The sequence below is a fragment of the Talpa europaea genome, assembly GCF_964194135.1.
Source record: "Talpa europaea genome assembly, chromosome: 9".
Lineage (NCBI taxonomy): Eukaryota > Metazoa > Chordata > Mammalia > Eulipotyphla > Talpidae > Talpa > Talpa europaea.
In genome coordinates this window covers 97031590-97103678 of record NC_140076.1, presented here as the reverse complement: position 1 = coordinate 97103678, position 72089 = coordinate 97031590, and positions in this window count along the sequence as shown.

Below are 72089 nucleotides of genomic sequence, written 5' to 3'. Positions count from 1 at the left end.
TCATCCTGAGCCCATCAGAGCAGGAGATGGAATGAGAGTTTTATAATTACCTTTTGCAAACAGAACATTAAATTATTATACAGTGGAATCCTCTCGTTTCTTGGACAGAAGATGGCCTTTCCTTGCTAGTGATCAAATGTGCCTGTCTCTATAAGACACATATGTACTTTGGAAAGTAGCCCTGTTAGTTTGAAGTTATTGATCGATTTTGGTAGATTACTGCAATAGATTCTTAAAGTGCTTTAAGATTAAGAGATGTGCTTGGCTTTCTTCTGTCATGTGTCTCAAAGGAAAACCAAGAGATGAGACACACAATGAAAAACAGCAGGTAATTCCATATGAGACTCCTTATTAAAAACATAAAGTGCCTTTCACTCCTGCTTTTATTAAGTCTACTTTTCAAGCTAAATGGGGGTTAGGTGAGGCGATTATAATACAAGTCACATCTAACTATTTCATTATCCGTGTCCTACAGCAAGATAGCCCCCAGAATACCTTTGAAAGCTCCAGAGAAATGGCAGCAGGTTGAATATAATGAACAATGTTACAAATGGGGACATGAGACAGCAGGTCTGGTGGGGATGGAATCTCCTAGAAATTGCAAGGCCATAATTATGAACACCAGCTCAGTCTCAGTTGACTTTGAACACTGGAAACCATTTTTGGCAGATTATATTTTTCTCAGCTAGTTAAAATAAAACCAGTCAGAAGGACTGACATTTATAAGGCATAATGCAGAAGCCAAGGCATGGTCAACTTTTATTACTCTCGTTTTTGTCTAGTTTCCAAGATCATTCCATGATGTATCTGCATTAAGATTGGGTTGCAAAATGTTTTTCTATTATTCCATGCCAGGGCTGAATTGCTAAGTTGTATTTAAGAAGAACTGAGCAATTTTTGGTAGGGTGGGGGGGAGAGAAGCAACATGGAACCTTAGCTTTATGTGTCAGCACTTTTTCTAAACATTTCATTTGAAATGGTTGCTAAAATGAGGGGAATGATAGCAAGTATATGAAGAAAGAGGGAAAAGAATTCGTGGGGAACGGGTGAGGTGCATGTGGAAGTCACGATGAAACACTGTCACTGAAACTAACATAATCAGTTCCATTTTCTTGATTCACCTTATACATTTAACCCAAAACAGCAAAAAAGAAAACTGCTGACAATGCCCACTTTAATCTTGTTTGTTTCTTAGTCCAGGTTTTAGGGGGCAGAGGAGTTAGTACCAATTTATTAAAGAACTTGAATAAATTCTGTTAGCTGACCTGTTGTATGGGAAAGGCAAAATCTAGCTAATTCGTGCCTGGAACTACACGGATAAAATTCAATTCAGTTCAATTCACAGAACACAGCCCAGGCAGGAGCAAGGCCATCAGGGCAGACACAGGCCTGCAGGAAATCATCACACAGCCTCTGTGCTTAGCAAGCATGCTCTCTCCCTTGTACCCTGGAATTCTGGTGCAAGGGAACATCAAAGCCATGGAGGCAAGGTCACAAAATGAGTGGCTAAGAGTGGCTGTGGATGAGGCCGCTATTGGCAGGGAGCTGGTCCTGGATCACCAGCCCCTTACTGGAACCGGGGAGCAATATGAGCTGTGAGCTGGAGAGCCCAATCACCAGCCACTTCCATCTCTCCTCATACCCGCCGCTTCCTCTGCCAGAGTTACTGCCCCTGCCAGAGAGAGGCGGTCTGAGTCATGGCCCAGTTTACCATGTCCCATGATGGATCCCCACCTCTTAGCTGCAGTGATAGCTCTCCTGCCCCATATTCATGCAAAGAGGCAAGCATGGGAGTGCCAGTCTGGTGAAGGTTCCCCTTCATGTGGTTTTTTTTTTTTTTTTTTTTTTTTTTTTGTATAGAGGCATGCTTTATTTATTTGTTTGCTGGTCTGTTTGTTTGTTTTGTTTATACAAGCACTGGGTACAGTCAGAAGCGCGGGAGGGTGAGAGAATTCACCAGAGCCAGAGCAGGGAGCAGAGCAGGCAGAAGGACCGAAGTACACTGCTGAGGGGAGCAGCGGGCGGCAGGAGAGGTCTGCGCGCCATGTGGGACCCTCCTCCGGTGGCCGGGGAGCAGCCGGGGATCGAACCGGCGCCGCAGAGGCCGCGGGCAGCTTCGCAACCCAGCGCTCAACCGCTGCGCCACCGGGGAGGCCCCCCCTTCATGTGGTTTTAAAGATAATGTCAGTGCACAGAATCTTCACACATTCCAGAGATTCTCTACAGTCTACTGACAGGCCTACAATTTCCTGCATCTCTGCTTACAACTGTTCTCTGGCAGAGAAGCCTGCTCAGCCAGGGCTCAGAAAAGACCAGAATGTTTAGAGATGACACTCAGCCACAAAGGGGCAGGCGTCAGTGACAACCACATCAAATCCTCAGCCCTCCATCCTCTGAGAATCTGATGAAAGCTGGTGCAGCCAGCCCCCTCCCCAAATGCACATACATAAGATATGGGTGGATTCAGAGTTCATCTGAAGTCCAGCTCTGGACACAGGTTTAGGGTTCACATTTCCATTTAAACTCCTCCTAAATTCCCCTCTCCTCCAACCCAGTAGCTTATTTACTCCATTACTCTCAAGCTAAGGATCCAGGCGCAAAATTAAATTCATGACTATTATGCAACTGGGACTTGGAGAGACAATTTCATTAACTCTAAGAAAAGATTCTGCCTTGTTGAGCACTGTGTGACAGAAGTCTAAATGTTCTTAGTAGAGATACTAAGTAAAATCATCATCTACTTCCTTGTTGTTTTTTGCTCAAGATCCCACATACCCAAAATGTCTTGAGTTTCCCACCTTGTAGTGTTTGAATTTCTCTGGGAACTGTCAAAAGTTTGGGTTGGCATATAAGGTGGTTGGTTGTAATTACAAAGAATTGGGTAAACCTCCCTTCAAAAAAAAAAAAAAAAAAAGGCTATCTGGAAAGGATCGTTGAACTGGAGTGAAAGCTTATTAAGACTGTGACTACAGCTCAATTTCTTTTACAGCACCAAGAAACCAACTGATTTCAATTTCCAAAGCCTAGATCAGATATTCAAATAAGTTAAGTGACAAAGGAGGTTGAAAAGCATTTTGGCTCTCTGTGAAGCATTGTGTGTGCTGCATGATTACATAATGTTTTAGCAGCCTGCACTCACAGTTGCTTATATGCTCAAGACTGGAGAAGATTAGAAGCTATGATTAGGGCTAATGCCCTTTGTTTTTCTTTCTTTCCGTTTGTTGCAAAACATTTTACAAGCACACATGTAAGTGTTACTTCTTTTTGTTAACAAGAATTTAAAAATCACTTTGTGTACCGTGAGTGTGCAAAGATGAATTAGCTCTATGCTTATTAATAATGTTTGCTATTCTAGTAAGAGAGAAGACTCAAATGTGGTACAACTGTTTTGAGTCAAATGCTCTCTCACACATGAGATATACCTACATTTGAAAAGTAGTTCTTATTTCCTCTGTGATTAGCAAACGGATTCCTTCAAATTCCCTTTCTTATCAATAAAAACTAAGGGTTTTCTTCCAAGCAGTTAAATTTGAGTTCTAAATAAAAATGGAGTAAAATACTGTGTGGCCTATTGAAGTTAACATCCCTAGCTAAAGAAATAAATTGAAGGGAAGTAAAATCTACATATTTGATAATCATTGATAGGCATGAGATGAAAAGATATGGAGACAAATCCAGAAATAATCATTAAGTGGAGAAGTAGTTTTTGCCAAATTTACTCCTAATGATTGTTCTTTGAAAATAACAAAGTCGTGGGCCTCCCCCGGGGCGGAACGGGTTGAGTGCAGCACTGTGAATCTGCCAGTAGGCTCTGCAGCACAGGTTCGATTCCCAGCCAGCCAGGGAGATACCCACATGGTGTGGCAGACCTCTCCTGTTTCACCCACTGCTCCCCTCAGCAGTGTTTTCCGTCATCTGCCTGTTCTGCTCCCCACTCTGTCTCTGGTGAATTCTCTCACCCTCCCACACCTCTGGCCTGTAACCCAGTTCTTGTATAAATAAATCTTAAAAAAAAAAAAAAAGAAAAAGAAAAAGAAAATAACAAAGTTGCAGCAAAAATCCCACAAAACAGGTTCTGTTAACTTGGGCACAATAATACTGACCCTTCCCTCTACCTGAGGCTATTCTTGGATCTGGGCTCACGTTCTTATAGGGGAAGGAAAGGAACAGGGGAATGTGGAGAGGTAGGTGAAGCATGATGGAAGTGGCAGGCAGCCTCTTCTTGGACATAGGGAGAAGAGTGTATACCTGGCCCCTAGAGTTCTGCTGGCTCAACATCCCCAGATGAGAGCAAGGAAATGGTCACAAATTAACCAGGAGATTTCTGGAAAGGCTGCTACAGTCCTGGAATGCCCAGCCTTCTACAGGTCACTGGATCTATCAGTCAAGGGTACCTAAGTCAAAGAGGACATCCACCACTAGGTGGCGCTACAGTGTAGCTGGGACCTAAACAGAGTAGGACCCCTCAAACTTCAGGAACCTTGTGGCAGCTAATTGAACTTGCCTGTCTCACCTGTTTTAAAACCATATCTAAGCACTTCATAAATCTGCCTTTATAAACGCTAAAGAATTCAAATACAACCACTATCTGAAAATACAACTTAAGGAAAAAAACATCAGAATCATGAGACAAATTTTTAAATTTCAGTAAAACCAAGATCCCAAATGTCCAAAAGAGATAGTGTCCAACACACACACACATGTCAGATTTCATGATCATGAAGTGCAATTTCCTGACCTTTGATAGAGCAAAATGTTTAAGTTAGTGACATAACTAGTTAATTCAATAAATATTTAGGTAGCATCAAAGGATTTAAACATTGTGACCAGAAATTTTAAAATAAAGATAAAAAATGGTCACTGAAATAAAAGATCACCATGTCAACCCCTCTTTGCCTATTAAATGTGCCATATTTTTCCTGCAGTTTCTTCTTTTTCTTAATCCCCCAAACACACACACACACACACACACACACACACCAGCAGCAGCAACAACAGCAACACAGCTTGGTGCTATAGACAAAGCAAAATCACGGGATAGGCATGAAATGTGAGTTCTTTATAAGGTATTACTCCTGATTTATTTATTTATTTTTAAAAATGGGGCATTAGAGTAATAGGAAAGGTCTCTGCTAATGTACCATGAAGGATCCTGTTAATGTCCACATGAGCACTTCTGACATAGCTGATGAAGACATCAACATTTTGAGAAAAACAGACATTTCTTATTGGAATTTAAAATGAATGTTTTTGGCAACTGAAACACTTGGACCTCCCCACTACATTCCAGGGCCGTGTGGTTGTGTCACTCAGTCAGAAACACCACGAGAAGTATGTGGCCACCCTTTCCCCACCATCTGGTAAACTGCAGTTCTGAGGAAGGGGAATTAATTGGTTATATCTGAGCAGTCACAAGATTTATAGGTTTGATTATCCAAAATAGATGCTTTTACCTTGATATATATGGCGTTTTCACTGTTATATTAATAATAATAAAAGTATGCCAAATGAATGAAAAAGCATCATTATAAAAGGGATTTGTGTGTGCAGTGAAACAGTATGGGTGCCTCCTAGTTCCCACAATGAAGATGTAACTATTTTCATATACAAGTTATTAACTCAAGTTATTCTTTATTATACCATAACTTTGCTCCTATAGCAACATGGTTGTAGTAGAAAAATAATTATGCCTGGGTGTTACATACCAGATGTTTTTAAAGCAAAGGTGGCAGTTTAATTCTAAGCTAGTTTAAATGATAGCTCCAAGGAGTCCCAGAAAAAAATAAATAAAAGGTGTAGAAATGTAAGGTGGACTTAATTGGAAACACATATTTCTAGACATCTTTCTTTTAGACCAAGGCTGTCTAACAGAAACATGCAAGAACACAATGTAATGTTAAATTTTCTGGTAGTCACATTTTTAAAAAAGTAAAGAGAAATAAGTGAGCTTATTTTAACACTGTTTCAATCCAATGTATCCAAAATATATTTCAATATTCATATTTCAAATTAATATAAAAATGTATTAATGAAATATCCTACATCTTCTTTACTTTTTCACCTTCTAACTGGGTTGTATTTCTTTGCACTTAGAGTACATCTCCATTCAGATTACCTGAATTTCAAGAGCTCAATAACCTCAGACTGTAAGTGGCTACCGTAATGAACAGCACTGTTCTAGACTTTTCTCTCTTCTAAATAGGACTATAGATAATCCCTCCCCTGAAGTTTATAAAAATATTCAGAGATGATGACCTGGGAATGCTCTCCATGACTCATTAATCATTCTGAAACATCTGTCTATGTCTTCTTCAGAGGGCAGCTGAGTACTTTCAAGACAATTGCAGTTCTAAGTTAAAGCCAGAAAATAAAATTTTAAAAAACATTTAAAAATCCTGAAGTCTAATGCTATGCCCCAGTAACTATAAGAAGGAAGAAACCCAGAAAGAGCTCAGAGTAAAAGCTCTAAATGGCATGTTCCATGTTTCCCCCTAGCTGTGGGATGCCGGTATTGCATGCAGTTGTGAAAATAAAAAGAAATAATGTGTGAAAAGCATCAGGGTCTACAAATGCTGGCCTAGCAGGGAATTACCAGAGAAGAAGAACTTTCTCTCCTTGTCCTCAAGCTCTAGGTCTAACTGAATGCAGGGTAACAGGATAGAAGCAGTGACACTAGAAGAAACCAAGCAGAACACAAGGAAGTAGACATTTGCATTGATGAGGTCACAGCTGCATTGCTAAGTGTAGGCATCTGTGGTGCAGACCACTACCACCCTCCAACCCCTAACATGTCCACCTTCTACTCCCTTCCTGGCACACTGTATATACATAAAATTGACTGCTTTAAGTTAATTGAATATTAGCCTCAGAAAAACAAACCACAAAAGAGCAATTTGCAGCCTAAGTGAAAAAGGAGAGAAAGTCTGGAAGAGGGAAGAATGGTCCCATTTTTTTTTTCTTTGGTGGGATATGGTACTACGTTCACCACTGAATACTTTTTTTTTCATTTTCTTTACCTGAAAGTCATCTCTGACTCTCTGTCTATTCAGAATTTGCCCTTTACGAGAGCAATACATGAACTCAGGCCCAGGGAAATAGCCAAGCTTCGCTTGCCCTGAAGACCTCTCAGCTGGTGAGGCAATACAGAATAGAGCAAACTCATAAATGCTGCATGTTTCCTGGAGAGAATGGTACAAATTCAGCTGAGTTAATTTAAAAAGGCCATGAAGGAGATGAGTCAGGTAGGGTTGAAAAAAGGAATAGGGAAGGCTCATACTCCATTCTATTATAACAGTATTTCTCCTTGCTACCTATCTTCTGAGCTCACAAGCAAGAACTATTCTGCTGTCCTCATGAGAGAGCGCTCGAGAAAGAATTCAACCCTAGCTAGCAACATGGCAAATAAAGCTGATTAGTTAAGGCTGCCATAAGAAAATACCATAGACTGATTAAGTGCATCAAATGACATTTGTTTCTTACATTTTGGAAGCTGAAAGTCCAAGATCAAGACTGTTCATCTGGTGTCTGGTGAGGATCTACTTCCTGACTGGAGATTTCTGACTTCTTGCTGTGTCCACATATGGTAGAAAGAGGACATAAAACTCTAGGACCTCTTTTATAAGGCATTAATCCCACTCTTTCTAGCTTGATGACCTAATCACCTCCTGAAGGCCTCACCTCCTAATAACATCATCTTGGAAATTAGTATTTCACCATATGAATTTGGCAGTGGGGAGAGGACACAAATATTCAGTCCATAAAAATCAGTAATCTCTAGGAAATAAGGTCCTTGAAGACCTTATTTGAGGTATTTACCAGGTTTAAAGGATCTAAATATGTCTAATGCTTAAAGCTCAGCTCAGCAACAACTAATGGGATATGTGATAATGTTTTACAAATATTTGAATGGCATAAACATCAAAGATGGAGAGAAATTATTTAGCTTGTCCTATTACTCAGCTGAAGAGTTAAGAAGGTGCTTAACAGTAAGTGCTTGATAATTATTTATTATTCATGAAGGAATAAAAGGGACACCAGCACCTTTGGATTTGGAAAATCAAGGCTGGCTAACAGTAGGATGTCCCCAGTGACAAGACAAAGGCCCAATCAAGAGCTCCCTGGTGGCACAAGGGGTTGTCACAACATATGAAGCTATCCGCAGCTACTGAAGCACCAGTTCGATGCCCGGCCAGGGAGTTACCCACATGGCGCAGCAGACCTCTCCTTACTGTTCCCCTCAGCAGTGTATTTCAGTCAATCTGCCTGTCCTGTTTCCCTCTCTGTCGCTGGTGAATCCTTTTACCCACCCCCCACCTCTGGCCTGTACCCCAGTTCTTTTATGCATAAATAATAAATAAATCTTTAAAAAAAAATCTCAATCAACACTAGGTAGGCGGAATATGAGAGCAGACTGGTAAGGGCTCGGGTGGTCACTACAGCAAGAAAATGGAGACTAGAAGAAATTTCAGGGCTATCATTCCCAACCTTTGAACAGAAATGAAATCAACTCATTTGCAGATCAATTTTTTCCACATTTCTCTCTATTGATTTATCACTTTTGTTAAGATGCTACCCTGAAATCTAATCACTTTACTTTCAGAAGGCTAATCCTAGATTTAGTCCAAAGGTCGTATTTAGCCACTCTTAATCATAACATCTTCTAACAAGCTAAATAATTTCTCTCCATCTTTGATGTTTATGCCACTCAAATATTTGTAAAACATTATCACATCTCCCATTAGTTGTTGCTGAGCTGAGCTTTAAGGATTAGACATATTTAGATCCTTTAAACCTGGTAAATACCTCAAATCAATCTCTCCATTACTCTTACCATTTCTGATGCTCTTCTTGTGAGTTTCTTCAGAGTCTTAATACTTCTCTACATCATAGAGATGTCTGAGACTCAACTTGACATCCTAAAAAAGGTCTGACCAAAGTCACATGATGACATATTTTTCTTGGATCACCTGCATCAAACTACCTCAAGAATGATTATTTAAAATTGTGCAACCGAGCCTAATGAATCAAAAACTCTGGGAGGTGGGTCCAGAAATACAAAATGTTATATTAGAGACACCACAGGTTGTTCTTAAGCACACTAAAAGCAAACTTGAGGACAACCTGCAAAAATTTATTACCGAACAGTCCTCAACATAAAATTGGAATATCTTTTTTTATATAAGTACATAGGAATGAAAGAAATTTTTAAAACATTATCCACTATTATTCATAACTGCCCCACAGTGAAACCAACAGGAAGAAAATAGAGCCAAAGAAACAAAGTATAATACTTGTAGTCTTTTCCTCATTATACTACAACTCCCAGGTACCCTTTTGTTTATTTCAAGTACATGGAATTGAATTAATCATACCTCTTGTTGTTATGGCACATTCCTATCATTGGCCCATGTGGCTCTCATTTATTTATTTGTGTGCTTACTTTCTTGATTGCTTAAAACATAATAAAAAAAAAGTGACACTACTGTCTAATACGGAAATGAGAATATTCACAATAACTTGCATCCTCCTGTATGATTTTTTGTCTCCTGTCACTGCATCCTAACTCCCCTTACTACGCAATTCACAAGTACAAATTCTGGAACTGGCAATGGATATACTAGGCTATATTATATGGTTTTTCATTCCCCCTGTAAACAAACATTTTTTTTTTCTAAATTTTATTGTTATATTCCCCATACAATTGCAGCCCCCCCATTCTGACCCCAATCCCTCCCCTCCCGCCCCCGCCCCCATAAAAGTGTCTCTGGTTCATAGTTTTTTGTTGATTTTGATTTTCACTTTCTTATAGTTATTCATTTTCCTGGTCCCTTATTTAAGTTTTCTAGATTCCTGCTATGAGTGAGACCATCCGGTATTTTTCTTTTTCTTTTTGGCTTATTTCGCTGAGCATGATCCCTTCCAGCACCATCCATGTTGCTGCAAATCGCATGTGTTTATCTTTTTTGAATGCTGAGTAATATTCCATGGTATATATGTACCACATCTTCTTGATCCAGTCATCTATTTTTGGGCATTTGGGTTGTTTCCAAAGCTTAGCTATTGTAAACAGTGCTGCTATAAACATAGGGGTGCAGGTGTTCTTTGGAATGGATGTTTCTGTGTCCTTTGGGTAAATACCTAGGAGTGGAATTGCTGGATCATATGGAAGCTCTATGCCCCTGTAAACAAACATTTTGAAAAAAATTAAAAGTGTACAATTTGGATACAACATGGGGGGGTAGAGGAATAAGCTGCCCCCCAAAATAGTTTTAATTGAGATTATCAAGAACTTTGAATGCTACACTAGTGAATTTGGACTCTCATTTTAACAGACAGTGTGGAGCCACTGTGTATTTTGTTCTGTTTTTTAGAAAGATTCACTAGTCACTGGAATACTAGTGTGGAAATGGGGGGAAATAATAATTGGGCACATAGGCTAAGGAGCTGCTTATAAAAGAAATGTAAGTAAGTGCTCACTTTATGCCAGTTCTGTGACTACAAAAATGGTTTCTTCCCTCAAATTAGAGAGTAGAAGACAGTCAAATAAATTCAGTCAGGTGTTACAGGTGAAATGAGAGAAATCTATACAAGGAGAAGAGAAGCCCAAAGGATGGAGAGTTGATTCCATTAAGGAAATTGTGGAACATGAGGAAAAAGATTTCACAGAGATCATATTAGAGCTGTATCTTTAAAGATGGCTCTGAAAAAGACTAGTGGCAGTGCCATTAAAACCAAATTCTGCCTAATGTTCAGTAGTTTCCAGAACCCCCTATCATCCATGAAAGTCTATTAAAGCCAGGACATACTGTCTCAACAATCCACAGTCAACAAAACAGTACTTAGCAACCAGAGAGATTTCAAAGTCACTCAATTTCTTTGGATTGTATTTGAAGAGGACATGCACATCCACAGTTAAAATGTTTTTAAAACTTTATTTCTTCTCCCAGTTATTTGCATATCCTTGAATACTTCTAGTGCCACTCTCCTCAAAGCTCTCTAAAAGTATCTCCTCCTGTGCACCTAGTTTTGAGTACACTGTGCTACCCTTTCCATCTATCTTTTCATTCTGCATCACAACCACAGAAGTCTGATCTGGCAAGAAAGGGAAAGAAACTATACAGGTAAAGCTAAAAATCATGTTTGCATATTAAGAGGTAGAAAAGGCTGAGTCACTCTTAAGTTATTTTTATCTTTAAATATTCATAATATCCAAATACCTTCTCCTCTAAAGTTGTAGATTTATCAAAAATATACATGACTGGTATCTTGTAGCCATCTCACGTCTTGAGAAAATGGCAGACTACAGAAAAAGGGAAAAAATGGGTGAAAAGGCATCTAAGCACTAGATTGTGGGAGGCCTTGAACCCAAGCTAAGAAGCTCAAATCTTATATTCTTATCAGTAGAGAGTCAGGTACCAAATGGCTTGACTAGGGAACATCCTAAGAAGATATTGCATCAAGTGGTTGGAGGAAAGAGAGTTATTAAGCCACCAATAATCCTTGCTCAATGTTGGGATGCACTCCATATCTTTAAAAGTGGGATTTTGTTTCTTTTCCCAAGACTCTGAATTCATCACCTATAAAAGGAAGGACTGAGTGGTCCTTGTTTTGCTAGCCCGCAGAACCATTTTCTCCTCTACTCATTTTATTTCTTCCCCACACCAGGATTATCCTTTTCTCCTCACAAGTCAACCAACCAGGCTCTTTCAACTTCAAAATCTATTCTCTTTACATTCTAAGTGGATAATTAGATGCACAGACACTGAATTTTTCTTTTCCTCTTAATGCTTCCATTAATTTCAAGATGTCAAATCTTCCTTTTCATGAAATCTCCTCCATTGACTTAAATATAAATTATGCTAACTATATTGTTGCCATGTTTTAGAAATATCACCTTAGTGGTTGGTCTTAAAAAAAATCCTTTTCCCCTTTCTGTTTTAAGAGTCATTTCAAACTCAGCACCATATGTAGCTTTGCCCCAAATGTAAGAGATTGACATTTGTCAAAATACAAAGACAGAGTTATTATTTTTTTCAAGTTTTAAATAAAAATGTAAGTGATAATCTTGAATGAATTAGAATGTAATCATTGACACCAATCTCTCCCTTCTGAATGGACTGGAAATTTTCACTATACTTGTATCTGTCGTCTAGAAACAGACTTCCTTTCTATATGTGTGCCATATTTGTACATCATTTCTGTATGTGTTTAGATGTGTACCCCACATCTGCACATGCTCTAGATATGCAGCTCACTGCAATCTTCTGTTATACACAGTGTGGAGTTGGATAATTTTAAAAATCTATTCTGACAACTTTTTAATTGGTAAATTTAGTCCATTTACATTAAAGGGATGACTGATAAGGAGACACTACATCTGCCATTTTGTCACTTATTTCCTATGTGGATTATATATTTTTCTTTATTCTTCTGATACAGCCATCTTTTGTGCTTGAGTCATTTTTCTAATATATGTTTTAGTTCCCTCATTTCCTTTTCTGAATATTTTTATACTTATTTTCTCAGTGATTTCCACAGGGATTAAAATTAATATACAATCTAATGAATGAATAACAATCTAAAATGTTATTGAATAACAATAAAAATGAATAACAATAAAATAAAAATGAATAACAATCTAATTTAACTTGATTCCAACTAAGTGCTAATAGCATACACAAGCTCTGCTCCTATACTTCTCTATATCCCCTTATGTTTTTGCCACAAATTAAATATTTATATATTATGTTCCCATTAATAAAGATATTTAATTTATATTTTGTGCATTTGTCCTTTAAGTCATATAGAAAACAAAAAAAAGTCATAATACAAAAATACTGGATTTTATATTTACCTATGTAATTACCTATAGCAAAGCTTTTTACTTTATATGACTTTCAAATTGCTGTCTAGTTACCATTAATTTCACCCTGAAAGAGTTCCTTTACCACTTCTTGTAGAGCAGTTTCATTAACAATGAAATCCCTCAATCTTTTATTATTTGGGGATGCATCAATTTCACTTTCATTTTTGGGATAAAAATATCAGATATAGGATACTTGGTTTATTTATTTATTTTTATTGTTGTCATCACTTTAAACATATTACCTACTATTCCTGGACTCCATGCTTCCTGATGTAAAGTCAGTTGTTAATTTTATTAAGGCTTTTTATTGCAATGAATTGCTTTTTTTCTTGTTAAGATTTTGACTTTATGTTTAGCATTGATAGTTTGATAATAAGAATGTCTCAATATCGACCTCTTTGGAGTTTATCCTAATTGAAGTTTGTGGAGTTTCTTGGATGTGTAGATTTATATCTTTCATTTAATTTGAAAAGTTTTCAGTTATTATTTCTTCAAATATTATTTCTTCCCATTTCTCTCTCTTGTCTCCTACATTTGCAATGGTGTAAGTTGAAACACTTGATGGTGTCCCACAAATCCTCTGGGCTGTATTTACTTTTCTTCATTCTTTTTCCTTTCTGATCATTTCAGTTGCCCTGTCCTCAAGTTTGCTCTTTTGTATTTAGCATGCCCAAATGTGCTTTTGATTTCATCCAGTGATTCTTTCATGTCAACAGTTGTATTTTTCAGTTCCAGAATTTCTATTTGGTTCCTTTTTATAATGTCTATCTCTTTATTGATATTCTTTATTCTTCTATTGTTCTAATTGTTTCATATAGTTCTTTATTCATAGTTGTATTTAGATCTTCAGGTTTAAAATCTTTGTCTAACAAATCCAAGGTCTGAACTGACTCAGTGATGTTTTCTGTCAATTTAATATTTTCCTGCTAACAAATCATTTCCTTTGTCTTTGTATGTCTTGTAATATTTTGTTGAAAATTTGCTGACATTCTAAACATTTTAATGTTGGTAACTCTGGAATTCAGATTCTCTCTCTCCCCATGGTTTTGCTGTTATTGATTGTTGAGGGCTTAAGGCATCCATTTCTTAAGTCACTTTTCCAAATAATTTTTGCAAAAAAAAAAAAAAACCCTCTGTATTCCTTTGCATGTGTGATCATTGACATGTCTACCTTGTTTTCTCAGCAGTCAGTAATCTTAGAAGGCATTCCTTAAACACTGAAATTTAGCAACCCCTTTCTTCATTAAGGTCTCTCCTGGGTTTTGTAAGATTTTCATTAGAGGTCTGTAAAACCTGTTTCCATCCACTTTTGCCAGCTTCTTGGTTGCTTCAGTGAAGGGACCCATTCTTGACATTCCTTACTTCACCATTTCTGTGACATCACTCATGTACCTCATGTATGTAAATGCTCTATATGCACAAGTTACTTCTGAATGTGCACCAGATGTGTGTGTCACTTCTGTATGTGTTCTACATGCATGCTTTCACATCCTCATTAAATCTGATCATCTTACAAAGGGCAGTAAAGTCATCTTACAAAGGGCAATAAATAAGAGGATGATTTTACTGAATGTGTTTATCACTTATTCTGTGGTAAAGAGCAATTATTTTTATATCTACATGTATTTCATCCATTCTGTCATTTTCTCAAAATAGGCTTTAATTATTGGTCTTTATCAATTTTCCTCTATACCCATAGACTAGAATTTGTAAGTATCCCAAAAGCAGTGTTGACCAAAAAAAGTACTATGATGTCTTTTTGTTCTAGTCTTCCAGTAGTTCCCTATGAGGATTAATGAGTTAATACTTGCAAACCCCTCTGTAGTATTAGGATATTACATATCACTGAGAAGAGGCAAGAGCCGTATGTTAAAAATTAATTGGAGGAAACCACTTGCAGATTGTAATAATGAAACATCCCAAGTTCCAAGGCCACTGGGGACTTCAAGTAAACAAGCTCTCATTAATTTGGTTAATTAGTCACATGCTGTATTTGCTGATTTATAAATGGGAGCCTTTTAAGCAGAAAATTGAGCTGTAAAGTGCTAAGAGCCATATGTGTGATAAAGATGGTATCAGTATCCTACACCTTGAATTTTAAAGCACATATCTACATCCAAAAATGTACTTAGGAGATTGGGACATTTTATACTCATCCATATAACCTGGAATCAGAAGGAGATGTGAAAGCAGGTCCGATTCTGCAAGGTATCAAGATAAATGAAAAGTTAAGAAGAAACTAATGGAATTATCTGTTAAAGATTTTTTTTTCCAAAAGGAATGTCTACAGTCTCCTTCAAACTTGGTTTCATACATTTAGATAGTACTTGGTGATTGTTCATTGTTAGGGAAAGAGAAGGAAAACAGGAAAGTTTTATTCCTGTGACTGGCAGACACAAACCTCATATACTAATTCCTGGAAACACTAACTCCTGAAAACACTGTTTCATAATGAGAGTAGGGGATATTAGCTGTCTCAAGTTAACTGTGGCAAACCCATGTGAACTTCTCTGCCACTCAAACATAACCTCAGCCTAGAAAGCCAAATGCTTGCTTACCAGATTCAGAATATTTGGCTAATTAACACTGAAAAAATCTTACTTTCCATTTGCTTTTTGTATCAACTTATAATAGCACCATCACATCCATGCCTTCCTAAGTGACAACTGGAGACTCCCTGGCTCAAAGCATCACATATATATGTCAGCTTCCTACTTGAGTTAGACCTACAGGTAACTAATACCTTTTGCTATTCTATTTATTAGTTTCAATCATTGAAAATTTTTCTTACCCTTTGCTTCAAACTGTAGTGATTTATTAATTAAATGTAAAAATTTATTGAGCACTTAATATTTACAAAAGCACTAACTTGAAGAGTATAAAGTTTAATTTTTCCTCTCTGAAAAGGCTTTAACCTTGTCTCTACAATGACTAAAATCATCTGCCATACAAAGAGCATGTTGCTGATAGTAGAATATAATGGCTGTCACCTAAGAAATTGAAAGAGATTTTGAATTCCAGACTCACTTAGAAATCTGTGATTCCAAATGCATTAATTTAAATGAGTTCTCACATAGCACTCCCACTATTCACCACTGTGTTTGTCCCAGAACAGCTTTCTGCTTGCTTTCCAGCACAGTTCAGGTGAACCAGAGCTGCAGAGAAACCATGGAAATAAACAGGGCTTATTTAGCTGGTGCAAAGAGCAAATGTAAATATCTTTATTAGTAGGCAAAGAGCTATAATATATTTTTGAGAGTTGCTAATGAGTGGAAGAAGCAAGCTGCTTTTATCATGCAGTGTTGCAAATTAGATATTTATGGGTTTCCTGTGATGTTCAAGGTGTTGCTCCTTTTCAGTATTTTAGGAAGGAAGAAGAATAGATTCATTGATAATTCTCTCTAGGGCACAAAGATATTCTGATCTGGACTAGTAAATTTTATCTGAAAAAACTAAGTCTCAAAGAATATGGAGTGTAGCCTTAGGCTTTCGGGAGGTTTATTCTTTTAAAGCCTATTGAGATATAATTCAATACCATATAATTCACCCATTTCAAATGTGCAATTCAGTGTTTTTGAGGACATTCAGATATGCGCAACAGTCTCTACAGTCAATCGGAGAATGTATTTCATCACCTCAAGAGAAACCCCGTACCTTTCAGCTCTTACTCCTATGTCTTCCCATCTCTCCATCCCCTAAGCAGCTTTTTATCTACTTTGTGTCTCTACAGATTTCCTTGTTCTGAAATTTTAATATGAATAGAATCATATAACATTTTGACTACTTTCTTTCAATTAGCATAGTGTTTTCAAGGTTCATCTATGCTGTAGCATATCTCAGTACTTCATCCCTTTATATAGCCATTCCATTGTATGACTCTGCCACATTTGGTGATTCACTGTCAGCTGATAGACATTTGGGCTATTTTGACCTTTTGGCTATTAGGAATAACACAACTATAAGCATTGTGTACAGTCAATATATGTTTCATTTCTCTTGGGTATACATTAAGGAATAGAATGGCTAAAACTAATAGTATCTATGTTTAATTATTTGATGAACTGTGAGACTGTTTTCCACACTGACCAGACCATTTAATATTCCTATTTATATTCTCAGAAGTACTTGGTGATTCTGATATCTCCACAACCTTGGGAAAACTTGCTATTATCTGACTCCTTTATTCTAGTTATCTTAGTGGAATTTGCATTTCCCTAATGACTAATGATGTCAAACATCTTTTCATTTGCTTCTTGGCCATTTGTATATTCCTTGGAGAAATGTCTGTTTTGATCCTTTACCCATTTGTCTGTTACTGAATTACAAGAGTTCTTTATATATTATGGATTCAATCCCTTTTTGGATATGTGATGTTCAATATTTTCCCCACGCTGTGAATTGTCTGATCACTTTCTTGATGGTGTTCTATGGATCACAAACACTTTCAGTATTGAAGTTTTGATGAAACTTGTAGCATGATGTTTTCAATACTTGTTGGGTCACAACTCAGGAGTTACACAACAGGAGATACACAACTCATTTGTAATCTGAAACTGGTCCCTATACAGGGAGGGGCAGGGAGAGACCAAAGAAAAAAGTGAACTTCATATTGGTAGGTAGAAATTTTAATTGTCAAGAGAACTTACTTAAGAAGCTTTATCTTGGGGGACCACAAGAAGAGTCGTTGTACATACCTGCCAAATCTTAAAAGTTAATATAGATATCACATTCTCTTTATTGCCTTCCCCAACAACACCCCAGCAAGTTCAGCTCATCTCAGAACACCATCTAGCTTCTCATCTCAGAACACCATCTCAGAACACCATCTAGCTTCTCCAGGGAGGGAACGTGTCACAGTCAACACAATATGTCCAGAAACACCAAGATGTAATCAGACACAAATACAGTTCCTTTAAAAATTCCCTATTGTAAGTCAGAAGGAGAAAGACAAACACCAGATGATGTCATTTATATGTGGAATATAGCAAAACAAAACAAAGGGCCAGACAAAACCAAACCAACAACTGAAAAACTGATGGAAACAAGAAGGAGAAGGTGGTGGGATAAGAGCAGAAGAGGAATGGAGGCCCAATGAAGCATGGTGGAGGGTTATTTGGTGGAGGGCATGGTGTGAAAACTTACATTTGTAGAGGTCTGAAACTATCGCCCCCCCCAAAACAAATACAATGATGTAAACCAACTACACTCATAAGCATAAGGGGGGAGGAGGGAAAGATTCCATATTCTTTTTTTTTTTTAATAGTTGGTTGTTTTTTTTTTTTTAAATAGAGGCATGTTTTATTTATTTATTTGTTTTGTTTATACATGCACTGGGTACAGTCAGAAGCACAGGAGGGTGAGAGAATTCACCAGAACCAGAGCAGGCAGCAGAGCAGGCGGAAGGACCAAAGTACACTGCTGAGGGGAGCAGCGGGTGGCAGGAGAGGTCTGCGCGACATGTGGGACCCTCCTCCGGTGGCCAGGGAGCAGCTAGGGATCGAACTGGTGCTGCAGAGGCCGCGGGAGGCCGCGGGCAGCTTCGCAACCCAGAGCTCAACCGCTGCGCCACAGGGGAGGCCCAGATTCTATAGTCTTGTGCGCCTCCTCCACATCCTTGCCTAGAGGATGTCATCTGCCTAGAGAGTATCCCCCTCCCTTTGGCCCCCTTGTTCCCTTTCATGTCTCAATATTTTTGTAAAATGCTTTCACTCTCAGGAAAGCTGAGTTGGCTCCAAGGTCCTTCAATGTAACATTCATGGAGGGACTGATAGCTTCAAAGTTAAATGAAAATGACTGGAAACATACTCTATAGTGGGAATCACACACACATACTCTGAACAGACTAGAAATAACATACAATATGGTTTCAAGTTTCCAAGTCCTCAGAAACTTGTGATCATTCTTAATCAGGCTGGTCAAGAGACAAAGCATCGATTATGAACTCGTCTAGATCATTCTTCTTACAGGCTCTTCCTGCATGCCCGCTACCATATAACCCTCTTACGTGCTCTCTCTGCCCAGACATTCACCTCCCCTTACCATAGGCATTTACAGATGCAGTTCTTGCTCCAGTGTGTTTGTTCATCTTTACTTCTGCATATTTTCAAACCACAGACAGTGGTACACATTTTACGTTGCAAAGAGGTGCCCAGCGTGGCGGGAAGCAGGGGAGGAAGAAGATCAAGGATTGAAATCCAGCCCGTCCCCTGCTCATCACAGAAGGAAGAAGGGGCATCTTGTTGTAATCTGTGCACCCAGGGGCAGTAACATTTGGCAACTCACAGCATGTAAGCTAACAGCGGGTCTCTTTCGCATACCCATTGGAGAACTAAGTTTCTATCAATTAATGACTACAGAAGACCACACCCCTCCCAAAGCCTGAATTAAGGGGCCAGCTCCAGGATGCTGGCTTGGTCTTCCCCTAACCTTGATGTTTCTGGTCCAAGGCCCATGGTCTCTGCATGATGTGTGAACTCTCCCGCTAATCAGTGTTCAGCATCCTGAAAGAGGAAGCATCTTTGAAACCTTCTGGTGAAATGCTCACTTCTTAATTGGGGTCTGAACTGAGAACTTGCCCCTCCCCAGGAAAACACTTCTTCTGTTTCAGGAGTCACTCACCCCAGTGGAGTGAGTTACGTGGATGACAGTTCAATTTTGTAATGTTCACAGTGTCCTGTGGCTACCACTTTGCAGCAGTGCATCTAAACACCAGCATCTAATGAAGAAGGCCACTTGACCTATGAAGTTGGCCACTATTTGCTTTTCTCTGAAATGTTTATGATACATTTCATAATATGGGGATGAGGAATAAAATATCTGCATAATATTTGACTGAATACCAATGAGGAATAAAACCACTTGCGATTTTTTCCTATTTCCCTAAGATCTTCATGAAATTTCAAATTTCAAGGACCTCCACACAGTTTAAATACATATGCTGTTTCATAGAAGCCAAAAGCTCCATCATCATTAAAATTAAATATGTTGTCATTAAAAGAAGTGGGCTTCTTTTAAATGCACTGAAATGTAAAAATATTACTTCAAACTTAAGTCCAACACACCAGGAGAGGAGGAGGAGAAAGCTGTTGAAAGGATTACTAATGAGGAATGACAGAACTGTTTTATATCTATCCTTCTTTGTGTGTTCCCCTTTCTCCTTAAAAGCAAAGACACTATAACAAATAAAAGTTTAATAAGTAAAAAATACATTTTAAATGAAAAACCATGATTAACTTATTAAGAACCATTAAGTATATAATTACAAGGATTCTATTACATTAAGATACCAATTTCTTTAAAGCCAGAAATAATACCTACTGAAACTTTAATTATTTAAATGAGAAGAAAGAGAGGCATGTTATCTTCTCTGACAAAGATTAAAATCAATTTAATTGCTTCTCTGCTGCCTTGACATGATTCTTGCTGTGAGTCAAGCAACCAAAAAGGGAAATTAATACTGCAGCTGTTAATCAAGTGATATCCGTGCACTCGGTTTGATTACATCAGGGAGAAAACCACTGCTACTTGGCTGACTTGTGTGTCCATCCCACTTTATGTTGTTGCTGGGCTAGCTCTGAGAGATGCAAGGCTGGACTTAATTTTTAGAGCCTGTGAGAGTGCTAGGTGAGGCATGGCCTCAGGAAATTGCAGGTTGCTGTGTGTGAGCCTGAGTAAAGGCAGTTCTATCATGACAGAGGTTTGTTCCAAATTAAATTCACCCTTAGGCACCTGATTCTACTGTCTATAGTGTGAAGTACACACACACACAAAAAAAAAAAAAAACCCACAAAACACACATACACAAGGACATTGGTGGGACTGGAAAAAAAAGAAAGAACATGAGAATGTGGCTAACATGGATGCTATTTTTGCCCATAGAACACAATATATGTTGCAAGGTAGACAGCAGCAGCTTCTCGAGGTCAAATACCCACTCTCTTACCCGAATTAGAACATGCATTGGAAAGCAAGGTACAGCAGCAGGGTCCAATGCGCACCTCCTCTGCTGCTTTAGAGCACAGCTTTTGTTCAACAGCAGCCCTCAGTGAACATCCAGCAGCATCCACACTTGGCAAACCAATGTATCCGATTGTAAGAAAATGGTATTGTGAAATATTTATGAGTCTGGAAATACAAACCAGTGCCCTGCCTCATCATGTCTTTTCAGCCCTTGTTAACTTTACAGATGATGAGAGGCACGGAGATTGTCAAAACTAATGGATCTCACGCACTTTGCACCCACTGAGTTCAGTTCCATCAGGACTGTTTTCAGGAACGGTAACCACCCCCCCCCCTTTCCTGGTTCTGTCTCTTGTCGCAGAGATGAATAATAACACTTCTCAAGTGTACACACTCAGGAGGAAATGCTTCTGAGAACCTCATCGTTTCTCCAGCTGGGAGAAAACCCCAGGGTAAAGACAGAGAAATCCTGTTCATAAAAAAAGTTTTGTGGTTGGCTTTTTGAACATTCCGACCAGTAGCTTGAATGGATCCTGGGAAGAAGCCCTGACCCAGACTGACTGAAGGAAAGTTTACATTTAGTAAAATATGCAGAAAGACAAAAATAATAGTACCACTGCCCTCGAAAGAGAACTTTTTTTTTTTTTACTCAAAAGAGAACTTTTTTCACATTTCAAGAAATATAATCACTGACTGAAGTCAGCCCAGGAGATAGGTTAAGATGCCCATCAGCTCTTATTTTATCTTAGCCCAGTTCACCTGTCCCCAGGATCTGCAGATGACTTTGCCTGGCTCTTTTTCATCAAATACAACTCATCCTACTATATTGGATCACCTTGCTGTTAGCCTGGCACTGTCCCTCCCCATTTCAATTTGACCAAATTGAAACAGATGCCCAGAGGCCGTGGAGATCAAGACTGGTATAACAAAATTTGGAGCCAGTTTCTAAGCTTAAATCAATATTTAACGGTAAGCCTGCTTTTATTTATTTATTTTTTGGCAGGCTTTTACTGGCAAATATCACTTTAAACTGAAAGCCAGAAGCCTTAATTATAAAGGATGCCGCTCAGGCTATATTTTGAAAAACAATAACTCATTTGACAAGACAACCTGGTAGTTTAAGAGATTGCACTCCCCCGGAATAAGGCAAGGAGAAGGGTGTTATTCTTTTCTTTATCCTTCAAGGATGTATTTAATTACCTCATCTTCAAGCATGCAGAGACAATTCAAATCGGGGAGAGGAAGTGGGTGTCAGGGGAGGGGAGCCATGCACCATCTCAGTCAAACCAAGCAGAAGCCCCAGGCCCTTCAGCCGCATCAGAGGCACCCTCCAAGCCGGGCAGGACCAGGAGCCGGGGGAAAGAGTGTAGAGGAAAGCATCCACCAAGGAGGGGCAAGATCACCACAGCACCCACGCAGTGAGGTGCTGCAATGAGGTCCAGCACAGATGCTGTTGCTTGGCCACCTTTATTTCACCCCCTCTGCTCTCCATCATGCATGGCAAATCTTCTCTTGATATGTCCACAACGCAACAACTGGGAGAGAAGTGACATCAGGACAGAAATATAAGCCTCGTAGGACTTACCAGGCTCAGCAAGCCCGCATTACAGATTTTAGTTCTTTAGTGTAATTGTCAGAAGGAGTTGCAGAAAAAGTCTCTTTTTCCTTACCTACCTAGAACAGTGAGAGCAAAATAAAAGCAGATGATCCACGCACGTTGTTATTAAAGATGGGAAAAAAAAAAAAAAACATGCACATACAAGGTATACAAAGGGAATCCACACTCAACTTAGCAAGCACCATTCCGGAGCTAATAATGATTTACTGATCTCGAAGAATCTCCTTCTAAATGTGCAGTGGGAAATTAGCAAGCAAGAGCGTGTGTTCCACAGCTACAGACTCTAGGAGTCTGTCTTGTCATGTTGCCATTTACCTTCAAGAGTATTTTGAAATTTTCTAAAGAAGGAAGTTGTCATTCATTGAATACATAGGATTTACGATGTGGGTTTGGGAGACACTATACTACAGCTCACCAAGAAATAGAAGGGACTCGAAGGAATCATGTGAGGAAGAAAAGAATCCAGTCCCCATATGGGCACCAAGCCCTTTCTCCCCTGCCTGCCAGAACATATAATCAGGACTCTAGTTCCCTTTCTATGGGTTGTTTTGCAAATGCAGACTAATCTCCAGGTCCTGTTCTCTTTCCTTGATGTAGTGAAAATTCCCAAAGGTTTCTCCCCCAGAAATGCCACGGTACTCTCCCACCCACTGAATCCTCCCCCTCTCCCCATCCCTCCTCCCGGGCCTTCCAAGAGACTTAACACTTGCCTTTTGCTTCTTCTCCAGCTTCTGGACAAAATGATTCCACGGGATCTCTTCCAGACATTCCTATAGGTTCTCACACCCACCTCCCGTGAGCAGATCGAGAGGGGTGAGGGGCCCCTACACTCACGCAAATACGGTTGTAGGGCTTTAATTTCTCTTTGCAGCTCGTCTGTCTCGCCCATGTCTGCCACCCGCAGCAGGAGATTAAAAGAACAGAGGAGGTAGGAGCTCTTGTGAGAACCACGGGGATTTTGGCAGAACCTTTATAGGAACCATATGGCAGCAAGTTTGCAGTGCATGAAACACTTCTGAAGGAGAAGACAGCATTATTCCCAAGGAATTTTTCTCATTCATCTCAAGTGGATTGAGCACCCTTGCCAAAAGACAGAATATTTTCTAGAAAGAATTATATGAATATAGATTACAGCTGACTTTAATGTGTCTAGCCACAATGGGTCATTACTTTATACCCCACAGTATACTTCACTAAAGGGGGAAGGCAACAGGTGGTATTTGTGATATTCCCAACATTAATAACCTGCTTATAGCACATTTTATGCATCTTTATAATAAAGAGATGAAACTAGAGAAATGGGTTTCAATGTTTTAATCTTTGTGGTGGACACCTTTTTTTCAATGAAAATCTTATTTGGAAGAACTCCAGTACATAAAAAAAAGTTCATGAGAGCAGACCATGGAGCAAAAGATCTGCATCTGCTCCTCACTTTTTTCTTCTTTTGGTTTTTGGAAAGTATCTTCCTTAGAAGTTTACTCTGTGTTCATTTTAAACAAGTATAACAAAGAGAGACAACTTCCTCCCCATGTGTACCAAATGCTCTTTACACTCAGAAAGGCTCAGAAAGACCAGCTCTGTGTTACGTGGCCTCCCATGGCTCCCTGAACTTCTCGCCTAACCATTCAGAAAGCAGGATTCAAGTAACAAGCCAAGGCTGGAAGAGGTCCCTAGGACACTGTTTCCAGACCAGCAGCCATGGAGTCCTTTGTGAAGGATGAGACATGCAGAAGGAGGAGAAACATGAGAGTAACAAAGACAAGCTCTCTGGCAGGACTGAGTCCTGAAGAAATGTTTTTCTTTCCTTAAGGTCTGGAGCCCTAAGACTCCTCTCCTCCACACAGCAAGGGGACAAACAAAAGTCCCAGAAAGTCACAGTCTCACACTGCACAAGGTTGTACAGTGGGATGAAGAAGAAGAAACAGAGTAGAGGGAGCCTCCCTGACAGCCTACGGGCTAAGTCTCAGCACTATCACATCTGAGTTTGATCCCTGGCCAGGGAGCTACCCACATGGTGCAGCAGACCTCTCCTTTCTTGCCTGCTGCTCCCCTCAGCAGTGTATTTCAGTCAGTCTGCCTGTTCTGTTCCCCACTCTGTCTCTGGTGAATCCTCTCACCCTCCATATCTCGGGCCTACACCCCGGTTCTTTTACACAAAATGAATAAAAATTAAAAAGAAAAAGTAGAGGCAGAAAATGTCTCTTCCTTGAATCCCAACCTTTTATCAGCTTTTAAAAAAACAAAAAGTAGAAATTTGGTTCAGAAACACTAAACCTGCCTGATGAAAGAAGACGATCTAAAATATACTAAGACATCGCTACCCCTAAACAACACCTAATGTTGGGTTTCAAGTATGTTCTAGTGGAAATGGATGGGAACACTCACACCATTGAAATGCCTGTATATGGCTTGACTTTTTGAAATATTTTAAAATGTAAGTTCGCTTTTGATTGTATATGGTTTATTTCCTAGGTTGTCTTGATTTCCTCCTCCCTAACCTTTTTAGAAGCTTTCAAAGTCCTAAACAAAAGAAATCCAATCACTTTAATAGAAATACTCCCATGTATCTATTAAAGCACAGTAGCATAAGTTACTGCTATGTAACTAATAAGCATCCAAGACAATCTAACCTAAACCTTGTTCTGCTAGAGGTATGATTAATGGTAAAGAACAGGAAAGCACCCTTTAAATGTGGTCAGTAAAGATGTATGCGTTTATTGTCATTCATTGAGAACATGTTTAGAACAAGAGACAAGTAATAATATAATTAACTTTCTCTGGTCATCAGGATGATATTAATATTCCTGACATATTAGGAAGAGATGCAAAAGTCATTCTTTTGACAGGAAACATGTACAAATAGTTCCCATTCTCTATAATCATTATTAAACTTCTGAAACAGTATTAGTTTCCCTTTTCAACATGTACTGCTATGGGGGTTAGGGGGTGGAATTCTGGTATAGTTTTAGAAGTCATTTCTTTTTCCTGGACGAATGACTTTGAGTATTTCATTTTGTCTTTCAGAGCTCCTCAGCTGAAAATGTGATGATGACGATGACAATGATGATAATACATACATCTGATTTAAACCTTTTTCACAAAAGTAGGAAGAGTTTGGTTCTGGGGCACCAGCCAAAGAACCTAGTTCTACCATCTTGGTCTCAGAGTAGGTGGAATCAGTATCAGATCAAGAAATACTGATGACCTAGCAAGCAAACAATTTGGTTTGTTTAAGAAGATTTTTAATAACTTTTTTTATAATGTAATTTCAACTGATGTTTAAAACAGATTACCTACAAGAAATGTTGATGGCTGATATGAGAAAGAGCAACTTGGCTATAGGCCACCAAATTCTAGCTCTCCTTTTAGCAACCTAGCTCTTGCCAAATATTCAAGGATTCACCTTGAGGATCTTGTCAACCTGCCCTCCAAAGCAGCTTATCTGTTGTTTTTCTCTTTAAAAATAATATATATAGTACATAATTTCTCTTGAGAGGAATTCTGGAAGTGCCATTTTTCTCTATCTTTTCATGTTTCCGGGGATGACCCCCCAAGAATATTCTAGTGCTCTGGATTATTGACACTCTGGGAAATGACCCAGATGGCATCCCAGTTTAAGCTAAGTCCTTATAGGGTTTCCTCTCTAACAACTTCCCAGCAGAGCTGACCTTTCAATTTAATCTGGTTCTGGGTGGGCCATCCTACCAGATCAGCCAAATAGCACCATGTGAGTGCCAGTCAAAATCTTTGGCATGGCAGGTTCACCTGAGACAAACAACAGCAGTTAATAAATCAAAATTTTTTAAAAATAGGGCTGAAAGTAAAAGATGCTTATCACTTGAAGTTGAGGGTGGTAAACTGGAAGCAGCTGAAGCAGGGCAGGCAAGAAGGGAGTATGTTCTTGTACCAGGGACTTGGGTGATTACAACCATGGCTCTGCAGCATCCTAGACTTCTCCACGCTTGCCAGTGACTCCAAGGTGTATATCTGTTAGGGTAACTTAAAGGTTTGTTTTAAGAAGTAAGTAAGGTAATGCATGTAAAGAGTCTTGGAGTCTACAAGCTACTGCTATGCAATTAATAAGCAAATTCTATGTTTACTATGTCTGCCACCCTAATTGCCAGCATCTCTCTATTATAATTTGCTCAACATTCTTACTCTCTGAGAGAACACAGAGAATGCAGTTAACTCTAGAGAGAAAGAAATAAAGATCATGGACTTTGGATTCAGACAGAGCTGAGTTCCAGTCCCTACACCATAACTCATCAGCTCTGGGTACTTTATCAGTTCACTTAGCTCTGAGACTCAGTTGTCTGTTCTTCAAAATGGGATAATAATAATAACTTGAAGAGAGAGTGTGGAACTGAAGCCAGCAGTCTTAAAGGGTAAGCAATCAATAAATAAATGTATTTGTTAAATTGAACTGACAGCCTGAGGCTATTTGAAGAAGATAATTTCCTAGGAATTATTTTCTCATCTTACAAGAGATAACAATTCCTCAGGGCACTCCAGTCAAAGAAGGCCCTCAATTTAAATCTATTAACATGTACGCTTTTAAAGTATACAAATGACAGAAAGAAAACTCTGGGGTCACTACAAAATAACTTTGGTTTATGCTTGCTGTCTTCTTTGAGGGACTGGGGAGAGAGAAATGAGTGGGAGAACATGTGGGGTTTAAGTGTTCAGAAGATTCAATGAAGGATTACTTTTTTAGTAAAAGAAAGACTTTTCATATTGACTTGAGATTTTTGGATTTTAAAGTTCTAAATTGACTATCAGTATCTTCAAAGATAAGAGAAAGATATTTGAACTTCCCAGATTGTGTGAAAATTTGTGGGAGTGTTTCACATTTCAGTAGAATTTAAAAAATAAATCTCAGCAAAGACTCACTCCTGATAGACTGACTGAAACATGAGGAAATATCTGGGTGCACTCAGAAGACCCCACCAGTCCAGAGACACTGATGGCTTCCCTGAGATGCACTAGGAGAATGGGTTTGGAGTGGATGGAGAGACTGAAGTATCTGGAAGCCAAAGTCTTGTTAAATTCACATAGTAGCCAACAATTCAACAGGTCGTGTCCACACACAGACTCAGCCTCCTCCAGGGGTTAAGCTGAACTGTTGGCACAGAAAGGCAGTCCAGAAGTTGGCTGGGTGTGACTTCCTGTTGGGTCATCTCACCTGTGTTTCTGCACTTGGCTGCCGCTCCCTAACCCCCCCAGGTACACTTCAGCTGCCTTCCTACCCTCTCATTCAACATGGCTCCATTAGGTGTCTATGGAGCTCTCACAGACCACAGATGTATCCCTGCCCTCACACTCCTCTCTCAGAAAGAATAATTCTTTGGGGAAAAAAGCAGGCATCATTTCCCTGCCCTGTGTGGCCCTGTATGCTTCATCTACAATAATGTGAAAAATAGGATTCTCAGAGATTTCACTTCTCTGAAAAAAAGAGAGCATATTGTGCTAAGGAAGGCAACTCAAGTCTCCCAGGAGCTCCTCATCATGTTCTATAGCAAACAGGAAACTGAGTTTACTATTCAATCCTCTACTTGCTGCGGTGAACAGATGTCTCCCCAGCCCCCTCTGCTAAAAACCTAGAGTGCTGTATCCCAGGAACAGATTAAAGTAGTAGCTGGAAGCACACCCAAGCTGAGGATTTACAGATGTTCAATAAAACCTGCAAATAGCCCACCAAAATCCCTGTGCAGAGCTGGAAAGGGCACACGTCCAGCTCCATTGGAAATGGGTCCATAGTGCAGGGAGAGATGGGAGTCATCCTGCCCGGGATAGGCATGTCACCCACCATGCCAGGGTGCTCACACGCATCTTTCAAGAATAGCAACTTTTCAATCCATTGCAGTCTGTTTTTGAAATTCTAGATTCTCACTTAACTATGAAAAATGTTCATTTTAGTCAGAGGGTAGAGCGGATCTCTCACTGCCAAGGAACCGGAAGGTGCACCAGCTGAGACTAATGTGGTGTGAGGTAGAGAACACGCATGGGGAGCCAAGGAGGAGCTGGCCGGAGGGCTTGGTATTAAACAGGCATTCGCATCTTACCATCCTTCTCCTGATTGCCCCAGTTGGACACATTTGTGAAAAGTGTTGCTCATCCCACCCTTTACTCCTCAAATACAGCAGATGGCTTCGGCGCGGTGTTTCAGATCAGATGTTAGGCAGAGACCAAGCCGGAGCCCAGAGCATCTGGGTTTTCAAGAAGCAGAATGCAGAGCATGTGAGAGGACCCGTGGAGAACAGAGCGCAGAGATTGTTCAGTGTATTTACCAAGCCATTTTTAGCCAAAAAGAAAATAACCCCTCAAAATATGTGATTATTCTTTATTTAACCTTAGTGGGAAGAAAAGGCATGGGCTCACAGTGCAGCCTAAATGGATTAACTTATTTCAGGAATTAGAAATTTTAGGTTAATGCCTTTCTTCAGCATACACGTATACACAAAAACAGAATGTTATCACAATTTTTCTATTTACATTTTTAAAAACCACATGTTAAGGAGGGGTTATAAATAAGGATAAAATAGAAAAGAAAGAGTAATTCAATTCAATGCAATATGTGTATTTTGCAAAAAAAAAACTAAGTATGTTGGGATGGTGGAGCACAAGAGAACATACTCTTGTTTCTGAAAATTATACTTTGCATTCTTTAGAAGATTGTCAGGTACCGTTAGTTAAATTGTGAGTCAAAGACACAAGGTATAGAAATTACTTGTTCTTGTCAATAACTAAGCAAAAATGGAGGAGCCCCATCAAGTTGGTAGTGCCTCGTTGGATAATTATCAGCCTCGCAATAATGCTGGTTATGAGATCTGAGGGAAGTTATCTAATCTTTTCCATGGCTACAGTTTGCTCATTTGTAAAATAAGAGAGTTGGACCATATTAACTCTGAGGCCCTATCTTGCACTAATAACTACAGATATATGAAATTCCACCTAATTAAATAATGCATGTAAAGTACTTAACACAATGCCTCGCACATAAGTGCTAAATAAGTGATGGTTATTATTATTAATAACAACATAAACTTCTCATATCAAAGTATTATCAGTGCAATGGAGAGTGTGCCGTGGGGACAGACTAAAAGCAGGATATCAATTTGTCCACTAATCCCAGCCAACTCGGCTGAAACATTATGAGAGCTTCAAGCTAAGCTGTGGTAATGGGGATGCTGAGATTAAGTTGAGAGATATTTTGAAGGCAAATTAACCTCTGTGTCTGATTAGATGAAGAGGGTGAAGGAGAAAAGAGAAAAGGGCATCCTCAGAAGCCAAGAGAATAGAAACATCACTGGCTTATAATCGCGAACCGGATAGGCAAGAGTCTTGCCTTCCAGCAGCATAAAATCTAGTGGAGATTCCCAGTAAGTATACTAGTGAAATATTTCAAGTTCTACAAAAGATAATGAAGAAAGGAGGTATGCTTGGAGTAAGAAAAGAAACTAGAGTTTTATAGAGCAGAATTCAAGGAAACAATCAAATTTCAGTAACATGGAGATGCTAAACAATATCAGAAACTAAGGGGATCTATGATTTAGCATCGGATGGCCATGATGGCTTTACAGCAGAACCTATAGGATGGATGGAAAAGAAAATTGTGGTCAGTTGGCTCAAGAGAAAGTGGGTGTAAAGGCAGGAAGGACACAGGGCAGGTTTTCTAGGATCCCATGCAGACTGGGTAAAGGAGGAGTCAGAGTCCTCAGAGGATTTGCAGGTTTTTATTGGGATTACCAGGTACACGGCAGGCAGGGGCGCTGGGGGGCCGGGAGGCTGGCAGTCCTCCCAGCCCCTAGCAGGTCCCCACTCTGGGCTCTCCAGCCTTCTTTTGGCTTCTGATGCTCTTGCTTCTCTCTTGGCTTCTGCTGCCACTGGTATCCCCATGATGCCACCCTTAAAAGTCCAGTCTCTCAGCCCAGGTGTACCCACTTCAGGTGCCCACCATCAGGCATGCATTTAGGACCACAGGGTTCCCTCATCTATCCTAATGGCAGAAGGGCAGAAAATCCTGATACCTTTTACTTACCCTACAGTGGGCCATGAGAAAGCAATGAAGATCAACCCATACATTTTGAAAGCTTGGCAAGGAAGGAGAGAAATTGGAGGTTAGCTTGAAAATGACAGGTTTGAGAGGGCTTTTGTAAGATAAGGAAAAGTGTTAATTTCTTTGTAGAACAAGGGAGAAGTTAAAGATTCAGGGAAGGAAGGGCACAGCTGAAGGAGGCAGCCCAGAGGAAAGAAAAGAGAACTGCCAACCAAGACATGTGAGACTTGCAAGAAAGAAGTAGGAATGCTTATCCAGAAGAGAATGTGCACTTGGAGCTGGAAAGGTAAAATAAGAGAGGACCCTTTTCTAAATATTGAATGAGGAGGGGAAGCACCTGGAGGGTTTCCCTCTCCAGGTGGGCTGCATCTGAGATACCATTACCATTTTACAAAGAGAAAGCTCAGAGAGGATCCTGGAATAGTTTGTTATTACAAATTCAATACACAAACCGTATTTGCAAAGTCACATCAGCATTTATCTCAAGAAATCAATAAAAAGTATTAAGTGGCTCTGATTTTCCTTTTACCATCAAGAACAGGAAAAATCTAGTAAGCTGTTTGGATAGACATCACTTAAATCAATTACCTACAAATAATTGAATTTATTTTCAAGTACAACAAAATAGGAAAATCATTTCAATTGCCTCTTTTAAGTAAATGTGTTTCCACAGTGGGCATTATATAAGTAAGAGGGGGAAAGAGAAGGCAATGATATTTATTGAGCACCTACTAGGTGCCAAGTGTGTTGAATTAGGTATAAAATGCCTTTCCTCACTTAGTCCTAATACTCTATAAGGTGAATAGTAATGTCTTCTAACAGACAAAACTGAGATTCAAATATTAAAGACCCAGTCTTCTTAATTTCACCCTTTGATATGACTACTCTAAAAATGTTTATGTCTAGGGGCTGGCTTGGCACCAACCTCAAAATCACTGTTTGGATCTCCTGCCAACATGATAGCCCTGGGCATTAAGCAATCCTGACCCCAGGATTTATAATCAGAAGAACATCGGCATTTCATCATTTCACAACAACAATTTGTAGCAAACAAATGGTTTCATATGCCTTTCTTGCCTATAATTCTCTCTCTGGCAATCATTCTGATCTTGAGAACTCTGATGAAGGGGCTGGCCCAGGTGGTTTTACATGAGCCTCTAACCTTTAGTCACAGCTCTGTAGAGGTTCTGGAGCAAACATCGCATTCAGGGCCAAGGATTGGACCTCTATTCTTTAACAGGAATCGACCTAAGATGTTGAAAATGTACTACTTTGTGATGGGCTGTGGAATTAAGATACAATTAGATTTAAGATTGGAGTTGGCACCAAACCAAAGTCATGAATAAATTCTAGTATGAACCATGAGGACAGAGCATGAATAGGGAAAAGTAGTTGGTGTGCAAAGAGTAGTATGGAACAGAAACATGGAGAATCAGGGATAAAAAAAAAAGTCCCTAGAGAAAAAGATAATCTATATTCCTGAATCCTATCTCTATAAATACGCTTAGCTTTGGACCCCTCTTTGCCCATGACATTATTTAGTGAGCCTTAAAATAGCTTCTTCTTTTCAGGGCATTCCAACATTTTTGGAAATACAGTTGTTGACAAAAAAATAAACTCATTTAGGGCCTCCACTGGTGGTGCAGCAGTTGAGCGCTGGGTTGCGAGGCTGCCCGCAGCCTCTGCAGTGCCAGTTTGATCCCCGGCCACTGGCGAGGGTCCCACAAAAAATAAATAAATAAATAAATAAATAAATAAATAAATAAATAAATAAATAAATAAAGATAAACTCATTTAACACAAAAGATTGCATTACCAGTTTAATAATATTAGCTAATGTTTACTGCTATACATTCTAAGTGCTGTGCATTCATTAATTCATTTGATCCATGTAATAGTGTATTAATTTTATTCTTATTTTACAGGTAAAGAAACAGCGATGCAGAAAATTTAACTCCACGTAAATTCATTCTCTATCACAAGTGAGACCCTACTTTTACCCAAAAATAAACACTACTTTGCCTGTGTTTCAACACAGAGTTAATGCACATCTTAAATCCAAGTGAGTTTTCTAACCATTTTAATTGGTGGGGTGGGAGTAATTCATTTTTTTCAACTGTAGAAACAAGTTGAAAACAGCTATAGACAATAAAATTTATTCCTGAACCAAAAATTAAAACTTAATAATGTGCAAGTAAATTGCATTGAGCTTTTATCACATTTTGCCCTTGCTGAACATTTTTGGCTTCAGCAGCTGCTCCATGAAATGTAACTGTCTCTACAGTCAATAAATAAGCAACTATTGCTGTGATACAGCTGCCCTTTGTAACAGCATTAGGGTAAAGCCTTTAGTGAACCACAGGTCAGAGGAGAGCTACATTCATACTGAATACGGATGGGGTTTCAAACAGTCTATAGCAATCCCCAGAGATTATAGTACAGTGTATGCAGAAGGACAAATGAGTTCGAGAGTGGACATCTACTATTTGACCAGCCTAGTACTTTCCTTCCCAAATATTTTCTAAGTCTAATTCCACTCTAACTATGCAATTCCTATGTGAGAGATGCCATTTTTTTTTTGATACAAGCCTAGGATTTATAATCAGGACACCCTTGGAATTTTGTCATGTTACGATAACCTTTTGTAGCAGACATGGTCATAGGCAATTGATTCAAGTCAGGCCAAGTACAGCCATCCTACAGGATTTTGCACCCTGGAACCAAGATAATGAATATATGTCTAGAAATGGAAGATTTAAAATGTAAAACTCATGGGCCTCCCTGGTGGCGCAAAGGTTAGGAGGCAACCTATGAAGCAATCCTTAGCCACTGCAGCATGAGTTCAATTCCCAGCTAGCCAGGGAGCAACCCACATGGCTCAGCAGACCTCTCCTGACTCGCCTGCTGCTCCCCTCAGCAATGCACTTTGGTCTATCTGCTTGTTCTGTTCCCCACTCTGTCTCTGGTACATCCTCTCACCCCCCCCCCACACCTCTAGCCTGTACCCCAGTTCTTGTATGCATAAATAAATAAATCTTTTTAAAAAATAAATAAATAAAATGTAAAACTCAGTAGCTACAAGCAGACCATAGTTTCTACCCCACAGAAGAAGGTAGCTCACACAGAAAATAAAGTTAACACTCAAAGACAGAAGAACAGTTCTCAAAGCATTGTAACTGTTACAGTAGTTTCTGGTCTCACTTTTATCACTGCCTTTGCCGCATTTGATTGCTTGTTAACTTTTTGGATTATATAGCCCAATAAACTCCTATTTTCTCTAAGTTGCTTCAAATTTCTGTCCCTTTAAATAAGACTCCTAATATAATTAAGGCAGGGCAAACCTTGGGGCTACTGGGAATGACCTACTTGGTGAGTTTTCACCTGTGTGCTTAAGAATTCAGGATACAAAGATAAAAATAACAATGGAAAGAATTTATTTACATAAGGAATATAGAATTCCTTATGTAAAAAGGAAGGGAGAGGAAAAGAGACAGAGAGAAAGAGAAAAATGTATAGGCTGGCACATGGCCAGATGCAATCTGGCCTACACAAGATAACATCTACTGAAAAGAGGCTGAAATGCTCAGGCAGCCACATGTGGACAGAAACTGAGCAGAGGCCTCAGTACAATCCAGAGACTCAAAGGGAAAAGATGCTGTCTGTCTGCTGAGCAGAGGCCACAGCTAAGCAGAAGCAGGAGTCATGAGCTACATGTGGGAGCTAACTGAAAAAAGAACCAAATGACATACCTGTCCTCTGATTTAAGTTCACATGGTGAATCTGTTATAGGACAGGGAGAGGGGCAGCCCAAACCCCGCAAACCTGCCTATTCTAAATGGGTTCTGCCATCCGCCGCATAAACAGAAAACATAGGAGACTTTAAGGGAAGGAACTTTAATAAAACTAGGAAACAATACAGGTAAGGCAGAGTCTAGTTTCTAAATGAAGCACCCAAAGTTACCCATCCCCTCGTGGGTAAAAGTGCATCCAAATGGGACTGGCCCAGAGCAAGGCCCCAAAGCCTGCCACAAGTCTAAAGCATCTTCCAGTGGGGACCCACAGCAAAGGGCCAGAAACAACCAGACAAGCCCGGAAGGAAAAGAGCAAAATCAACATCAAGATAAAAGCTGCCATGGTCACCTCCCCACGGGTCTCACCCACATCTGTGTCACCCCGTCCACGACCAAAAGACAAGTGCAGTTTCTTCACGTGTCTCTAGGTTCCACGCGCCTCCTCCAGGTCTCCTGGCTCCATCCTGCTTCCTTCCTCAGTCTCTTCTGCAGCTTCTCCTCTTCCTGCTCAGCTCCACCCTCCCTTGGGTGGGGCAGGGAACCTCCCCCTTTCCTGGGGACCACCCTGTTACAACTCCACTATACCTCACAGGCCCAAAAGCCTCTGTTTAGGAAGCCATGAAGTGGAGTCTGAAAGGTTTGGACTCCTGGCTCTGGAGATTTCCAACACAATGCAACATTCAGACACAACTGGTGACCTGGGAGCACACAGTGCATGCTAGGGCCTGTGTGACCCGAAAGGCTAGTGTACAACCTGGTAGGAGCAGACTCTGGAAAAAAAGAAAGCAGGAAAAGCCTTTAATATGTGAGACTATACAACACACTACTAAATAACTATTAGGTTAATGAAGAAATTAAAAAACAACTCCAGGAAAATGAAAATGAAGACACAACCTACTAGAACCTATGGGCCACAGCAAAAGCAGCCCTAAGAGGGAAGCATATAGTAACACAGGCCCATACAAGAAAGAAGATAGGTCTTAAGTAAATAATCTTATCCCTCATCTTAAGGAATAATAAAATGTGAACAAAGAAAACCAAAAGCAAGTAGAAGGAAGGAAATAACAAATATCGGAGCAGAAATAAATGAAATAGAAATAAAAAAGGAAGCCCAAAAGATTAATGAAACTGGCTCTTTAAAAAAAAAAAAAAAGTATAACAGACAAAACTCTAGCTAGACTCACAAAGAAAAATAGAAAACACAAATAAATAAGATCAGAAATGAAAAAGAAATTACAATAGACATCTCAGAAATTCAGAGGATCACAAGAGATTGCTGTGAATATTTGTGTTCTAGTAAGTTGCATAGCCTAGAAGAGATAGACAAATTCTTAGAAATAGATAGCCATCTGAGACTCAATCACGAAGAAATAGAAACTTGAACAGAGCAATTACAAGCAAATTGAAACAGTAATCAAAAGTCTCCCCAAAAATCAAAAGTCCAACACTAGCTGATTTCACTGGTGAGTTCTACCAAAGATGGACTAATACCTATCCTATTCAAATTCCTCTCCCCCCCAAAAAAAAAAAAAATTGAATGAGACCAGGTGCATTTTATTAGGCTGTTATACTGATACCAAAACCAAACAAAGACATCACATTAAAAAAAGAGAAAACTACAGATCAATATCCCCAATGAACATAGATGCAAAAATCCTCAAAATCTTAGCAAACCAAAAGCCAACAATACATTAAAAGGATTATACACCATGACCATGTGGGACTTATTCCTGAGATGCAATTTTCAACATCTGAGATTCAATCAACATAATTCACCACATCAACAAAAGGAAAGATAAAAATCATATGATCATATCAGTAGATCCTGAGAAAGCATTTGATAACATTCAACATCCAGATGTAAAGGTATCTGTAGATGGGTATTTGGTACAGTAAAAAACTGAAAACAGCTTTCACTGGAGAATTAGATAAATGCATGATAGCAATAGCCATACTACAACCTTTTTACACAAACAAGAAAGAACAAGGGGGATCCACATGTACTTCTATGGAAAAATGTCCATGGAATATTAAGTGGTGAGGTTATTTCAGAGTGGGGCATATAAGATAGTACTTGATTAAAAGCATGCATAACATCTGAAAATAGAATGCCCAATGTCCCATTAATAAACTGCATGACTTAAATGAAATACTTAACCTCCCTGTGCCTCAATTTCCACACATTTGAAATGGGAATAATAACAGTATTATTTCACAGGTTTGTGGTGAGAACTAAGTGAAGCAGACACATAAGTTACTTTGCACAGTACTTGACACTTAGTTAGCACTGTGCACAGACACTATACACAGTGTTTATATCTGGAAGTGGGGCTGGGATTTATACTTTTCTATCCTGTTTGCTTTTCATCAAATCAAATATATTATTACTTTTACAATAAAAATTTCTCAATTTAAATTTCACATTAATGAATCATATCCACCATTGATTTAAACAGACTAGTCCATGATTATTTCAATATGTCATATTAACACATTTAATTCCCCTCAAAAGAAATATCTATACTCTTCCCTCAAATAATAAAACTAAATAGCACTCTCTAGTACCCATAAGTCTCATGCTACCCATTGAGACAGGAAGGCTGAATTTGCTTGGTGAAGGATAACAGCAGAGAGTCACAAGGCTTTAGTTGACTTATTTGTTGTTATAATAAACCATTATTCATTCATTCTCTAAAGTATATAAGACAGACTGACCTTGGCAGCATTCTTTAGGAGTGCGAAGACTATAAGCCAAATATCTAATCATCAGAATCAAAATCTGATTTCTGGATCATCAGAAAAATCGGCCTCTTCTGCTGCCAAATGATCCTCCTGCCGACCACATTTTCAGTCAATCAGAACATAATCCTATCACGGGCAGTGAGCGAGCGTGAGGATTGCATTTTGTTTCATAGCTGGTCTAAATGTGATTACTGCTTTCATCACATAGCCACATCATCAAGTCAATAAGGATTTTCTATACTGACTTTTCATGTTGTACAGACTATATAGAGGAACTTGGGTAATTCCAATTTGCTGCACAAAACCAGGCTCTGCAGAGAATAGATTAGAGCCTGTTCACCTTGGCTTGTTCAGGATAAACCATGGTACTACTCCCCATGAAGTCCTACATTTCTCTTATTCCAAATATATGAAAAACTCATTAACCCTAATTCCTCTTAAAAATATGTTTCTCTTTTATTATGCTAAACAAAATAAGTCAGAAGGAGAAAAATATCGAATGGTTTCACTTATATGTGGAATATAGAAAAATCAAATAAAGGGTAAGGATAAAGGCAAAACTTGCAAGTTGACCATAGATCTGAGGCATACAGCAAGGGGGTCAAAAGAGGGGAAGGAATAGCACAAGGGACTATGGTAATGGATTGTGGGTGCTATGGTGGTGGAAGACTACAGTGACTAAAGTAGTAAAATACTTCCTCTAAAACGAAAGTCTAAAAAAAGTAAATTCCTCTTTTAAAAACAAACATTTAAGCCACTTCTATTACTTAAATCATAGATGCTGTGAAAATTGCACTGTTGAACTCCATTCTTTGCACATTCCTACATCTATTTCATCAACCTTACAAAGTCTTCCCTTTTGAAGGCCAGAGTTGTTGGACCCAGCAGCTATTAGACTAACAGGATGTTATGGCCAGAAACCAGCAGCATTCAACTGTTAAAATATCCTTCCAGTTTCAAACTTAAGTTCAGTCCCAAAGATACAGTCACATCTTTCTACTTAAAATTCCATAATTCCAGAGATGATCATGAGCAGTATCTGAGATTGCAGGAAAATATTTCCCTGAAAAGTCTTGCAGCTTTTTATGAGAGGTATAAAATAACTTAAAGATTTCAAGAAAAACAAGAGGTATATGTCATAGTTATCTTTGTGGCTATTTACTTTATAAAAGGTAGCTACTTACACAAGATAAAAAATATCTGGATGAGAAAGTAAATAAATAAATCAGGAGCTATCTCAAAGACATTTTCTTACCACCAATTTCCCTCTTGCACCAAGAAACAAATTTTACCAAGAAGAATGCAAATCTTCCACAATGAATAATAAAACATACTCCACCTATTCCATGATTCTGCCCAGCCAATGCACCCATTTCACGGTGAAACATCTAAAAAGCTACGAATAGTCATCATCTTCCCTTCCTCCCCTCCAGTCACTCTTCAGCTCACCCTCATCAGACTTCTGTTCACACCATTGTATGGTAACTTCTCTTTTCAAGGTCACCAGTGAACTCCAGACTACCAAATTAAATGAACATTTTTCTGACCTCATCCACCTTAACTTCGCAACCACCACCTCATTAGAAAACGCTCTTCTCAACTCATGTCTGACATGATAGTATATTGGTTTTCCTACTAAACCTAAATGAGTCTTTCTTGGACTCCTATGCCAACTCATCATCCTCTGTCTCCATCTAAACCTTGGCATGTCCTATGGTGGATCCAAAGACTGCTTCTTTCTTCCCTCACTCCCTAGGGAGTCTCATCCACTGCCATGATTTCAAATACCATCCATATACTGATGACTCCCAATGGAGCCTTCTAGTACAACTATCTGCCTTAAACTTTAGTTGACTACTCAAATGCTTAAGTGACAGTTCCACATCAAGGCCAAGTAGAGATCACAAAATTAATATATTCCAATGCAGCTCTTTATTTTCTTTCCCAATTCTTTCTCTCCTCCAGACCTCCTCACTTCAATAATGGCATTATCATGTATGCAGTTGCTAAACCCAGACCTACAATTCATTCTTAGCCTCTTTCATCATCTCTTATATCAAATCAAGTCTGTCAACTCTAGCTCCACACAATATCTCAACTAAATCCGGTTATCTCCATCACCATTCCCTCTACCCTAGCCCAAGACACATTCATATTTCACCTGGCCTTATGCAATAGGTTTTGAAGTTTTCACTCTTTCTACCAATGAAATCTTTTCAAATATTAATCAAATCATGTATTTCCCCTGCTTAAAATCTTCCAATGGTTCTCTATCATTCTTAGAGCAATATCCAAATGTCTTACCTTTCCATTAAAGACATGTGATTTGCCACATGACTTGAATGAGTAACTCTCTCACTCATTAAAATCCAGGCATACTGCCTTTCTTTATATTTCTTGAACACACTGAGCTTTCTCTCATTCCAAACCTGGGAAGTTTTTCCTCTGAATCTCCCCCTGGCTGGCTTCTTCTGATCACATAGGATCTTGGGTTAAATTGAACAATTTCAGATAATCCCTCGGACCAGCAACTTAAAATCACCTCCTTTTGTCATTCTCTATAATGAGTTTCTACTTTCATTTCTTCATAATATTCAGGATAAGAAATCAGTATTTTTAATATCCCCCCCTTCTTAATATATACTCCACAGGTAAGGATCATGACTATTTTGGATCTGCACTACACAAAACAGTGGTCTATATATAGTAAGAACCAATAAAATGTGTGAGAAGAATTAACAAAAGAATGAATGACACAGATAGTGCAAGTATGAGCATTGTGTCCATTCATTTAATTATTCTAAATATTTGCTGAGTCTTTGTTGCAGTGTTTAATTTGAATACACAAATAGACAAGTACCCTTGAGAAGGAGTAGCCCCAAAACCAAATTCATCATTCATCAAGAACTACCAAAGAGAATACAAGGGAAGTAGATAAAGTATTTGTGGCATCAAATAATTAAATATCTTTGAATATTTATAGAAAAGAAAGCAGTTTTCAAAGAATGTTGAAGATAAAACTCAGATTGGAATATTGAGATAATTAGTATAGAAAATAAAATGATAGGAACAGAATAACCCATTTGTTTAGAAACTGAGGAGAAATAAAAAAAGACAAAAGTAATAAAATCAAGAGAGAGATATTTGAGCATGGTAAAAACATAAACTGGACCTGTGTAAAAGGAGAAAAGGGAAGAGAGAGAAGACGCAGGGAGAAGGCAAAGGGTGGAAAATTAAAAGAGAAAAATTTAAAAGAAGAATGAAGGAAGAGTAACATGGAGATGAAGGAAAAAGGAAAAATAAGATGAAGAAAATGGAGTAAATAATCAGAGATGTAGAAGACAGAGGAGACCACAAAGAATGATGAGAGCAAAACAGAAATTAGGTCTATGAATTGGAAATTCCGCTAAGCCATATGCTTCCCAAAGGCATAGAATATGGCTTACTTTGTATGCCCATCTCCTGGTGTAACTGACTGTTTTGGCTAAGGCTATTTGATAAAAATGGAAAAATCTAGAAACTTCAAGCTGTGCTGGATTCATCTGCCAGGCTTCCATAAAAAAATACCACATTGGGTAAATTTATTTTCACAAGGTAAATTTATTTTCTCACAATTCTGGAGGCTAAAAGTTCAAGATTAAGGCGTCATTGGTTCTGATGAAAACATTCTTTCTGGTTTGTAAGCGACTACTCACTGTGTCTTTACCATCTTTCCTCTGTGCTCATGCAGAAAAAGGTAAAGAACACTGGTACTCTCCCTCTTAGAAAAACACCACTCCTTGGTTCTCCCCGGTGACGCAGAGGGTTGAGTGTCATGCTTTGAAACTGTCCACAGCCTCTGCAGTGCAGGTTCGATTCCCAGCCAGATTCCCACATGGCGCGGCAGACCTCTCCTGTCTCACCCACTGCTCCCCTCAGCAATGTCTTTTGTCTATCTGCGTATTCTGCTCCCCACTCTGTCTCTGGTGAATTCTCTCACCCTCCCGTGCATCTGATTGTACCCCAGTTCTTGTATAAATAAATAAATCTTTTTTAAAAAAAAAAAAGACACCACTCCTCTTGAATTAGGTCCCCATCTTTATGACCTTACTTAACCTTAATTTTCTCCTTACAGGAGCTGTCTCCAAATATAGCCACAAAGGAGACTGGAGTTTCAACATGAAAGGGGAGGGGGAAAAATTCAGCTCAAACAGATGTTAAGTACCAGTTAGAGGATTCTAAAACACTCAGAGAAAATATGAATGCATTAAGAAAGCGGAAAAATGAAAAGAAGACTTATGAGAAGATATTCTTTGAAAAAAGCCCACAGTTGATCCCATGTTTTCTGCCCCCAAAGGGAGAAGTGGGGCTGCACGGAGGCTTAGCTCAAACCTAGTAAGAGCAGCTCAAACTGGACTGAAAGATGAGCACCTGATAATGTGTGCTGAAGGGTCAAGGAGGCCAGTTCTGATCTATATCTGAATAATCTAGAAATGAGAAGCTGTGCTTATCAGACTGCGGTGGTGCTAAGTTGAAAGACACAGCTATGTTTGGGAAGTAACTGCACCCCCACGCCAGCAAGCTAAAGAATCTCCCCAGTGGAGAGATACAGCCTGAAGCCATTTCAAGTGGGACTCCTGGAGGGTAGAGGTGACAGTGGAGAGGTTTGTCTATATTGGGCACCTAGAACACAAGGGGCAAAAGGAGATGTTGTCTACAAGAAGAAAATGTGCTTGTCAAGGTTTTGGGGACCCCCATTAGACAGAGATGCTGAAGGACCATGGAAGCCAGTGCAAGGCACTCAGCTTCAAAAACTTGCTGAGTTCAGAAAATACAAAGACATCTTATGACAGTACATCAGGTAAGGACATTCTGTTCTCGCTCCTACCACCTACACTTTGTGTTCTAAGAGTGACAGGTCAGAAGCTGTGATTAGCATCCTGGGAAAAGAAGGGTGAGAGTTTAAGAAGAAGGTGAAAGCAGTTCCTGCTAAGGCAGCACTTTGCCCACTAGAAGCTGCGGAGTAAGGGGACTGTCCAATTTGAAATCAAAGTGGGGTTTTACAAAGGACTGATCAGTCTAGTTATGAAGCTGAGATTAGAAGAGCTGCATAGTCTGTCAGAGATTATATCATGTGATAGGAGAACAACATCCTTCTTAAAATGTTAAAGGGACAGTAGTAAAAAAAAGTAGAGGTTCGTGCTTACCACATCTCCTGAGCCCCACCCGTTCAGCGTAGTGGTTATGCTAGCAGAGACCTAACACCAGAGCAGTCAAAACATTTCTTAGCAATGTAAATAAAATCATTGAAAAATACTACCTACGGCCTCCCCTGTGGTGCAGCGGTTGAGTGCTGGGCTGCGAAGCTGCCCTCAGCCTCTGCAGCACCGGCTCGATCCCCGGCCACCGGAGAGGGTCTCACATGGCGCACAGACCTCTCCTGCCGCCCGCTGCTCCCCTCAGCAGTGTACTTCGTCAGTCTGCCTGTTCTGCTCTCTGCTCTGGCTCTGGTGAATTATCTCACCCTCCCGCACTTCTGACTGTACCCAGTGCTTGTATAAATAAATAAATAAATCTTTTAAAAAAAAGTTTAAAGAAAGAAAGAAAAATACTAACTAACTCAAACAGTATTTAAGAAAGTTCCACTTTTTATAATTCTTTCATTTAATGCTTGCAGGGACCCTATGATGTTGGTACTATTACTATGCCTGTTTCATAAAGAGGAAAAATGCCTCAGAAACAGGATCTGTGATTCGGAAGCCCCAGAAGGGACACAACTTGTTAGCAAGGAGGAGCTAGATTCAGGCAGGCAACCTGACCCCAGAGACACATTCGTTGTCTCCAGGTTACTTTCCCCTCAAACTAGCAGGCTTTTATGGGATACCTTCTCTGTGCCTTGTGTTGGGTATTCAACAATAGGCAAGTGTGATATTACCCTGCCCTCAAGGATCTTAACATTCTAGAAAGAAAAAACAAGTAATACACAGGTGAATAGGTAAACACAAGAACAATGAAAGAAGTAAACACATTATGGTGGAAGGTACATGCAGGTTGTGTAGTCAGACAAGAGCTCTCTGAGGGGTGGCATTGCATCAGACCTAAAAAGTTGGGGAGGGGCAAGTCAGCCATAACAAGAACGGGGTTTAACAAATCAAGTAAAATAACAGATGTGCCACTGATCTGATAAAATGTGTTTTATTTTTTTAAAGATTTATTTATTTATTCATTCATTCATTTTTTTATTCATTTATTTAATTATACAAGCATTGGGTACAGTCAGAAGCGCGGGAGGGTGAGAGAATTCTCCAGAGCCAGAGCGGGGAGCAGAGCAGGCAGAAGGACCGAAGCACACTGCTGAGGGGAGCAGCGGGCGGCAGGAGAGGTCTGCCGCCATGTGGGACCCTCATCCGGTGGCCGGGGAGCAGCTGGGGATCGAACGGGCGCTGCAAAGGCTGCGGGCAGCTTCACAACCCAGCGCTCAACCGCTGCGCCACCGGGGAGGCCCTGATAAAATGTGTTTTAAATGGAAAGACTGCTGACAGAGGTTAAAATGTGATATGCTTTATGTCATGTGCTTTAAGAAATGATGTCAACATTTACTCAAGGAACTAGAAGAATGAACCTTGACATACATACATGCCTTCAACACCCCTGGAAGACTGGAAGGTGCCCTGGGACTGAGTGTTTAACAAGCTCTTATAGGTAGAACCTCCCACAAGGTCCCTATACTCTATGGACCAGGTGAGCACCCACAGATTATATATGGAACAGGGGTAACTCTTCATCTATTTCTATCAGGCCCAGAGAAACACATCTGAGGATGAGGGGAGAACAAGCAGTAGGTAATTTAAAGTATTATTACAGGATGTGTAAGTGAGGGGTCATGAAAACAAGTGGGGTGGGTGGGAAAGTGTTTCATGCTGAGTTTCAACTACACTGTCTTTAGGTAAAGTGTGTGTGTGTGTGTGTTGCTACGGGGTGAATTTTCAGGAAAATAAGGAAATATGTATGTGTAATAACCTCATAGGTGATCAAACTCTCTGCTCAGGCCCACTGTAGATTATCTACACAGATGTAGTTCTCCCATGGATATGGAACTGGGTGTGGGAGCTTAACAGGGTTATTGAGGGGATGTCAATCCAGACTGAGCAACTTATTTAAAAACTGGGTATAGGGAGTAAGATCTACCTCTGTGAAGATGCATAGAGTCAAATGGTAGAGATTAAAGAACTTACTCTTGCTGAAAAGGCTAACTTACAAGTGGAGTGCAAAATTAATAACTAGCATATCTAATCAAATTCCCACTTAAAGTTTAGATCTTCAAATGGGTTCCCCATAGAACATGGGCATTGTCACATTTAGAGCATAGTTCAAACATTCTTTCCATCCTAATATTCCTTTTAGTTAATAATATACTGGCACAACTCTGTGAGATGATACAGTGAAAACAAGAGGTAGGAGAATTAAGAAGGTGTGGTCCCATGTTCTCACTCCTCTGATGGTGCTGGAAGGTGCTTCCTCCTATGAAGACATCGTGGAGACCATGAGCAGGAATTTCAAGAAGGAGTAGGAATGGATATCGGGATATGGGTGCTGGGAAGGAGAAGAGGAGCATGTGATGATGGTGTGGACAATTTGTGAACAGGTGTAAGACAATCACTCGTCTTCCCTAAATCTTCAGAGACAGAACCCTATCAAGAAAGAAAATCAGTCACTTGAGTAATACAATTCCCTGCCCACATTTGAAATATAAAACTTTCCTTTCTGTCTACTCTGACCTCGTCCATCTCCCACAAAATTTCATTAGCAGAGGAATCGTAACGGTTCATTTGGTCTATCAGGATAATTTAAATAACCTGAAAATTGAGCAAATGGACATCTATCTATTATATTTTTTTCTACAAAGGACTTGTACTTATTTTCTGGCTTCCCACAGAGATATTCTCAACCTGCCTATTTCAAATCAGACCTTGTCAAATTCTATGCTAAGTCTTACCCCCCTCAGCCTCAGCACCTGCGCATCTTCATCCATCCCCTGTGGTGCCAGGTGCTCTGGTGGCACAGAGCAAAAAGCCTAAAAGTCTTAATAATGGTTATTAGATTTTAGTTCATTATTTTGGACTTTAACCTGCCCATTAATTAGGCAATGAACTGAGGAAAATCTAATTACTTTTCCAATATTCTGCCATGTCCTATTTGAACACTTCATAGAGACTTCCAAAAGGTGGACAGCAGTCATTGCCTTTCTAAACAAATGCTGAAGTGATGCCTTTCAACAAAGAGTGGATTAATTTTTGTCTTTGTCTATCTGTGGTTGTTTGCTTTGTTTTATTTTGTTTAAAACTGGCTCTATAGTTCCCACCTCTGCCATGAGATTAGTCAACTCAAGGCCACTCAAGTAGCCAAAAGCATCTGAAACATGCTACCATTGGGCCTCAGTCTGGCAATAATACTCTTTTGTTTTACAAGATAGACATATGACCTTTCTTTCATCCAGGAGTAAGTGGGTCCATGGATTACTTGATTAAGTGGGCATGACACAGTTGTTGAGAAATAAAAAAAACATCTGGCAAGTAGACAGCATGTGGCCCATTAGGGAAAAATTACATTCATTTGGATTACCATGGTGGAGGGAAGCAGTTCTATTACAGTGCTACCTTGTGAAGAACAGCTTGGGTTCTTCCATATCAATGTCCTTACAGTGGCATAGAAGAATAAGACCACACAATCCCAGCAAGACAAAGTGCAGACAATTCAGAATTCAGGTCTTGCAGTTAGGGAGGGATCTCTGATTGCCTCACCCAAGAAGCAAATGCAAATTAAAGAGCTTCTCAGCAGTGGAAAACACATTAGACCATGCTCCATACCCACCTTCTGAAACCAGCTTTACAAGCAAAGGTAGAAAAGAGACTAGGCCCCTCTAGTTGCTTGACTACCCCTGACCCTATGGATACAGACAAATGAGGGAAACAGTTAATCACTGACTTAGGTCTAAGCTATCACCCTTTGCCTCACCAATTAGCACACCCTACTCAAACACACTATTGTCACCACAACCTTTAGAGTAAAAACGAAGGTCCTTGTGCTTCTTTGCATCAGATTTCTGGTGTAATTTTATCAAGAGCCAAAGCAACTGTATTAATAAAGATTAAAGACAAACACTATTATCCACAACCAGGAATTTCAATGGCACTAGAAGAGTAACTATAACAGCAAACAAAAAGATCAATATTTCTCACCCAATGTTTACATACACTTCACGGGCCCTCTACTTCACTTTTATTAAACTAATTAATGTGCTGGATTTACTTTCCAAGTGTCAGGTATGAGATCCTGTGCATTTGGAATCTCTGATATACCACCAAACAAAGACTAGCAAGAGATTTCTCTGTACAGAACAGGAGAGACTCTGGGCAAGAGAAGCCACAGGTATCTATGCAATAGGGGAAAAATAAGAATAACAAATAACTAGAGCCATAAATACATTGTTACTGAAGTCTCTGTACTTTTTCTGAAGTTCTTAACCAAAGCATAGCTTAGTGAGTGTAAAGCCAGATGACTCAGAATTCGAAACAGGGTTAAAATATTTATTACTCTAGAATCGAGGGAAGGTTTTCATCTCTCTGAATCGCGACTTCCTCAGTTATATAGAGATGATACTAACAGTGGCAACTCAGAATTATTCCAGAGCCAGTGCACACACTGGACATTCAACAAATATTATGTCTCAGATCCTTTTTCTGCAATTTCAAACCAAAATGAGGAATAGTAAATTCTCCCACTTTTTATACAAGGTTGTACATGATAAAAACCAAAGAGAAGGAACATAATGTCTTCGAAAAGACAAATACCCCAGGAGGCAGCCAACTTGAATTTAACTCCTGCTTCTATCTATTTCTACCTCTGATTCTGCTCTTCCATCTCACTTGACCCCCAATTGGTCATCTGAAAACTGAAGATATTTGACTAGAGAGCCTATAATTTTTTTTTTAATTCTTTGATTTTACTAATGGTTGTTATCGTTAGTAATGTCTAAGTCACTGAATAGGCCTTTGTTTCAAAATAGCAATATGTGAGGGCTCTAAATATGAAGTCCTTGTGGTTTGAATTCCAGGTTGCCACTCACCAGTTCAGGGACCTTGGAAATTTAAGCTCTATGCATTTGTTTCCTCATCCACACAAAGGGAAAACTAAGAGTTACCACATTATATATAGTTTGTAAAATTTTAGTGAGTCAATCCATGGAAAGCATTCAATAAATGATTTTATAAATGACAGCTATTCTGCTATCATTTTGTAATTACTATATTGTGGTGGCTGTACTGTTATTGTTATTATTTATTGAGAGGAGATTCAAAAATCACCAAATATTATTTCCCCAGCAATGGATTTAAAACATCATGATAGGGGCTTCCCCGGTGGCGAAGCGGTTGAGCGCTGGGCTACAAAGCTGCCCGCAGCCTCTGCAGCTCCAGTTCCATCCCCAGCCACCATGTGAGGGTCCCACATGGTGTGCAGACCTCTCCTGCCGCCCACTGCTCCCCTCAGCAGTGTATTTCATCAGTCTGTCTGTTCTGCTCCCTGCTCTGGTGAATCCTCTCACCCTCCTGCGTTTCTGACTGTACCCAGTGCTTGTATAAATAAATCTCTAAAAAAAAACAAACATCATGATAGAGCCTCATATAAATGAATATGCAGCAATTATTTGTTTATGTGCTCTTGGTACATTTGTTCTTTACTTGCTTCATTATAAACTCCCAGAGCAAGGACTGATCCTACTCCTGTAGCCCAGGCCGGCAGGTCCAGGAAGAAGCTCTGAGTGCAGTACTGAACTCCATATCCAGAGAGAAGACCAAGCCAGAAAAGCACACCATTAATCCCTGCCATAATTTGTGAAAAGGTCAGACAGTTACATAGCATTTTGCTGAGGCATGAGAAAACCAAACAAAGGAACATACAAGTACAAAAGACATATGATTTTACTGTAAAGGACACTTTGAAAATTTTAAAAGAATCACTTTCAGAATACTGTACAACTTGAGGAAAACCTGTATCAGCATATAGAACAGAAAGCAATCTTTTGCAAACAGTTAAAACTGGTGATTGATCAGAAACAGATTTTCATGGCAACTAATCAAACTTAGATTAGAAAGAGGCCTTCTAGAAGCTTTATTTATTTTTTCAAAACATTTTATGACATATTAATTTTTTAGCATCTGTGAAATTTTGATTTCATCAACCATAGTCAGCCACAGTCCAATTGAGTAAGGTGAACAGCAGGGATTATTAATACAATGGACATAATCTCTGGACTCAAAGAATTTACAGTCTCATGTATGAGCAATTACAATCCAGCTCAGGATATAGTCTCTGTGGTTCAGACATTAAGGAGTCAGTAGTGGCTCAAAGACATGGGCTAGTGTTCTTTGTGAATGTGCCTCAGATACTGAGGTTTTTCCTTTTAGTTTTCTCTAAATTTGACTTCTATCTCTACTTTTAGTTGTCCCAACAAATCCTTCCAGCCTTAGCTGGCTCTAAGTTAATGTATAAAGATAGTTTGCTACTAATTAGGAAAAATCATTTCAATTCTCATATATTTTAATTGATTTTAATCACTCAGAACTTAATTTGATTACTTACAATCCTATTATTTAAGGAGATTTCCTGACATATCCTTTCCCAATCTCTTAACACATTCTCAAAGATGCAAGAGGAATTCCAAGTAGAAACTCAAGACTATCTAGAAAACAACTATAACGAAAATATAGCCCTAAAGGGAAAACATGAGACCCTAAAGGGAAACAGCTAAGCCAGAACTCAGAGGAAAAATAATAGCTTTAAATAATTCTTTGAATATGAAAGAAGAGGTAAATGTGAAAATTAGTCACCCAACATAAAAATTACAATATAAACCTTAAAAAAGTAGGACACAATGGAATTCGTATTGGTAAGGAGAATGAATAAATTAGAAAAGAAAAAAAATTGAGCTAAAACCACTAATAACAATAAAAGTAGACATCTTTAGAAATTCTAATAAACTGAAGAGTAAAAGAAACACAACACACAAAATGAGAAATCAAAAAGGAAAAAATATCTCAGATTCAAAGAATATTTGAAGAATCAAAATAGGTTATTTTTCCAATTTCACATAAAGAAGAGTTTTCTAGGTAAGAATAATTTTCTAAGGCTTGTCAGTGGAGTACCCCTGATGGTCTGGAAGAAATTAGGGAGGAGCTTCATTTTCCAACCACTACTTGCCTTCCTCAAATTTAAAAATGGACAGTATGAGTCAATAGGAAAATGGCCGTGGACATTGTAAGGCAAGGGGTTTTGTAATAGAGTGGCCAGAACAGCATCTATTTGCTCTACATCAATGTAGAGGTCATAAATCCAAAAATAATAATAATAATAACTCATAAGTCTAAGGTATTGAAAGGGCCAAAAGTAGCGGTTATTTATTGTGTGCTGCCAAGCAACACCCTTTAGATGGTGTATAGACAAAAGGAAACCTGGCAGAAATGCACATTCAGACTTCAGTCTTACGCACGCCATCATTTCAGAGTACAAAAAATATATATATTATAATATATATAAATATATATACATGTATATATAGTTTAAATTAAAAAACACAGGAAGACACAGTACAAAAAGATTCCATCTTCAGTTCTGCAGTGACACACTATTCCCAGGGTCAAGGATTAGAAGGATTAAGGTATGTGAAATATCCTACTTCCCACTGATCTGAGAACTTGCCATCAACCCTCAGAAGAGCAAAGTGGACAGTGGATGAGAACATTTTAAACATTGTACTGATAAACATCAGGTAAAATGTCAACCTCATAAAGGCTCAAGGCTTAAAATTTATAGGCACTGCACTAGAATCAGTGCTGAGATAAAGGAGATCTACTGACGTTCTGTTTGCTAAGCAAGAGAACCCAAAGCACAGCCTGTTCAAACCTCTAGAAACTTTAAATGCTAAAATGTCCCAAATGCTCATATCTCATTATGGGATTCTAAAGTGTTGTTTTTACTGATGAGTTATTGGAATAGAGAAAGTCACTTGTGAATTGTATTTTAGTGTCTAGAAAGATCCCACTCCACCTTCTGTCACATTTCACCAGATTCAGTAACTAGATTTGTTCCGCTTCAGAACTTGTGCCCTGAAGTTCAATTAGTTTCACCCTCTGATACTTTCACTACCAATGACCTCTAAGGCATATTAATAAACAGATTTAGCCAAAGCTATAAAGCCCCTTGATTCATCATCTCTAGTACAGAGATATCTCCAAAGAAAAAGCAGCTTCAAGTATCTAGTCTTCTCAAAATGTAAGACACAGGTAAGCCTCAAACAATGAGATATCATGTACTGAATGTTTTCCATTTGCCCTGCCAGATCCCTTCTCTGCCCTTCTTCACACTGGTCTCTGCCTAAAAGATCATCTGGACTATAGCATTCTCCTGCCCTCTGGCTTTCACCAGGGTTGAGCTAGTGTGGAGTATTTGTAAGGGAAGGAAGGGAGGCTATTCCTGACCTACAAGGTCGCTGGCAGGTGATTGTATCTACCCACCAAAATCACTGCTCCATCAAGAAGTTCCAGTCTCTAAAAAAAATTCCCCCCTTGGTCCCTTTAGGGCCCAGCATGGTAACAACTCAGTTATTACCAAGACATTGAGTTATTGCACCCTCTCTGTGGCTTCCTTGTAACCATAGTTTTGTAAATAGTTCCTTAACAAGCAAACTTCCTCTAACTTAATTAAGTTAATATTAAGGATACCATTCATTTTCTATGAAGGTGAAAAGACAGTCTTGATAGGGGAGCTTCTAAAACCATTTCATCACAAATCATCACAAGACAAATTTTATCCATCAAATACAAAACCATTTACCTGGATGAAGTAGAATATAAGCAGAAAGATTATACTCCCAGATTAAAAGAGGATAGACCAATCCATTTTAGATCAGAGACCTACTGAGTCCAGAGGAACACACCTAGACTGCCTGGAGCTGGGAAAGGGCTGCCCCACAGCCAGATGTGAGCTGAAAAGCCCCCATAAGCCAGGCCCGTCTGGCCACCAGTCAGAGCCCAGAGAGGGGTCCAGTCACCACTGGGGCAGACCACGGGCACAGGGAAGTGCCCTCCCAACTCGCCATTTTAGATCAGGGACCTATTGAGTCCAGAGGAACTCACTTAGATGGCGGTGAGCTGGGAAAGGGCTGCTCCCAAGAATCCAAGACAAGGAAAAAATAATGAAGCTGACAGGAGGGAAAAAACAGATAATATACAAAGGAAAACCAATCAGGTTGACATCAGACTTCTCCGAAGAAACACTATGGGCTAGGAGGGAGTGGAGGGACATAGTCAACAGACTCCAAGACAACAAATGCCAATGAAGAATCCTCTATCCCACAAAGCTTTCCTTCCTTTATGAAAAAGAATAAGGACCTTACCAGACAAACAGAAATTCCGGAATTACGACTAAACCCCACTCCAAAAAATACTACAAGGAGTCCTAAAGCCAGAACCAACAGAGGGATGAATAAGAACTCAACAAGATATATATATATATGTATATATATATGTCTTGTTGAGTTCTTATTCATCCCTCATTAAAAATAAATAAATAAAACCAGAGAAAAGACAAACAAAATGGCAAATACAGATGCTAACATATCAATAGAAACTCTAAATGTAAAGGGACTAAACTCTTCAATAAAAAGACACAGAGTTGCAGGCTGGATTAAGAAACGAAACCCAACCTTTTGCTCTCTCCAGGAAACTCACTTAACTACAAAAAATAAAAATAGACTGAAAGTAAAGGATGGAAAACAATCCTACAAGCAAATGGACCAAAAAAGAAGGCAGGAACAGCTATACTTACATCAGATAAAACAAATTTCAAACTCAAAAAGGTAAAGAGAGACCCAGACGGTCACTGTATTATGATCAAGGGGACGATACTTCAAGAAGAAATAACACTCATTGATTAACATATACTCACCAAATGAAGGAACACCAAAATAGATCAGATAACTATTATCATCTCTAAAAACAGACATCAGAGAAAACACATACGTAATAGGAGACTTCAACACGCCACTAACAACAATGGATAGATCAACAAGTCAAAAAATAAGTAAGGACACTAAAGCTCTAAATAAGAATCTAGAGCTCATGGGCTTAATAGACCTCTATAGAACACTAAACCCAAAAAAATCTGAGTACACATTTTTCTCAAGCGTATACTGATCATTCTCCAGGATCGATCACACACTGGGACACAAGACAAACATCAACAGATACACCAAGATTGAAATCATACCAACCATCTTCTCTGACCATGAAGGCATCAAACTAGAAATAAACCATAAAGAGAAGGCAAGGAACTCTCCTACCTCGTGGAGCTTGAAACCCACACTACTGAAAGACCACTGAACTAATGAGGAGATCAAAGAAGAAATTAAAAAATACTTTCAGTTGAATGACAAGGAGGACACCAATTTCCTAAATGCATGGGATTCAGCAAAAGCAGTAATAAGAGGAAAATATGTAGCAATACAGGTTCACATCAAGAAACAAGAAAGAACTCAAAGAAACAACCTAATCTTGCAGCTCAAAGAACCAGAAAAATAACAACAAAAAACCCTAAAACCAGCAGAAGAAAAGAAATAAAAATCAAAGCAGAAATAAATGAAATCAAAACTAAGAAAGCAATCCAAAAGATCAATGAAACCAAGAGCTGGTTCTTTGAAAAAATCAATAAAATAGACAAACCCCTAGCCAGGCTCACAAAGGAAAAAAGGGAGAAAGCACAAATAAACAGGATCATAAATGAAAGAGGAGAAATCACAACAGACACAGCAGAAATCAAAAGAATAATCAGAAACTACTATGAACAGTTATATGCAAACAAGCTCAACAATCTAGAAGAGAAGGACAAATTTCTACAACTCTACAATCACCCAAAGCTAGATAAAGAAGAAATAGAACACCTAAACAGACCAATTACAATTAGCGAAATTGAAATGGTAATCAAAAACCTCCCCAAAAACAAAAGCACAGGACCAGATGGATTTACAAATGAATTCTACCAAACATCCAGAAATAAGTTAGTGCCTACCCTTCACAAACTCTTTCAAAAAATTGAAAAGGAAGGGATAATACCAAACACATTCTATGAAGCCAACTAATACCAAAACCAAACAAGGACAACACAAAAAAAGAAAACTACAAGCCAATCTCTCCAATGAACACTGATGCAAAAATCCTCAATAAAATTTTAGCTATCAGAAACCAACAATGTATCCATAAGATAATTAACGACGACCAAGTAGGATTTATTCCAGGGACACAAGGATGGTTCAACATCCGAAAATCAATTAATGTAATCCAACACATCAATAAAAAGAAATACAAAACCATATGATAATATCAATAGATGCTGAGAAAGCTTTCCACAAAGTACAACACCCATTTATGATAAAGGCCCTTGAAATTCTTGGGATACAAGGAACATACCTCAACATCATAAAGGCCATATATGACAAGCCCATAGCCAGTATCATTCTCAATGGTGAAAAGCTGAAAGCATTTCCATTAAGATCTGGAACAAGACAAGGATGTCCACTCTCACCACTGCTTTTCAATATAATACTAGCCAGAGCAATAAGACAAGATAAAGACATACAAGGAATCCAAATAGGCAAGGAAGAAGTCAAACTATCACTATTCGCAGGTGATATGATAATATAGAGAACCCAAAAACTCCACAGAAAAACTAATTAAACTAATCAATAAGCTTAGTAAAGTGGCAGGATACAAAATCAAAAATCAGTAACCTTCCTATACACAAACAATAAATCTAAATAAGAAGAAATCAAGGAAATCATCCCTTTTATTACTGAAACAAAAAAAAATCAAATACTTAGGAATAAACCTAACAAAAGAGGTAAAGGACCTATACAAAGAAAACTATAAAACACTGTTAAAAGAAATAGAAGAAAACATAAAGAAATAGAAAGACATTCCCTGCTCATGGATTAGAAGAATTAACATTATCCAAATGGCCATCCTACCAAAAGCAATTTACATATTCAATGCTATTCCAATAAAAATTTCAATGACATTCCTCAAAGAAATAGAATATTGATGAAATTCATATTGAGCCACCAAAAACCCTGAATAGCCAAAGCTCTCCTGAAAAAAAAGAAGGGAATGGAGTCACCACATGCCCAGATTTCAAACTATACTGCAAAGCCATAATAATCAAAACTGCGTGGTATTGGAACAAGAACAGACACACGGACCAATGGAACCAAATAGAAAATCAAGAAATAAACCCACAGATTTACAGTCAACTAATCTTTGACAAAGGAGCAAAGAATATGAATGGAGCAAAGAAAGTTTGTTCAATAAATGGTGATGGGAAAACTGGGTCACTACATGCAAAAGAATGAAGATTGATTACTACCTCACACCATGCACAAAAACCAACTCAAAATGAATTAAAGAACTAGACATAAGGCCTGAAACCATAAAATATATAGAAGGAAATATAGGCGAAACACTACATGGCATGTACCGCAAAAACATCTTTACAGACACATCACACAAAGCAGTGATAGTGAAGGCAAAGATAAACATCTGGGACTACATCAAATTAAAAAGCTTCTGCACAGCAGAAGAGACAATAACCAAAACAAAGAGAAACCCCACTGACTGGGAGAAAATTTTTGCACACAACACTAATGATAAAGGTCTGATTACAAAAATCTACAAAGAGCTGATGAGACTCAACAAAAATAAAGAAAATAATCCAGTCAAAAAATGGGCAGAAGAGCTAAAAAGAAACTTCTCTGAAAAGGAAATGCAAATAGCCAACAGGCATATGAAAAAATGTTCAACATTACTGTAATCAAGGAAATGTAAATCAAAACTACAATGAGATACCATCTTACACCAGTGAGAATGGCACATGTTAAGAAAACTAGCAACAACAAATGTTGGTGAGGATGTGGAGAAAAAAGAACTCTCCTACACTTTGGGAGTGCAAAATGGTCCAACCACTATGGAAAGTTGTATGGAGATTCCGCAACTACTAAAGATAGAGCTACCATATGATCCAGCAATTCCACTCTAGGTATTTACCCAAAGGACAGAGAAATATTAATTCCAAAGGGCACCTGCACCCTTATGTTTATAGTAGCACTATATACAATAGGTAAGCTATGGAAACAATCCAAATGCCCAAAAATAGATAACTGGATCAAGAAGATGTGGCATATATATACAATGGAATATTACTCAGCAATCAAAAAAGATAAACTCATGCCATTTGCAGCAACATGGATAGAGTTGGAAGGGATCATGCTCAGAAAAATGTCATAAAGAAAAAGAAAACTACCAGATGGTCTCACTCATAGCAGGAATTTAGAAAACCTAAATTAAGAGACCAGGAAAAAGGCTAATTATAATAAACAAAAAATCAAAATCAACAAGCAACTATAAACCAGAGACACACTACGGGGGGTTGGTGGGGGGAGGAGAGGAGGGATTGGGGGGTGGGAATTGTATGGGGAATATAACCAAAATGAAAATGCATAAATTGTGCAAAAATGAAAAATGATATAAGAATTATATTAAATATATTTTAAAAGTAAATAAATTGAATAAATGTCAAACATTACATTATGCACAGAAATAAAATTGTCCAGAGCTACTGAATGCTACTTATAAAAAAGACAATAGACCACTAAATAAGTTGAAAATTTGGGAATGACAAATGCTTAGAGCATATTTTTCGGTGTCCTTCTTATTCTGTCATTTGGGATCCCAGATGCTGTGCGTTGCTTCCCCAGGCTTATCATAAAGTAAATATAGACATGCCATGCCCTGCCTCACACTTCCCCAACAGAACTCCCCAACTGGATTCCCATTCAGAGAAGAGCCCACCACCATCTATACTACTAGAGGGGAAATCTACACCAATGTCCAGTCCTTCTTTTTTAGACATGAAGAAATAACAATTGATGTACAGAAACATGAGAACCAGAAATACGAAGGAGAAATAGATTCATAATAAGTCAGGAAAAGAAGATAATTTTTAAAAGAGTCATTAATGTAGATTTAGAGAATGAAAAAGCAATTGCATTCACAAACCAAATCAGGGTCCCTTGACAAAGAAATAATTACAAAAATTAAAAATTAGATAATGGATATTTTAGATCATTCCTGAAATAAAATACTTAGAAGACTCAAACATCAAAAATCTTTCCTAAAATTGAAGCAAAAGGACAAAGACATGAAAAATATGACCAAAAAATCAAGATACTAATATCCAATTAATAAGTGTTCCATAAAGACAAAACAAAAACTAAAAGGGAAGAAATTACCAAAGAAATAATACATGAAAAGTTCCCAGTGCTAAAGAAAGCCATGTCTTCAAATTATAAGTATGAATAAAGTGCTTTTGAAGGTGAATCTTTTTAAAACTATACCCAGACATATCATTATATAATGTAAAAACCCTGATTATAACAAAAAGGACTTACAGCTTTCAAAGAGAAAAAAACAAGTTGCCTGAACAGATTGCCTTTTTATCAGCACAGCAAATAGAAACAAGGAAACCAATGCTTTTTAATTTCTCACAGAAAATAATTTTCAATCTAGAGTTCTGCATGCAGCCAAATTATCAATTAAATTATCATGTAAAGACTCAAAAAAAAATCTTTCTTTGATGTAATCCCAAACCAAATGCTTGGATTTTTTTTTTTGTGTTATATATAATGTTCACAATGAAGAATAAACATCTGTGAATAAGTAAATCAACCTTATCAAAAAGAGAGTTAGAGTAGGGATTTTCCACTCTGAAACTAAAATAATCAAAATTGTACTGAATTAGTACAAGATAAGACTAATAGCCTAATTAAATAGAATAGAAAGCATGGAAACATCTATTGTGTTCAGTAGATGATGTTGGGGAAATTACCTCATTATAGAGAAAACAATTATTGATCTCTACCTAAAACTCCATAAAAAGGTATGCTTCAGATGTATTAAAGACTTAAAAATGAAAGGAAAAACTATAAATTCAGACAACAAATATGTGGGAGAATATCTTCATATCTAGAAGCTAGAAATGAATTTGGATGTCTTATTTAAACACTGAAAAACAAATTGAAAAAACTGAAAAGAAATTCATAATTTCATTACACAAAAATTAAAGGTTCAATTTAAATTCAAATTCAACTTGATACCATTTGAAACCATTGATAGTCAACAAATACATAAATCTATGTCTAAAGCAGTAGCACTTAAATTTAAAGAACACACACACACATACACACAAAGACAGCAATCTCAAGAGGAAATAGGCAAATAGGAATAGTTAATTTGCAAAAGAGGAAACCCAAAAGACCAAAAAGTATATGTGAAAATTTATTGTTTAAATTAATAAACAGAGAGATTCAAAGAAAGATATTAAGGAGATATTATTGTATATCTGTTAGACTGGCAAAAATCATAAAGCTGGTAAGAGTATAGAGTGATGCAGGTATTCGGGAGAACAATCTGGCAATCATTATGCTTATTTACATGACTCAGTAATTCCACCACTGCTTCCACAACCCAAGGTAATTCTCACAGGTCCTTTTTGGTATCAATAAGAGGGGTGTTCATTGCATTTTTGAGTGGGGAGTAAGAGGCAAGCAGGGTATCTAAAATGGAGAGGTTGTATTAAATATAGCAACAGTACACCATGGACCAGCACGCAACAGTGGAAGCAATAGGTTAGATGCAGGCAAAGCAACATGGATGGGTCTAACAAACATGATGCTGATTTGGGGGGAAATGTAAGAAACAAGATAAAATGTTAAATCATATCAGTAAGGACACTTCCAACAAGGAATTTATGCTAGGTAGTTAACTAGAGGGACTTTAAGATAGAAAATTATTTAAAGCTTTTCGAAGAGCCAAAAGAGCAAACAGAGGAATATAAGCAATGCAGAAATCAACAACTGCTAGTTTTTCTCAATCTTTTTTTTATTTTATATATATATATATTTTTACATCATTTTTCATTTTTGTACAATGTATGCATTTTCATATTGGTTATCATCCCCATAAAATTCCCACCCCCCTTGTTTTGACCCTAATCCCTTCTCCCCACCAACCCAGTAGTGTGTCTCTGGTTTATAGTTGCCTGTTGATTTTTTATTTTTACTTTATTTTTACTTAGTCTTTTTCCTGATCCCTTATTTAGACCATCCGGTATTTTTCTTTTTCTTTCTGGCTTATTTAACTGAGCATGATCCCTTCCAGCTCCATCCATGTTGCTGCAAATGGCATGAGTTTATCTTTTTTGATTGCTGAGTAATATTCCATTGTATATATGTACCACATCTTCTTGATCCAGTCATCTATTTTTGGGCATCTGCATTGTTTCCATAGCTTAGCTATTGTAAATAGTGTGGCTATAAACATAGGGGTGCAGGTGCCCTTTTGAATTAATGTTATTGTGTCCTTTGGGTAAATACCTAGGAGTGGAATTGCTGGGTCATATCTTTTTTTAATGATCATTTCTCTGACTTTTTAGATATGCTTTTTCTAATCACCCCCTCATCATGATGCACTGTATTCCTGTTTGTTTATGCACTGTATAACTTTCTACATTAAAAATAAGACTCTCCTCACTCAAGAACCATTTTAGCTCCCTTGGGAGTAAGATTTCCCCCACTGAAATGCATATGCTGGAGGAATAAGGGAAAAGATGTTAAGGGGATATCACTGGAACCCAGAAACCAGGCCACCTCATCCATGCTGGAAGCACAGTAGAGATGCAGCCACTGTCAAAGTCACCGCCGGGGTGGAGGGAATATGCTAACCACTTCTTTCCTCTAGTCACGCCAGTGCCTCCCACTGGCCAAATCTAACCCGAAGCCAGATAAGCCTAGGAAATGCACTTTGCATGTATGTCATTTAGAACAGTTAAGGAACATTCCTCACATGGATCTAGATCTGAGAGGAAACAGATAAATGTAATCAGTAATGTAGTAATACAGTGTGATTTGCTTAAATGAAAAATTATGCAAATTGCAGAATACACTTTTTGCAAGACAATACAAGTAGACAGATAAACAAATAGATAGATACAAGTAGATATATAAACATTAAAATAGTTGCCTGAGTGAGAAAGGGGAGTAGAATGAGTCTAGAGAATAAATTTAAAGGAGTTGAAAAACAAGAAAAAGTTACCTTTGGGGGGAATTTTCTTAAGGAGATACTCCAACAAAACAAGGACATAAAACAAAAAGGCTGATACAGGTACCAGGAAACAGTGGTACAATTTAGGAAAGCAATAGTGAGTGGTCCCAAGATGACAGCTGTGCAGCCAACCTAGAGGATACCCACTGTTCACAAGTGCAAGAGAATAACAGAGACAGAAGGGAGGATTCCTATTTGGAATAGAATTAAAATTAAACAATATTTGCAACATTGCAAAAGCAGTTTAAAAGCAACATTGCTTTACCAGTGCACCCATGCACCATCCCCTCTGTCTCCTGTGCGCCTCCCTCCCTTCCTCTGATCCCTCTCCCTCCTCCTTCCCTGCAGGATGTCTCTGATTTATAATTGTTCATTTTTGCTTTTTACTGTTATTATTTTTATACCGATTTCTTATTTGGTTCCCCTATATTCCTGCTATAAGTGAAACCATCCAATATTTTTCTTTTTCCTTCTGGCTTATTTCACTGAGCATAATTCCTTCTAGCTCCATTCACATTGCTGCAAATGAGGGGGATGGGGGGAAGCAAATATTGTTTAAAAATGAGCAATGATGTAAAAAAGTAAAAAAAAAATAATAATAAAAAGACATGGGATGTTAATAAATCAATAAATAAATTCTAATGAGTTCTTAAAAAAAAGCAACTTGAGAATTCAAAAAGAAATTGAAGCTATGTTAAAAGAAAATGACACAAGAATTATAGAAAACTAAGAAAACAATGAAAAATGCTCATGATGAAGTGAGGCTCCAACTATAAAGTAAAAATACATCATTTCAAGTAATTAACAGAATGCAAGAAAGGGAACACATTTGCCTTTAATCTTAGAGCTAAGTATGGCCTGCACTGAATTGTCTGGGCTCAAGATCAAGGTACTCTCAGAGCACATGGTGACCTTTCATCATTGACTAGTACTGACTAACACTCACTTGTACAATATGTGAACTTAACCTGGACAAAGTAAACATAAAAGGGCAGCAGCTAAGAGACAGATTGAGGAAAGTAGAGATAGTACCTACCCATTTTATAAAGTGTTAGTTAAGGGGCCTTGGTTAAGATGCAGCACTATGAAGCTATCCACAGCCACTGCAGCACAAGTTCGATCCCTGGCCAGAGAGATGGCCCACATGGCACAGAAGACCTCTCCTGTCTCACTCGCTGCTCCCCTCAGCAGTGTATTTCAGTCAATCCACCTGTTCTGCTCCCCGCTCTGTCTCTGGTGAATCCTCTCACCCCCGACACCTCTGGCCTGTACCCCAAGTCTTATATGCATAAATGAATAAATCTTTAAAAAAAAAGTGTTAGTCAAGAAAAATACCTTCAAATTTGACTGAACAAGAGCTAGAGAAGTATGTTATTTAAAGTTATGCCAGCAATTAACAAGAGAAGTAAAAATAATCTTAACATTGAAAATAACTGAACACTGAGAACAGGAGTGAGAAAAAGAAGAAAGGTGAAGTCCATCATCATCCTTGACTCTGGCATCGTTAAGAATTACCTAAAACGAGTTAAACACTAAATAAAAGCTAATCTTATCTAGAATATAGAGAGAACCATCTGGAGGAGGAGGATGAGGAGAAGAGAACTTGCCTCTGGAGAGGGAGACCTCATCTGGGTGGGAAGGAGCAGAACTGTGGACTTGTTTTCAAGATCAAGCATAGTTCAGTCACTACCAGGGGCACATAACACTTTTACATAAAATTTTTTTTAAATCTTCAGTGCAAATCAAATTTGTTCAATAAACTTGTATTGAGAGTGTACTCCTGGCAAAGAATAAATGCCCTCTTGCACCAAAGGAACCAAACACTATAATGGCATAAAAGGCCATGGTGATCTGAGCCAGAAGGATTAGACAATGTTATCTCCCTTCTCAAACCTCTGCTTCCTCCAGTCAAAGTACTGTAAGTCTCCCAACCAGAGATGCTGCTGCCTTCTTGCTTGCCTTTGTACATGTTGCCTATCTGCTCTAAAGGGCCTCCTTCCCACATCTTCCTAGCCACCCTAAAATGCAGCAAGTTTTGGGGCCTCCCCGGTGGCACAAGGGGTTACGTCACAACCTGTGAAAATGTCCGCAGCCTCTGCAGCACGAGTTTGATCCCCAGGCAGGGAGCTACCCACACGATGCAGCAGACCTCTTCTGTTTCGCCTGCTGCTCCCCTCAGCAGTGTATTTCAGTCAGTCTGCCTGTTCTGTTCCCCACTCTGTCTCTGGTGAATCCTCTCATTCCCCACACCTCTGGCCTGTACCGCAGTTCTTGTATGCATAAATAAATAAATCTTTAAAAAAAATTTGCAGCAAGTTTTTCCTTTACTCTAAAGCCTTCACACCCCAGGGCAGCAGAAGCCCACTCCTCCAGCCCATCTGCTATGGCACTTACACAAAGCCTGGAATGATCCACTTTCTCATGTCTCATCTCTTAAACACTAAGCTTTCATTCATCTTTGTAGCCACAGCAGCAATTACAGTTTCTAATCCATAACAGATGTTCAATGTTTATTTAGTGACCACTTCCATAAATGAAAGAATAATGAATGAAAACAATGAGGTATTTTAGATAAAGTAGTCCTATGGTATTTTATACAACTTTTATATTACCTATAATTTATATTATGTATGTATATTATATATGTTATATATATTCATATATAACTATGTTTGCCACCCTCCAAATAAAAATTTTATAGTATGGATTCACTATATACATGTATATTTATTTATACCCCTCTTCTTTCCAAAAGGATTTGAAAGAGGCCAGACTTCATAAATGACCTTTATATTATAACCATTTCAGATCCACTTAACGTTTAATCAATTCATTCATCTATTTAGTTAGATGTTTCCAGGTTAACATATTCTTTGTCAAGAAAATCCCACATTTCCAGGTTTTGACTCATTTCAGAAGTAAATGGAATTTTTTTTTAAAGTATGAAATAATGAAGTTTCCTTTTGTGTTAATTCTTTCAGGAAAATAAAAATGTACAAGGGTTGGGGAGCCGGGGGAGCCAGAATATTAGAAAGCTCTATTTGCCTTCTGACTGGGCAAAGGAATGAAGGATACCTTTTCTGGACTCTAATTCTCTCTCTGAGTGGCGCATCTTTTTCACAGCACAGAGCGGCTGGAATGATCTCGTCAGGAGGGGGATGGGGAACAGATGTCACTCATTGACTCTGGGTAATGAGATTTCATATTCCGTCAAAATCCTGAATAGGACAGGAGAGGCCTCATTAGTGGTTTCATGACTGAACAGGTGTGGAGGTCCCACACGCACAGCAGGTAGAGAGAGGCCATTTCAATTCCATGTATGAATGTATCTAGAAATTGGAAAGAAAGGAAAAGTGCTCCACCACAACTGCCACCTCAGGAAAATTACAGCTTTTAGGAGCCAAAACAATATTAATGCAAGCCACTGGTATGGACCTTATTCAGAAGACAGAAATATGGCCGAAGGTAGGAGATGGGTACCACTCAGGACTAATGGTACCATACAAAGGAAGTCATCTTATTTCTTTAGTTCCATATGGCATGTCATAAAATTTTACTGCCTTTCAGCCAACAAAGTAATAACCCTCTTAAGGCCACCAGTCAAAAATGGGACTGCAGGGCAGAATGAAACCCTGCCTCCAAAACTAATGGCAAAAACCTCCTCAGAAGCTGGTCTACAGTGGAAACTGTGTGAATAAAATGTATAGATAGGCCTGACTAGCAACTTGGCAGTGCTCTCCTTGACAAGTGCTCTTTACCTAAGGTAACAATCAAAAAAATCAACCTACGGCCTGTTTGCTGAAAGATAGTCAACACCATTCAAGAGCCAGGAATCCAAAGTTGTGTCCCAGTTGCTACTGCTACTTGGCAGGCCCATGATACCGAAGATGTTGGCCATAGTAGCTCATGTTAGATAGGGAATATGCTCACCTAAGAAGTCCTCTGAGGCCTTCAAAATGTAAATATTACTTAAGACCCTCCTACTTAAATGCCCAAGATCTTTCTCAAAGCCACACCCTGGAATAGCTTCCCCATGTTTGATTCGCAGGTTAATTCCTCTTCTATTAACTTCGTTGAACTCAACTCCATATTAAAATCACAGTGGTTTAGAGTAACTTAAGGGCAGGTCAAATGCAATAATAATATGTATATATTTTTAAATTATTTAATAATATACCCTGTTAGTTAAGGTGTGGCAGTCTTGCTCCATCAGCAGAGTCTGGTTTCTCCAAGCTTTTAAACAAAGTGGTTACATCCATGAATGTGATTAAATAGCTATGTGCCAGACACTCTGCTAGGTATTTGGTATGAGCTGTTTCATACAACTCTACAAAGTACTTGAGAATCAAAGTCATTTTAGTCCATGGCAATAATATGTAGCTACTTTTTCATTACAACTATCTGAGCCACAAGAAGGGAGCCCAAAGGACCACTGGAAAGATTTTCACTGGCTCTCAGTTCCCTGCAGACACACTTTGAAAACAAGCTCAGACTGGCTATTCTGGCTGTTTTCCAATTTGTTTACAAGATTAGTCTTATTATTTGATGCCAATTTTTTCTAACCACCTGATTGGTGATCTAATGATCTTTCCTTGAAACAATCAAATTTTGTAATTTTTTAATATAAAATGATTTCATTGCAGAGGTTCTGATCAAATTAAACAGAATCCTAATTAACTAGTAATCAAATTATACAGCAGACAATGTTTAAGTTACAGTATGGAATGTTAGTAATACTTCGAAAGAATAGGCCCTCTAAGAATTTACCAAGGCTTGTTGAATAAAGCTTCAGGTCAGGATCAGGAGTTACTGAGAAAAGAGATACCAGTCTGGTAAAGGATGTGGCAAGTGAGGGCAAAGATTAATATTATTTGCTGAAGTGCACTAAAGTTCAGATAAATTTTTTTTAGGAAAGAAAGTGGGAGGCTAAGAAATAAGACTATTCAACTACCTCTGAGCTAGTCCTTGTCTCCCTACCAACAACAACAAAAAAAAATATACACCATAAAGTAAAAACTCAGTTATTGGTCAAAAGAGAAGTTAGTTTGGTCCAAGTATCATTCTCTCTGTAAATCCAACCCAATTTGATTCAATGAAATGCATTGAATACCATGCAATTGAAAAGTACTGCAAAAAAATAATATGGGTAGATGGATGAATGAATGAACAAGTGAACCTTGGGCACTGCATCATTAAAGATTGTCCAAGGGCATGCAGCCATCCCTTTGGTTCCTATGGATTCCCTGTAGGTTCTATTTTATTAAGACCTTGCTGTGACACTACCACCATCACCCATGCCTCACTGATCAGATTTATGCTATCTCTAAGTTTGTAAAATTAAGGTTAAACTTTTTTAAGAGTTGATGGAAATTTATGAGGCATTATCTATTTTCTCAGCATGGGAAAAAAATGGTGTAATTCACTGAAATCTGTACAAATCAAATGAAGTCATTACAAATGACCCTGATCTTCCTCGCCTGCTGCCACATTAGCAGTAACTAGCACATAAATTTTGATAAATCCAATCTCATAGCTAATCTTCTACAAAAAGTGTGACCCACTAAAATCAGCCTGTGTTAGGAAAACAATAATCAGAAGTAGAGCAACCTTCTGTGCACAGATATTCAGGGTAGTCTGAAGACTATCTGCTGTCCCACTCTGACAGAATTCAACACTCCACAGCCTCAACATTTCACTCTCTGGGAGTAAGGGAGAATCTTCCACAACATTCTGAGGGAACTTTTAAGAAACTTCTAACACCCTTCCAATATGACCTCACTTATATGACCACGTTGTGAGTGACCGCTGTACTCCTCAGGACCAGTCCAACCAGTCATCAAAATGAAAAAAAAAAAAAAAAAGCCACGAATACCTTCTTCCAAAGAGTAAACAAAACACCAATGCTCCTTTAACCCTAGGCTTATGGTAGAAAACACAGGGAAAAAATAAAACTTCAAATTCAGAGTCCCAGAGCTGTAAACCTCCTTGCAACTCTCATCGGTGCAAAACAACAAAAGGTGAAGAACTCAGAAATGAGCATCACTTCACAAGAGGATATTGATTTTCAATAAAGCCATTTACACCTTTTTGCTTGGACTACAAGTAGCATGCTGCTTTGCCAAAGCCTCTGTCACTGAATTAAAAAGTGTGGACAATGTCCTCACTCACTACATAAAGTTGTTTTTGGAAATACTCTTTTTTCCCCCCCTAAAGATTTATTTATTTATTTATTTATTTATACAAGCCCTGGGTACAGTCAGAAGCGCAGGAGGGTGAGAGAATTCACCAGGGCCAAAGCGGGGAGCAGAGCAGGCAGAAGGACCGAAGTACACTGCTGAGGGGTGCAGCGGGCGGCAGGAGAGGTCTGCGCGCCATGCGGGACCCTCCGCTGGTGGCCAGGGAGCAGCAGGGACCGAACCGGTGCCGCACAGGCTGCAGGCAGCTTCACAACCCAGCACTCAACCTCTGCGCCACCGGGGAGGCCCTGGAAATACTCTTGATAAGAAGAATGTTCCAACCAAGATCTGTGAGGAAAAAGGAAATAAAACTGGACAAAATGACATCTGACATTTTTCCCTAACTGGCTTAATTACTTCTAAAAGGAAAAAAAAAAAAAAAAAAGAATACACAGTCCTCCGGAACAAAAAGCGTTTTGCTTAAAATATAGCATAGTTCATATTGGCTTTACACTGAGAAGCCTTCTAACAGACAAAGCACAGGAAATTAAGAAGAGACTGCCTTGGGAAAGTATTTTACATCTTAGGTGAATAGTGGAGGGTTATTTTTTGTTTGTTTGTTTGATTTTTGTTTTCACTGCAGCCCTCCAGAGCAACACTTCAGAGTCCACTGAAAAGAGAGAGAGATTTTTTTGAAGAAATTAATCTGAACACAGCATTATTATGATTCATTCTGTTGCTGCCTACCTTCCGTCTTATGTTTCAATGCCACAACACATTGACCCTCCAACACAAAGCATAAAAAAGTAATAATGACGGGAAAGGATGAAAATTTGACAATCCATAAGAAGAAGGAAAAAAGAAAAACTTGCTGTGACACAATGTTAATCAGAGGTGGTTAACCACCAACACCCAGTATGTCCCTTTTGTTGTGTGTCAGTATGTTGTGTGTCATCTGAAGAGATGGAGGAACTGACAACAAAATAGGTCAGAATTTTTATAAGCCACTGATAGCAAACACATCCCTTTGACAGTGACTGGTTTAAAAACCAAGTCAAACCATCAGTCAGACCAAGTATAAATAAAATTTGACATTTCCTATGCTGGAATATTATTCAGCAGTGAAAAGAGATGCAGTCCCGAAACATACTAGAACATAGATGAAACTTGCAAACACTATGTATGCTAAGTGAAAGAAGTCAGTCACAAAGGACCACATATTGTATAAACCCGTTTATATGACATGTCCTGAACAGGCAAATCTACAGGAACAAAAAGTAAATTAGTGGTTGCGAGGATTAAGGGGAAAGGAGTAGTTGGGGCATCATGGATAGAAGGGGAAACCTCTTTTGGAGATAATGAAAACATTATAACAGTGATTGTGGTGATGGATGCACAACTCTGTGAATATATTAAAATCTATTGAGTTGTAAACTTCAAGTAGTATGTGAATTTCATTTCAATAAAGCTGTTTTATTTAAAAAAAAAAAAAAAAAGGTCAATGCCAGCAGCTCCTTGATATCCCCCGGCCATGTTCATTTATTCAATCAACAAACATTTATTACATGACCTCTAAGTGATATTGTTCTAGATCCTGGATATAACACAGGTAACAAAACATTTATGGAGGTTGTGAACAATAAGCAAATAAAGGAAAATCAAAGTAAAACGCATAGCTAGTTAGATGGTAGCAACTGAACTAGAGAGAAACAAAGCAACGAAATTGGTGTTGTGACTTTAAACAGCCTTACTGAGAAGATAACATTTGAATAAAGTCTCCATTCCCTTCCCCCCCACCACACACACACACACACACACACACCCCAATTGTGAAAGACAAAGCATGCAACCCCAAAACTACCTACTATAACCACAAGGAACTCCTACCCCAGGGTGAAGCACCCACAAGACAACAGAACAGAGGTGCAGAAAGCATATAGATTCTTATCACATTGTCAATTAACTCTGAAGCCCTTCCCTCCAGCTCTCCACTTCGAGATGTGTGACCCAATCATTTTCTTATTGTGTGGGCCACATTAAATGTTCAGGCACATCTTCCACAAGAAATATGTCACAATTCCTTCTTAAGATATTTCTCATTCTTTTTTGCATAGCCCATGTTTCTGTGGAACCTTACACAAGTGTGGGCAGCAAGACAGTAATGTGAGCAGGGACCTGTGGGTAGATTCCCAGCATCCACTAATCCACTAAGCCACTAATCCCAGCTTTTGAATGTCCACAACTCCTCTTCTCCTTCATTAATTGAAACAAAAGTTACTGTGTATCTCCTCTTGTAAAGTTCCGTGCCATGTGTCAGCAAAACAGTTTATGCCCTCAGAGCATGTCAAGTCCAGAATGAGAGACAGACAAGAAAGTGAGCAAATATTAACTAAATAAAATAACGACTAACTCTCATAAGTACCATGAAAGAAAGAAACTGGGAGGTGAGAATAGTAAGGGGTGCTACCTCAGAGGGTATAATTAAGAAAGGCCTCTGTGAAAAAGTGACATAAAAAGCTCTAGTAACATCCCCACTGCAATATAGACTCTTATATCCACATGAGCAAAGATGAACATCACCCAGGTAGGGGCGTGGGGAGAGAGTGGTGTGTGTGTGTTTGTGTGTGTGCTTCAATAATGTACTTCACTATTGATGAACACTAAGGCTCTTTTTTTTTTTTTTAATTTTCCATTTTTTTTTATTTTATTTTATTTTTTTATAAATTTTATTGTTATATTCCCCATACAATTGCAGCCCCCCATTCTGACCCCAATCCCTCCCCTCCCGCCCCCGCCCCCCTAAAAGTGTCTCTGGTTCATAGTTTTTTGTTGATTTTGATTTTCACTTTCTTATAGTTATTCATTTTCCTGGTCCATTATTTAAGTTTTCTAGATTCCTGCTATGAGTGAGACCATCCGGTATTTTTCTTTTTCTTTCTGGCTTATTTCACTGAGCATGATCCCTTCCAGTGCCATCCATGTTGCTGCAAATTGCATGTGTTTATCTTTTTTGAATGCTGAGTAATATTCCATGGTATATATGGACCACATCTTCTTGATCCAGTCATCTATTTTTGGGCATTTGGGCTGTTTCCAAAGCTTAGCTATTGTAAACAGTGCTGCTATAAACATAGGGGTGCAGGTGTTCTTTGGAATTGATGTTTCTGTGTCCTTTGGGTAAATACCTAGGAGTGGAATTGCTGGGTCATATGGAAGCTCTATGTTTAGTAGGTCCAGAAATCTCCACACAGCTCTCCACAGTGGTTGGACCAGTTTGCACTCCCACCAACAGTGCAGAAGAGTTCCTTTTTCTCCACACCCTCGCCAACATTTGTTGTTGCTAGACTCTTATATCCACATGAGCAAAGATGAACATCACCCAGGTAGGGGCGTGGGGAGAGAGTGGTGTGTGTGTGTTTGTGTGTGTGCTTCAATAATGTACTTCACTATTGATGAACACTAAGGCTCTTTTTAAGAATGGATCATGGAGAATCAAATTTTCACTATCAGAATGTTTTAAGTGAGTCGTAGTCCTGCTAAGAGACAAATCTCTCATCACAAATGCAAAGCCAATTTCAATTTCCTGTAAGTCACCTTGTCAAATGTTAGCGATCAGACAGAGGTAACACTAGAAGAGCAGTGGCAGGGGGTTAAGACAACAGGCAGGATGGAGAGTGTGTGGTTAAGGGAAGAACATAAACATTCAAATAGCATTTAAAAATCCTTGGTGGATCAAGTAAAATATGTCTAGACCAAACTGCAGAAGGAAACTATTCTGACTCCTCTTCTAAGAGTTCAATTCAACATCCAAGGGCATTCTATACCTTTGGGAAACATTTAAAATAACAAAAATTACCATTTTCAAAAGTGAAAGGCAAAGATGCAGCACTTGTAGCAATGAAAACATTGTGAGAATAAATCAAAAGTGAAATCTTTGTCAAAAGTTGTAAAGAAAAAAAACTCACTTTGCCTTTATTGGAAATATTACTTTAACAGCAAAGGATAGGATAGGACAGCAGAAACAAAGAGGGCCAGGTGTCATAATGGAGACAGGAGGTCCCAGCAGGGGAGGAGATGGCTATGCTTTGAAAAAGCCCAGTTCATTCTTAGGGAAGAAGAACCCAGCAGGTAGCAATGGGCAGTTATCTTGCTCACCCACCCCCTGTGGAGTGCACTGCCCTCCTTATCATTCCCCTGCTGTTCAGCATTTAGGAGACATAGACTGAGGCCATCCCAGCATGCACAGAGAAGGGAGAAGTACCTTCCAGTTTAGATTTCCACTTTACTACCAATGTCTGTGTTCTTCTTTTTACCATTTCAATGAAAATTTTTGGAATTTTAAGCACAAGAGAAGAATGACACAGGAGGGTAGGGTTCAAGACAGGAAGTACCTGATGGGAGATATAATTCACATAATGCACCCTTAGCACATCTATTTTGATGATCTCTGAACTAATAATTAAGTAATCATAGATTATTAAAGCTGCAAAAACTTGTTGGATAGATCCCTTTGGGACCCTTTTCGACTTTGCCTTCCAGAAAAGTTACCTAAGTCTCAAGTTATAGCAGTAGGGATCCCAGGACCCTAAAATGAAAGCCATTCATTAACCAAGGCTACAAGTTTTACATTTTCACATCATTAACTATGCGCCTGATAGCCTTGATCCTGTGATAGCTAGGGAAAACTTGGGGGAAAAAAAGAATTAAGAAGAGAATAAAGTGAGGAAGAGAATATGAAGACACACACGCCTAAAAAATTGTATGTTGTATGTTCTGTGTCTATAAATACTCAGTAAAACTATGATATCACAAAGAGCCTATATGATGTGTCTTAATTAGTAATTTGTGATGATTATGAAAGATGCATGAAGCCATTGAAAAAATACACACAATAAATGAATCTCCACTTTATTAGAAAACCACCCATCTTTCTTTTCTGCCTTTTAGAAAAGTTAATAATTTTGACCACATTAAAATTAAGGACTCTACTTAACCAACTACACCATCACAAAAGGAAATAAGCAAGCAACAAAGAAGACTTGCAACACATGTAACAAATAAAAGGTTTATATCTGTAGTAATTAAAGAGATCCTGACCAAAACAATCTCTTTAAAAAAAGAAAACAATGTTTTTGTGTCCTTGATTCAAAGGAACACCTGCACCCCTATGTTTATCGCAGCACTATTTACAACAGGTAAAACCTGGAAACAACCCAAATGCTCCAAAATAGATGACTGGATCAAGAAGATGTGGTACATATACACAATGGAATATTATTCAGCAATCAAAAAAGATAAACTCATGCCATTCGTAGCAACATGGATGGAGCTAGAAGAAATTATGCTCAGTGAAATAAGCCAGAAGGAAAAAGAAAAATATTGGATGCTTTCACTTATAGCAGGAATATAGGGAAACCAAATAAGACATCAGTGTAAAAAAACAGTAACAGTACAAAACACAACAAAGCAAAAACAGTCCATTATAAATCAGAGACATACTTCAGGGGAGGAGGGAGAAGGCTCATAGGGAGGGAGGGAGGAGCACAGGGGACTGAGGTGATGGTGCACTGGGGAAGGAAACTCTGCGGGGACTATACCTGAGGGAGTTGGGGGAAGCAAATATTATTTAAAAATGAAAAATGTACAATTTTTTTTAAATTTTTTAAAGAAAAAACAATTAAGTTAAAATATAAATACATTAAAAAATAAAGAAAAAGAAAACAATTGTCAAGGAGCTTAACTCCTATCTTCTCCTCTGGGAGTTCTATGGTTCCACATTGTACATTCAATTCTTTAGTCCATTTTGAGTAGAGTTTTGTACATGGTATAAGACAGTGGTCCAGTTTCATACTTTTGCACATGACCATTCACTTTTCCCAGGACCATTTATTAAAGAGACATCATTTCCCCATTGTATATTCTTGACCCCTAGTCCATAAATTCACTTACCACATATGTGTGTATTTATTTCTAGGCTCTCTGTATTCCCTTGATCTATGTATCTGTTTTTGTCTATACCATACTGATTTGATGATTACACTTTTATAAAACAGTTCAAAATCAGGAAATGTGATGCCTCCAGCTTTTTTCTTCATTCTCAAGATTGTGTTGGTTACCTGGAGTCTTTCGTGGTTCCATGCAGATTTCTATCGATAATGTCATGTGAATTTTGCCCTTCATTTTGTTTATGCAGTGCCCCACGCTCATTGATTTGTGGTTGTTGAGCAATGGCTCCTTTGCACCCCAGGGATTATTAAATATTACTTGATCATGGTGGGTGAGACTTTTAATACACTAATACAGATTGCTAAGATTTTGTTGAGGATTTTGCATCTATATCCTTGAGGGGTATTGGCATATAATTTTCTTCTTGAAGTTCCCTGTCTGGAACTGATATCAGGGTAATGCTGGCTTCATAAAATGAGTTTAGACATGTTTCTCCTCTTTTGTCTTCTGTAAATTTTGAGAAGAGTTGGTATGAATTCTCCTATAGTTGTTTAATAGAATTCACCAGTGAAATTTGCTGGTCCTGGACTTTCACTTTGTTGCAGGTTTACGATTATTGATTCCCTCTCCTTACTAGTAATTGGTCTGTTCAGATTTTCTATTTTTCTTCATGATTCAGTCTTGGTAGGTTGTGT